Source organism: Brachyhypopomus gauderio, unplaced genomic scaffold (assembly GCF_052324685.1).
Source record: "Brachyhypopomus gauderio isolate BG-103 unplaced genomic scaffold, BGAUD_0.2 sc52, whole genome shotgun sequence".
In the NCBI taxonomy this organism is placed as follows: domain Eukaryota; kingdom Metazoa; phylum Chordata; class Actinopteri; order Gymnotiformes; family Hypopomidae; genus Brachyhypopomus; species Brachyhypopomus gauderio.
Genome location: NW_027506877.1, coordinates 1,393,843 through 1,465,931, shown reverse-complemented (window position 1 = coordinate 1,465,931; position 72,089 = coordinate 1,393,843). Strand labels below are relative to the sequence as shown.

At 43.5% G+C, this 72,089-nt stretch overlaps 2 protein-coding genes and 2 pseudogenes across 3 annotated transcripts; 1 reads left to right on the top strand and 3 right to left on the bottom strand.

Annotated features, from left to right (window-relative positions):
* Positions 1–2,574: 2,574 nt before the first annotated feature.
* On the top strand, positions 2,575–4,497 carry LOC143488626 (uncharacterized; annotated as a pseudogene).
* LOC143488627 (uncharacterized) lies at positions 4,389–11,877 on the bottom strand. Its single transcript, XM_076987449.1, has 5 exons — positions 7,221–11,877; positions 6,631–6,821; positions 5,759–5,852; positions 5,455–5,657; positions 4,389–5,368 (listed from the first exon to the last, which is right to left on the bottom strand). Exons 1-5 carry the CDS (start codon positions 7,490–7,492, stop codon positions 5,175–5,177), a joined length of 954 nt encoding a protein of 317 aa, XP_076843564.1. The 5' UTR covers positions 7,493–11,877; the 3' UTR covers positions 4,389–5,174.
* A 16,687-nt stretch (positions 11,878–28,564) lies between these two features.
* Positions 28,565–37,034, bottom strand: LOC143488522 (interferon-induced very large GTPase 1-like; annotated as a pseudogene). The gene is made up of 4 exons (XR_013124430.1): positions 35,872–37,034; positions 35,612–35,821; positions 34,886–35,149; positions 28,565–34,700 (listed from the first exon to the last, which is right to left on the bottom strand). The product of XR_013124430.1 is annotated as an interferon-induced very large GTPase 1-like (transcript).
* Positions 36,986–66,502, bottom strand: LOC143488562 (uncharacterized). Its single transcript, XM_076987341.1, has 4 exons — positions 66,284–66,502; positions 60,987–61,047; positions 60,736–60,835; positions 36,986–39,363 (listed from the first exon to the last, which is right to left on the bottom strand). The coding sequence occupies exons 3-4, from the start codon at positions 60,765–60,767 to the stop codon at positions 37,782–37,784; spliced, it is 1,614 nt and encodes a 537-aa protein (XP_076843456.1). The 5' UTR covers positions 60,768–60,835; positions 60,987–61,047; positions 66,284–66,502; the 3' UTR covers positions 36,986–37,781.
* Positions 66,503–72,089: the final 5,587 nt, after the last annotated feature.

The following is a 72,089-nucleotide window of genomic DNA, read 5'->3' as shown; positions in this document are numbered from 1 at the left end:
CACCTGTGCGAGTACTCCGTATTCACTCAAGAAATAAAAACATCAGCAATCCGCATTTGGATCCGTGTCTTCCTGGCTGAAACGTTACAGTATTGTTTTTCAATAAAGAGATAAAGTGCATTGAAATGTATTATAATAGTGCTTTTGCATTTCATTTTGACACATATTCTGCATGTTTGTATGGAAAAGCAATGCATTTTGTGGATTGCATTTCCATTTTTGCCTAGTAGGGTTTACTTTTCAATTTGGCACTGAATCCTGTTGTGTCTTGAGACTTATTATATACTTACCAGCAGATGGCGCCCGCGCATATGTATAAAGGAATTCAGCGTTGTCCTGTCTGATTGCTCGTGACTAAAAATTACTTACTTACTACAATACCACAAATCCTCTCCATAAGTTAGTCAACACCACTTACTCTGCACTTCATATAAACACAGCATTAACTAATGCACCTGTTACATGTTTACTTAACGTTAGTTAATTATTGTTAATGTGTTACTTCATGTGTTGTTCATGTTAACTAATGCATTACTTCATGTTAGTTAGTCAACACCACTTACTCTGCACTTCATATAAACACAGCATTAACTATCAATCAATCAATCAATCAAAGTTTATTTGTATAGCGCTTTTCACAACACATGTTGTCACAAAGCGCCTTACAGGATTTAAAAGGTTGGTCGCAATCGCGCTCAAATTGGCTAGCAACCTTACCAATGTGAGCAGAACTTCACAGTAAGAGTATTTGTCTGAGCACATAAATACATACATATGTTGGGATGTCTCGCAAAACGTCAAATGTCTAATCTTTTTTTAATCCATCATTATTTAAGCTTGGATACTAATCAGTTCATTTAGGCGTATCAGAACCCGAGAAGAACGAGAAACAGAGAATAAAAGAATGAATACGTTTAGGTGAAAATTACGTTTGTCTCTACAGAGAAAAGTAGACAAAGACAATCCTTAAACTATGAAACCTCTCTCTCTCTCTCTCTCTCTCTCGATTCACTTAAAGATTGCTTTATTGGCACGGCCAATTTTAACAGTTGTTTGCAGCAGTTTAAGAACAAACCTAAACATAAAAGCACTAATAGAAAATAAGAAAAAATTTAAATACATCAAAAAAATTAATAAAGCGATTATTTTGGTATTTTTAGTGAAGAATTCTGACCTAATCCCACTGGGCATTACGCTCAAGAAGTGCATCTCTCTCTCTCTCTCTCTCTCTCTCTCTCTCTCTCTCTCTCTCTCTCTCTCTCTCTCTCTCTCTCTCTCTCTCTCTTTCTCTCTTTCAACTCGCAAAACGTCAAATGTCTAATCTTTTATTAGCGTTTGCTTTAATATACTGTACAGAGTAGATACTACGATAATTTTGGACACCTACTATAGCCTAGGGATCGTTTTGGTCGGGAATCGGCGAGTATTTACATGTATTTGATAGCGGCATAACATTTGTATGCAACGAGCTGCGTACACATGAGTACGCATTTCAGTGCATAGTTTTGCGTACGATTTCATACGCATGGGATATGAGACCGGGTTGGGGACACAGAGTGCTTTGTTGTTAAGCTCCAGGATTCTGCTCTGGACCCCCTGTTTCTTCCCCTGCATGTTACTGCCATTGTCGTAAGATTGCCCACAACAATCAGCAAGATCCAAATTTAGTGTCTGCAGGTGTCCCAAAAACAACATGAGTAGGCCTTTCCCAGTTGTGTCCTCTGCCAGCAGAAAGCCAACAAAGTGCTCATGAATGGACACTCCTTCGCCAGGCTTACAGTCCACCACCCTGGTCCGTGTACCTTTGGTCATTGGATTTTCGTTTCAGAATCCATTATTGAAAAATGGGAAAACGGGGCGTTTCTCGTTTTTTGGTTTTTTATTGTTCATAGAAAACATGAGAAATAGCTTCGTTTTACAGTTTTAGAAATCGAACGGAAAATCAAATAAGAAATAAACAGAAATGGAAAAAACAAGTCGTATTTTACTTATCCTAAGTTGCTTCAACCGGAAGTAAACCTGCTGTGCACAGGTCGATGCGGTGGCTGTACAGTCCCCTATAGGGCGGAGTTGTATTTTATTTATCCTAATTTGAAATCCCTCATTGAAGTATCATTAAAAATGATAAAAACATGGAAACTCGGGCAGGAATGTTAAGAGGACAGAACAAATTATGAAAAAAAATTGACACACTGGGAAATTTGTGTGTTTCCACCTGTTAACATGAAAGTCCAAATAAAAATAAACATCCTGATGATGACAATAATAATAAAAATAATTATAACAATAATAATAGTACTTGTTGATATGTGTAACAATATAATAATAAGCTCTTGTATGTCTCGAATAAATTCCTTACTTTTTTTGTAATTGTATGTCTATAAAGGTCTAGTCTGTAGCTGTATATTTTTCTTTGAATAAGAAAAAAAAAAAAACAATAAAAAGTACTTGTCACTTAATGTCACTATATGCAGGTCAGGGGGTATGACGCTAAAAACTACACCCATCTCCACAAAAAGTGACGCCACTGTGCAAAGGAGTTTGTACAGTTTTGCCGCCCAAAATAAACATTACAAGCTCCCAAAAATGACTTTGCAGCTTCACGCTGGTTTTATTTTAGACATGGCAAAACAGGGCATGTCCTCCATTGATATCAGTGATGTGCTTAGTTCTCAGTTTGGGGTCCAGAGAGGGATTTCGGCCAGGAGTGTCAGAAGGTTTTGCGTGGAACATGGATTTTTCCGTACAAGTCGACTATCAGATTCTCATTTGGAACTGGAGATGGCCAGAGCGATTAATGAGGTTTGTGATGTATGAAACAGTAACATAGACAATATGGCTTATATTAGCAGAATCCATAACTAAATTGACTGCTTATATATGTTTTCTAGACAGGGCCATCTTTCGGACGTAAGATGATGACAGGCTATCTGTTTACAAAGGGAATTCACGTTGCAGAGTGACGTGTTGGGGAAGTACTGAGGACAACGCATCCACCTTATCACGAAGCCAGGCGTCAAGTAAAGATAAAGCATAGCTATTGCCAGTTACCAGTGCTTGTTTATGCTTTGCTTACAATGTCTTTCTGTTTAAAACAGACACAGTGAATGGTCTCACTTTGCTTTTCAAGGGGGCACGTAACCTCAATCCCGTTCCATACCATGCGGAATATGTGGGCCACAAGCTTCACATGGATCAGAATGAGAAACTCGTAATGTTTGGGGTTACTCACGTTGTGGCAGTTGATGGTTTCAGCCGCAAGGTTGTTTCTCATTCCACTATGCCCATAAAAAACAACCTCATAATTTACGAGGAAGTGTACAGGTATAATTTCAGTTAAAACTTGTGTTTATATATATATATATATATATATATATATATATATATATATATATATATATATATATATATATATATATATATATTAAAAAACAAAAAAAAAAGTTTCTTAAACATGCTGTATTTTGATGATTCCCATTCATCCAGACCTGCCGTCCTTGCTTATGGCATGTGGGATCAGATCAGAGTCGATCATGGCAAGGAGTTTTACTTGTCATTATTCATCCAGGAGATGCTGTCATCATTCAGGCATAACACAATACGGATGCCCTACCTACAAACCGCATCAACTAGGGTATGAATTTGACCTTAATGTTTATGTCTATATAATTTTTTCAACCCCTGGTGGATTGTATCACCTTAATATTTTTATTCCAAACTCAGAACCACATTGTGGAACGCATTTGGCCAGAGATTAACGGACGCATCAACTACCCACTTAAAACTGCTCTTGTCCAGTTGGTGGATCAGGAAGCAATAGACATGGAGGACAGTGTAGAGCAATACTGTGTATCCAACCTCACCTGCAGATTGTCCCACATTGGTGTTAGCAGAGTTGTAGACACCTGGAATGCACACAGGATTCCAGGTATAAAACAACACTCCAGATCCAGTCTACACACTTATATTCAATATTCATTAATTTCTTTCTTCTTTTTAAATAATTTGATATTACCAGCTACCATTTATATTAGCATTTCATGATGATCAGTAGAAAGTAATTAAATAACTTTTAAATAAACAATTTTTCTGCTTAAGTCACCATTTTAAAGATACAGGCTATTTGGCATAGACAATATGAGTGAAGTAAAACCCTACTAATCAAAACATTTTGTTCATTCTTGCAACAGGGAAGGGTGTTCCAAACCACTTTGCTGCAAGTGGGTGTCCTAAACAAATAGCAGAGGAGCTACTTCCACATGCATCACAAGCAGCAGACCTGTACAGAGAGCAACTGGGATCCTTCCTTACAAGAAATTCCATATTTGGGATGGACCCTTTTTCAACAACAGAGGACAGGGCAAGCGTAGAGAGACAATTTGCAGAGACTTATCCAAACATTTCTTATTTATTAGAAAAAACTGTTAACAATGACTTCACCCATTTCAAAGATGCATTACTACATCTGATCAATTTAACAAAAAGATTTGCATGAAATATAACATTAGATCAGATGCCAGCTTTAAACAAATCTTGCTACACTGGCTTAAATTAACTGCTCATGTACAAGCAAATTTAGGAAAGAAACAAAACTAAATAAGAGCATGTGGGGCTATGCTGGGAAATGCAGACAACAAAAATCATATCACTCTGGATAGTTTATGGACAGCAGTGAAGAATTGGTGAGAAGCAATTGCTTTAAATAATTTGTTAAAACTTTAGGAATGTGTGATATAGTGTTCAAGACTACAGGAGCTACATAATGCTGATAAAACACTACAAACTGGTAGTATGTGTCCTATTTTGGCTCCATTTTCACTTTGTCAGTTTTCATTACCGGAAAAAAAAAACTCAAACATTTGAGCAGTTATTTTTGACCATGTAGAATATATCAACACGTGATAGCTCCTCTTGTCTTGAAGACAATCTCACACCATTTTATCACAATTTCCTAAGGCTTTTAATATGAGGAACTACAGCTTAGTGTGTGGCACTGCACTGTCCTGTTGGAATATCAATCATCTGTTTTTTATTTTTGTATTTTCCTTTAACTGAACACTATTGTGTATTTTCTCCATTAACTGAACACTAGAGAAAAAACATGTAAACACTGAATGTGGGGAATACTTTTTAGACTACTAGTATACTCCAAAATATTGTGAATTTTGTAAACATTAGTCATCTCCAAAGGCATCTCTGAGGGCAAGTAATACATCACATAGTCCTAGAACCACATGGACATGGCTGGCGAAGTTTTCAGCTCTACACCTCAGACACTGTGTGGATGTCCGTAGCCACTCTTCAATGCACAATTTGCAGCCAATCAGGCTCTGGCAGCAAACAGCAAACATAGGAACAACCATGGGACCTGCAAGATTAAAGACATGTATAAAGAACTTTACCTATTTTTTTTTGTGTAAATGCTGCTTTCAAAGTTATGAAATACCCACTTACCCTTACACACAGCACAACTTAGGGCATCCTTTATTGTTTTTGACTGGGCAGATGTCAGGATAACCATGTTACTGTTGGTCAGGGCCAGTTCAGATAACTCTCGGATTGTAGCTGTAACAGTGTCTAAGCCTTGAGATGCCAGCAACAATTCCTCAATCTTCTCAGTGACATCACCTAAGGCTGAGGTCTCCTCATCTTTTCGACTGACCATGTAAAAACATACACAGTTGTACAGTTTGTACAATTATACAGTATCTCTTATTTGAAAGAACATAATCCATATATGGAATAAAATGTTTTTTACCCCATTCTTTTTCTTTTTGTTCCTTGAAGGCTCTGAAAGTCTCGTTCGGTCACTGCTAGGATCTTTCTTGCATTCTGCTTCCAGTACTGAGACCCTTAAAAAGACCATGCTTTCAGTAAGCAACATAAATAAATGAAAACAGGCCAAAGTCAGAATTGAGAGATTTTTTTCTGATATGCAATTGGCCATTTCATTTTTTTTTTTTTGGCTGATCTGTGTTGAACCTTTATATGGTAACAACCTGAAGGATAGTAGTGCACTCTTATGCTGTATATGCATGTTGCTTCTATGCTTGTACTACAATATTGCAGCATAATTATACACAACTCATAGTGCCTGTTGCCGGTTAGTGTTGTAAAGTGTATTTCATTCCTATTATTTAAACAGGCATTTTTCACTAATAAATGTACAATGCCAATTTAGAGCAAACAGTCTTTTACATTGACATTTCTATTGATTACATTGAAAGTTTGGCTAATAAAGGGTTGAAAATGTGTTGTGATTCATGTGTAGTTAAAAAAACTAAATCAGTCATGGAAAAAATCAGCATGTGTAGTAAAAAGCCTTAAATCATAAGCAATCTATTCAATTAGTGCATGAGTGGGCATTCTCTGCAATCTATCTATCTGCAAAGTGCCAGTGTGGTTGCTGTTTTTAGTCCAAGCTAGAATTCACTATTTTAATTATTTGCACAACTGATCATGTGACCTCCTGGTTGGTCAGAGCAAAAACCAACAGACACACCGGCCCTTTGCAGATAAGATTGCCAACCCATGTGCTAGAGCTTCTGAGGAAATTAATGTATGTTGAAAACATATTTGTTCATAATGTAATTAAAAAGGTAACAAGGCAAGTGAAAAATTGGTGAATACCTTTGGTCCCCTCTGATTCCAAGATTGCATTGCCCTGTGCATCAGTTAGAGTTATGGGATCGTAACTACCAAGTGCCTCCTGAACTTTCCCAATGATCCCCTGAACTGTTGCTTCACACTCCATGAATCTTATTACCACCATTCGACTAGGAGCTAGCTTGCCTCCAACCAAATCAGCAATGTATACTGACCTGTTAAAAAAAAAATCCCCTTTACAATAAAGCACATCATTAATACTGATTTGTAATAAAACTTTCAAAAAAGGACTTTATGAAGCATTGCACATTTTATAGAAATACAGAACATAAAATGTATCTTTAAAAAACTAGCTGAAAGATTAAAAATAATTACAAACATTGCTAATTCTCCAATACATTTACTTTGGATTACTTTTTTTCTAAACATGAAATCAGTTGATTTAAAATGAAAGTTATTCTTACAATTGTACCCATATGATATTTCAGCTCTGTAAGCGGTTACATTATTTACTATTTATTTTAATGATTACTACTGTTCCTTTTTTGCAAATTTGCACATATTTATATCAGAAACATATGCCATCATCTATGTAAAAAGACAAACATATTTACCTCTGAAAATATTTTGTGGTCATGCTTGCTCTTGGTACAGAAACAGCAGCTGGCAGGCCAGAGGATCCTGCAGCAACAGGTCGCATGAAAGTAAAAGGGTGGCTGGAGTTAGCAGATGGGGTAGCCGAAGACTCCATACTCTCCCCATGTACTTCATAGTGACACCTTGCGCTGAGATCCAAAGAGTTAAAAAAGCCAGAGGACGCAGGAAATATTGCCACATTCATGTCATTTGTTACGTACAATGACTGAGATGAGACCTGCAAAAACATAGGATGAAGTTTAGTGTTATTGTATTTCCTTCTGAACCAGCTTGTTAACTACACTGTAAAACTTATTTAACCTTGCTGTAAAGAAGTATAGGGGTTTATGTTGTACTAATAAATGCTTATTTAGTATAGTTTACAGTTGAGTTTAACAAAATACGTATAAAGTACCCGATCCTTCAGGCAATTATTGGTAGTCAGGGCCAGGGGATTCACATTTTTGTTTTTTTTATAAAGTTTGGTCGCTTCTCTGAGCCTTCTCCTTTATACTGTCTCTCTCCAATAGACCTGTTTAATAATGTCAAACTACTAGAATGAACCACAATCATATACATCTCCTCCTTTTTATCATACAAATCACTATCACACCACTGATGCTCCAACAACGATTAAGTGGGGGTTAAGAGTGCATCACTCAACCTCAGGTTGGGCAATTATTTATTTTTATTTAAACAATATTTTTTGATATAGGTATATATAATAACTCACTTTCATTTTTGTTCATTCATTCATTTATAATTTTTTGTTGGTCAGGTTTTGTTCAAAATATTTAAAGTTAAAGGGAAGGGGGGGGAATTCAAAATCATTGCTCTTTCATTAACGAGAAATTAAGACACTAAAGAATGTATTATTTGCATTAATTGTGTTTGTGTACTTTAACAAATATAAACAAACGGTATGCATTCCTTCAGTTTTGCACCAGCATTTACATTTCATCCAAATTCCCTTCTTCAATTTAACTAATGCCTTCTGATACTGCCTTCGGTTATAAATGGATAGAAAAACATATATAGCTAAATCTTGTCTGTTAAGTGTTTGACTTACTTAAATATTAATTAGTTTCGAATGCTCATCCATGAGCATGATGACGTTAATATTAAATAAATGCGCCTCCATGCCGCTAACGCTAGTTAACTTGCTAAAAACTTGCTAACCAGCTTAATTACGTCAAAATCACCTGAAATATTCGCCCTATCTTCTCAGAACTCATGTCCGATTCTCTAAGAGACACTCTTCTGTTGCCTTTGTACACAATATAGTGTGTTTCTCCATCATGCTCCATCGCGGTTTGTGCTGCTATGCCCTGCGCCCTGGTGTACTTAGCAGCTACCGCGTCGACCCGTGCACAGGTTTACTTCCTGTTGAAGCAACTTAGGATAAGTAAAATACGATTTGTTTTTTCCATTTCTGTTTATTTCTTATTTGATTTTCCGTTCGATTTCTAAAACTGTAAAACGAAGCTATTTCTCATGTTTTCTATGAACAATAAAAAACCAAAAAACGAGAAACGCCCCGTTTTCCCATTTTTCAATAATGGATTCTGAAACGAAAATCCAATGACCAAAGGTACACGGACCCACCCTCAGCACCACGGACAGCTGCTCATCATGGCTGACATCCGGAGTGCAGTCCATGAGGACACTGACGTATTTGGACTTCTTCACCCTCTCCACTATTGTTTTCGTCACACAGCTTCCAACCAAGCAAATCAACTCATTTTGAATCATTTTACTGAAGTAACTCTCATGGACTGCTTTTTCAGCTACCCTCTTCACATGGTCCCTCATTACAGGGTCAAACTGAGCCATCAAAAGAATGGCCTAAGAAATTGCCATTGCCATGCTCATACAGCTTCTCTGAATGGCCTCGAAAAGGTAAGTTGCGCTCGGCCGGGTGTGTAATAATGGCAATCAGTCGTTTGAGAATTTCTCTCCATTTGTTCACTTCGTTTACAAACAGCTCTTGGTTCACATTATCTATGGCTTTACCTGTTTGAAGCCATTGATGAAGTGTTCTCCAAGCAGCCATATTCACAAGATGATCACCAGACTTCTTGTGATCTTTTAGGAAGGTTGATAAATTTTTCCAATCGTTTGTGCCATCGGAGCTGAACCGCTGCTCGTTGCAATCGCCAAACAGCTGACAACAAGCAAACTGCGCGGTCTTTCGTCTTGCTGTACACAAGCCAGGACCTTTGGATTTTTTCGCCATTCTTCATGTTCAAATAGTAGTACATGTTTGTAAATCGTCTGCCCTGTTTGTTCTGTAGAAATTTTCCTTGTATTTGCACTGGTCCTTTCTGTACAATTGAACAATGCTCAGAGTCTGTTAACTTTTCTGGCCAATGTGCAGGGTCGTCATCTATTATTAAATTGTCTCCACTGCTCCTGGTACACTGAAATAACATTACATTATTGATGCTAAACTGATATAATGTGCAGCCCAAAAAAATTATGTTTATTTGATTTGTTGTATGTTTTTGTTTTGCTTAGTGCATACAGTAATGTTGGTGCATGTTTTAAAAAGGCCTTACAATAAACATGGTCTTGTTTGTAGTTTTCACTAAAGCAAATGTAGCTTTTGTGTATGGGGAAAAAAAAGAAATGTTATTGTCTTTGGTTTAGTAAGTTTTCTGCTTGTGACTAATCAGTATAGGACTTACTCCCCACCAAATAATCTTCGTCTTCCTCTGCTTCAGCTTCCAAAGACACCACCTCATTTTCCTCAACAGCAGAGCCTGAGCATGTCGCGGGTTCAGGAGCTACAGCGGATGCTGTAGCAGCAGGAGGTGTAAAAAAGGAGGTCAATTTTGGCAGTGCATCTGCGATTCTTTTGCTCTCTGCCTGTTTCTTTCGTTTAGCAGAACCACTTTCATAACTCCGCTTCATTTTCACTGTGACAGCTTTCACTCTAGTCGCGTACAGTTCCCGCTGTTTTGGTTTGAAGTCATGTCGTGTCGCATTGCTACGTCATCATATTATGGACTAGTTCAATGCAAGCAACGGAGGGGGGCATGTGTGTTTGGACAATTAGTATTTAGACATTAATCCGGTATTCTACTGATATTTCTGTTGTTTTTTTAATAGAAATATATTTTTCTTTACTTTACATAAGTAACAAATTAACATAGTTTTTTGTGTATTTACTGTAGCTGGGATGGTCAGATTTGGGGGCCCCTATGGAGGACAGATTTGGTCGAGGCCCTAGTCAAATGCCTAGGTTTGCCAATTAAAGAATCGCCTCTGGTTGTGTCCCTCTGTAGTCTCTTAGCCGTTTATGCTTGCCCTCGTTGTGTTCAGTCATAGTTTTGTTTAGTCATTCGTCCGCTGTCAGGTTTGTTTCTTAGTTTAATGTTTAGGTTGTTATGCTCCCGTTCTTGTCATCCTTGTTTAATTGTCATGCACTCTCATTTGAATGTTATCCAGCTCTGTCTCCTTTGTTGTAGTGTAGTGTTTAGTTGTTTCCTCTTTAATAAATATTAATTTTCTTGCATCTGTCACCCCTGCCTCCGACGTACGTTACAGTGATATATCAATATGCAGTTCTGTGCAAAGGTTTTAGGAAAGTGTGGAAAAATGCAGCAATAAGTAAGAATGCTTTCCAAAATATATAATGGATGTCCATGTCCACCACCTAAAGAAACATGTCCAACTGGGAGGAGACCACAGGGAAGAACCAGCACGTGTTGTAAAGGACATATGTCTCATATCCTGGGAATACTTGGGTATCCCCCCAGAACTGAAGAGGTGGTGGGGGAGGGGCCTTTGCTTTGACTGCTTCCCTCCCCGATCCAGATGAGCAGGGGAATATGGGCACAACATCATACCGTCTGAGTGTGTGGTATAATTAACCAAGGTGTGTGATTAGACAAGTGATACTGTCTAAACCTCCACTGCAATGATGGCTGTAAACAATCTGCTAAAGGTGAACTGAAAGGTGTTGGATAGTATAACGAATACTGATATTGGTTATTTCATAGGGCAAAGCATAAATCCTCTATTGCTCTGTTAATTCATCTATTATCATTTGCTCATAATTTCATTAGGGAATAAGGGAGTGTTCATTCTAATCTTCATATGCTAATGATCCATTGTGCTGTTATTGCCCAGTAAATTGGCAGATCTCCTGTCTTCAGTGTGCAGTATGATGGATTTCTCAACATTTGAACCACCCCAACTGTTGATAGAATTTCAAGTCTGCTATATGTACAATACATTTCAAAGGTTGAAACTTTATGAAGCTTATTGAAGGAATATTATGTACTTTTATACTCATCATGTACTCAAATCTTGTGAACATTGTGTCCTCTCCTATGTTCTCTGTGACCCTTGTCACCTCATGTTACCCCCCTGTCTCACTGTATGTGAAAGGTCCTTTCACCCTGTATGTGAAAGGTCTTAGTATGCCAAACGCAGGCTTATCATTTCCTTTCAGGTATTGTGCTTCCTGTCCACTATGCGACATGCAGAAGAATTATGCTCGGTCTGCAGAATTTTCTTACTTGTGAGAAGAAGGTGTTATTTCCATATAGGGTAGAATTTATTACCTATGTTAGAATAGCAATCTTGAGCCCACCCTGCTGCTTGCGTGCACAGGGATGGTCTGTGTATGTATAAATGAGAGGAGCGCCCTCTCATCTTTGAACATTTGAGATACAGCCTGCCTGTTTGAATAAACTCCTCCTATTTCTAAGAGAGTTGTTTGTTCCTCAATTGTTCCGGGAGCTCCCTGCCACACACTTCTCTGCAGAGTGTTACACTCAATTGAAGATTAGTTTCAGGTGATCCTCCGTGACCCTCCGCTCATTGCCGAACACAAGAAGGTGCTTTCTACTGAGAAAGAGACATACCTTTACAAGTGGTGACCCCGACGTGATCCCTTCTCTCAGGTAAGACATAAATTTGATTTTTTGACTGCCTGATTGACGGGATCACTAATTACGAGGGAGCGAGTCTGACCTTCCCCAGGGGAAGGAGACGGAGAAGTTCTCGAGAAACCATCGGTTTTCTCTTGAGAAACGTAGTTACAAGTAAAATAATTTGTTGAATTAAATTACACGTCTGCAAAAGAGAAGTGCTGGTTTTTTTTTGTTGGTCTGATTGTCTGTCTGTGTATCACCGCCGCGTGATAAGTATATTACTGTACATCATGGGTACGTCATTCCCTAAGCCTGAACTCAATGAAACCCCTGCACAGTGGATGAATAGATGCGGACTCGCGTACTTTGTTACACCGTATCTAGATAATTTAGCTGGATGGACAGAGTCTGTCCCGCAGATACCGTCCTACCCGAGACAGGGTACGTTCGATGCTGGGTATCTGTCTAGTGCTTACCGTATGATGCACGAGTCGTTGGGAGATCCCGAATGGGATTACCCTTACATGGAGGAATGTTATAAATGCTTGTATGATATGAGAGAGCCCTGGAATGAGGCAAAGAAAATATTTGTTCCAAACGCTGTGTTAAAAGCCATTCCTAAACCTAAAGTTAAAGTCAACGCGAAATCTAAATCAAAAGTTAAACCGACTGTCAGCGCGTCTGCACCAAGTGCTCCGCTGCCTCCGCCGTATGAGAAGCAGGAGGATAAGCCTGTTAAAAAGGCTGAAACACCTGTTAAGCCCGTCACCACTCTTTATCCCGATCTCACCGCACTAAATGTCGCGACACCGGCTGTACAGCGAAAAGCTGCAGCTCGTCCGCCCCGACCTCCGAAACCGATGAAGCAAGACAGCTCTGATTCTGATTCTGATTCCGACTCAGAACCAGAATATGACTCTGGCGATCGCCCCGATCCACCGCCCTGGCCACCGCGCGCCCCCGCTAACGTGGGCATGGCATGGGCAACCAGTTCAGCGGGAGTTGAAATTACTCCCCCTGATGTCACAGCTTTGCGGGGGATCTTAAAAATGCTGCCCGATCCGAATTCGGACCCCGTACGGTTCACTCAGACACTGGTTCGGTTAACCCGTAATCAGCAATTGGGTGGACCAGATTATCGGTTTATACTGTCCCAAGCCATGGGAGATGAGTATGATGAAGACCACCTTATCGAGGGGGTGCCCCAGTTACACCCTAAACATGATATACCCGTTAATAGAAAGAAAAAGACGAAGGAGTATAGTTCTGAAAAGGGCAGAGCAGTGACCCGTAGCCAGGTTGAAAAGGGAAAAGTAAAAGAGGATGAAGCCGAGGCATCACCCTCACCCCCAGCTACACCCGAGCGCTGTGTACAGATATGCGAGATTGAAACGAAATATATTTGGAGCGACCCCAAGGAAGTTGCGAGAATGGGAAAAAAGTTATGTGATTATTTATGTGAGAAAAGACGAAAAAGGGGAGATCTCACACAAGTGACTAACTGTAAACAGGAGCTAAAAGAGCCTATTACTAAGTTTTGGACGAGGTTTGTTGATACGTGGATACATATGGGAAATATGGATGTTAATCTGAACGCGCCGAATGCTTTGTTTGTGAATACGTTCATAGCCAATTGCAGACCCGAGGTGATCGAAGTTTTGAAAACTCACTTGGCCGATCGCGGGTCCTCGGTGCTTGGTGAGATTGAGAAGAAATTGCGAGTGTTGGAATCTGATGGCATGTTTGAGAAAAAAACTAATAAAGCCTGTTTGAGTGTGCAAGCAGGTGCGCCCGTGCGACAACCCGGTCCATCCCGGAGAAAGAAGGGAGGGGGCCGTAGTCATGGTAACGCTCAGCAGCAAGCACCAGTAAACCGCAGACCGGGTAAGTGTCATTATTGTAAGAAAGAGGGACATTGGCAGGAAGAGTGCAGGAAACGGCTGCGAGATGGAGAACAGGTTGTTCCAACCTGGCAGCCCACCCCTCCCCCTCGCCAACCACTATACGGGACACAACCCCCTGCTCTCCCTCCTGCTCCACCCGGTGTGGCGCCCCCTCCACACTGGGCTCCGGATGAAACCAGCCCATACCGCCGTTAGGGCTGCCCACAGGGCCAAGAGCCTGCTCCGGGTATCCAGGTTAATCATGCATGCTTTACTAGTACAAGTACTTCGCCCTTAAACTCAGACCTACCTGTTATAACTTTGGTAGTTAATAATTAGCTCTACCCTTTTCTAGTGGATACCGGAGCTACATTGTCATCTCTGGGCTCTACATACGAGGGACCGTTGTCCTCTCGGTCCATTTGCTCTGTGGGAATTGATGGACAACCTTTTGATTCATTCTTTACACCCCCACTGCTGTGTCTGCTTAATGAGGATCAGCTTAGATTTCAGCATGATTTTGTATATATGCCACAGTGTCCATTTAATCTGTTAGGACGTGACTTGATGAGTAAACTGGGTCTGTGCCTCTCTTTCAGCGGATCCCGCCTGACAGTGTCAACCTCCGAGACTTCCGCACTGCATATAGGCAACCCAACTTTCAAAAACCACAGCTGTGTTTCGGTCCCCCTTTCCTCCCCGGAACTAGAAACGGTTCCTAATTCTGTTTGGGCATTACACCGGAATGATGTTGGTTTCGTTAACTGTGTCCCATACGAAGCTGCTATTAAATACAACACTAAACCTGTTTATGTTAAACAGTACCCCATATCTGAGGAGAAGGCTCTGGGCATCGACGCTGTTCTGTCCGACCTCCTTGCCAAGGGAGTAATCACACCATGTCACAGCCCGTATAACACACCAGTCAACCCAGTTCCTAAACCAGATGGGTCGTGGAGATTCACTCAAGATTTGAGGCGAATTAACGAAATTGTTGTCCCACGAGCTCCTATTGTACCTGATGTTCCCGCTATTATGTCCTCTATTCCACATCATCATACACACTTTAGTGTGGTAGATATTTGTTCTGCTTTCTTTAGCATCCCTGTTGAACCAGACACACAACCTCTGTTCGCCTTTACCCACAGGGGGCAGCAATACACATGGACCAGGCTGCCACAAGGCTTCATTGACTCACCAGCTGTGTTTTCTGCAGCAGTACGAGATGCACTGAGTGACCTCATCCTGCCCCCTGGCTCTGTGATCCTCCAATATGCAGATGATTTATTAATATCATCTCCAAACGAGGCTGATTGTCGTGAGGCGACTGTCCGACTGCTGATCCACCTGGCTGAACATGGATTCAAGGTATCCAAAGACAAATTACAGTTCTGTCAAACTACTGTGCATTACCTGGGCCATGACTTATCGCAGGGTTGCAGATCCCTGTCTGAGGACCGAGTGGCAATTGTTGCCGCTGCTCCTAAACCCCACACAAAGCAGGACATGATGGCTTTCCTGGGACTTGTGAATTACTGCCGCCAGTGGATACCGGACTGTTCTCACTATGACAAAATGTTGCGTGCTGCTTACTCCCACAGCGATCCTCCACGACAGACTATCCAGTGGACAAGCAACATGGAAGAGGCTTTCAAGAACCTCAAGTCCTCTTTGATCAGGGCCCCCGCCCTTGGGCTGCCTAATTACGAACTGCCGTTCCACCTATGGGTGACAGAAGAGGGGGGGGTCGCCTCCGCGGTGTTGGCTCAGGAGCACGGGGGGGTATGAGGCCTTGTGCGTTCCTCTCTAAAACGTTAGATAACACTGCCTGTGGTTTGCCCTCCTGCCTCAGGGCTATTGCTGCCTGTGCTGTTATGGTGACAGATGCGGAAAAAATTGTGCTGTCGCATCCCCTCATCTTGCACACCACCCACCAGGTACAATATGTTCTTAGACATCTGAACACACAACACCTATCTGCCCAGAGGCGCAGCGGTTATGAAGCTATACTGACAGGAACTGAAAACCTCACTGTGCGACCACATACTTCCCTTGACAATGTGGCTTCGGCCCTTTCACGTCTGCTCACTATATGCCCCCCTCACGAGGATGGGGAACATGAATGTCTACCTCACATCAGTTTCGAAACCAGCATCAGACCTGACCTCAAATCGACACCTTTGTCTAAGGGCCGCCACCTCTTTGTTGATGGCTCGTGTTCAAAACCTGCTGATGGTGTTTTTCTGTGTTCCTATGCAGTGTGCGAACTTCCGGAGCGGGTCCTAGAAGCACACAGTTTGCCGTTCAACTCTGCACAAGCTGCTGAGCTGTTTGCTCTGACCCGAGCATGCCAGTTAGCTGCTGATGACGACGTCACCATTTACACTGACTCACGTTATGCCTTCGGGGTAGCACATGACTTTGGAGGTATTTGGCAGGCACGTGGTTTTCTGTCCGCAGATGGTAAACCGATTTCACATCATTCCCTTGTGAATGATCTCATTGCTGCCTCACATTTACCATCCTCTCTAGCCATTGTTAAAGTTCGTGCACACCAGACTAATGACGCGTTTGAGACTAGGGGAAACAACTTGGCAGACCGCGCAGCTAAGGCCGCGTCCTCCGCGCCCCTCTGCCCCAGTTTGAACGTTGCTGCTGTGTCACAGGCAGCCTCTACTAGTGCATTGTTGCCTGGCGTGTCTATTTCTGTTGTTCAGGCTTCAGCCACGCCAGATGATGTCTCATTTTGGGCCACTATGGGTGCCAAATCAGGTGAACTTCCTGTTCCTATCACCGACGACACAGGTCGTTTGTGTCTTCCGCGACACTGTGTTCCTTTTCTCGTTCCCGATTTTCACGGTGTTTCTCATCGTGAACGAAGAGGGGTGATAAGTGATATGGAGAAATTATTTTGCATAAAGAACCTAAGAGAAGATGTGTTCATAATTTTGGATAGATGTTTGATTTGCGCACGTAATAACATAACAAAACCTAAGGCGTCACACCAAACGTTACCTAAGCCAGAAACTCCATTCCAAGAATGGCAGATTGATTTTACACACATGCCTAAGCGAGGCCCATACAAGTATCTCCTGGTCATGGTGGATAAGTTCTCCAGATGGATTGAAGCATTCCCATGCACCAAGGAAAATGCACAAACTGTGGTTACTAAACTACAACAAGAAATTATTCCTAGATATGGCATTCCTTTGGGAATAGACTCTGATAAAGGAACTCCCTTTACTTCCAAAGTAACTCAGCTCTTAGCGAAGGAGCTCCAAATTAAATGGGCATTTCATATCCCATACCACCCTCAGTCGTCCGGAATGGTAGAGAGAACTAATCGAACCATAAAAAATAAATTAAGGAAGGCAATGCAAAACTGCAACACCCAGGACTGGGTAAAAATCCTTCCCATAGTGCTGGCCGAAATTCGAATGACCGGTGTAAAATCTCTCGATAATCTCTCACCGTATGAGGTTGTTTTGGGCAGACCATTCCCCATCCCTTGGAGAAAAGGGATGGCTTCAGTCGGAATGACGGACCTAGATGTACACCTGAGTGAGTACAGTCATGGGCTCATGACCACATTGAAAGATTATTGGGAAAAGATTAATCATCTTATGGCAGATCCACCTAAGACACACACTCACGAATTTCGTGTAGGAGAACAAGTCCTAGTAAAAAAATTCGAGCGAAAATGCTTCTCAGAAGCTATCTATAGTGAGCCCACTACTGTCCTCGCTGTTACCCGAACCGCCGTTCTAACTGAATTATTTCCACAGTGGATCCATGCTACCCGCGTGAAGAAAGCTCCTGAAATGACCTACTAACCGTCTGGTAGAAGTCACTCGGGTTCATGTATATATGCTTGCATGATTGTATTCTGTTCCACCTCATCCTTCTGTGTTTACAGGTACTAATGATTGAGTGGGTTTTTCTTCCCCCATGGACAGTCGCCTTTCCTCCGGGAACTGAAATCCTTCTATCCACTGCCGAGGACTACCCGACAGAGGAACCACCACCAGCTCCCGTCCCTGAGGATGTCAAAGATGTGATACTGAGTCTTCTGTACATTGGAGCTAGTATCCTGAGGTTGGAACCCTCACAAGTACCAGGTGTAGATTTTTCATATTTTTATTGGGCAGATCTTCCCTCGGAAGGCCCTCTAGCGGTCACGTGCATCAGACGCTGTGTACGTATACCCCGTTTGCCTGATGGCTCTAGGAAGCCCCCCAATCTGGGGATGCCATTTGACCCTAACGATTATGATTTCGGTCACGGGCCCGCTCTGCCTTATCTTGAACTGTGGTAATAATGTTTTTGGTTTTCCCCATGATAATGTTTTTTGGCAGTATGCAAACTGGACCGCCCGGCAAACCACTAATGAGTCATGTTATGTGTGCCACATTATGCCCACTAGTACTTCCACATCCTCCGTACGACCCGACATCCCCACTGAAACTGACACACTTGTGGCAGTAAAAGCTGGCTGCTTAGCAGATCGTTGTTTAGATTATGAATCGACCCTGTGGTGTGGTAAACATAACAATCTTGAGCTGACTTGTCAGAAAAGGACTAGAGCTCGTAAAATTGACCTGTACACAACTTGGCAGTCACCTGACAGTACCCTCGTGCGTGTTCAAGCTTTTAAGGCCTTGATGGGGCCTAATTCTGTCTTCCCGTATTGCTTTCAGAGAAACGGTAGTAACCCCGTAGGTAAAGTGCATAAAACTCATTGCAGTATTATTGTAAGGGAAGGTTGTTCGTTGAACTGCTCTGTTAACGGCTCTGCGGTAGCCCCCGACTACCGAGGGACCATGAGGGTAGATAAATATATGGATTGGGTCTGGGTCTGCGGATATAATGTTTACTTATCCCTCCCCTACAGCTGGGAGGGGCGATGTGCCTTCACAAAACTACGAGGCTCAGTAACGATGATCTCTAGTAGTCCCCTTAAGCCAGCTAAACGAAGTAGAAGAGTGAAGCGATATTCCAGTCAAGGTTTTCCCCCGCCCGAGCATCAGCTTGAGCCGTACATGACCAGGTTCTGGACCAGCTTTTTTCCGCAGGTCGGGGTGGCCCGAATCTGGAACCATGTAGAAGAAACTCATTACCGACTAGCAACGTATATAAACGCTACTAACCAAGCTGTCATAGGAGTTAAGGCTGAGCTTACTGCCTTAAGACTAACCACGATTCAGAATCGTATGGCTTTAGATATTTTGCTTGCCGCACAAGGTGGAGTTTGTGCCTTAGTTGGTGATCAATGTTGTACGTATATTCCTGCTAACGATGATGAGCACGGATCAATCACCACTGCCGTTGAGAAAATGAAGCAGGTAGCGAGGGATCTAACGGATGATGAGACCGGTAGTAATTCCTGGTCTATGTGGGGAACATTGTTTGGATGGATGACTCCATATATTGCTATGGCCATTCCTATTGTTGTTATTGTTTTGCTGTTGCTGTGCTGTGGTCCCTGTCTTTTCAGGTGTCTGATGAATAGGATGTGGGCTATGGCCGATGCCCTGATACAAGCTCGACCCCATGAGATGAAGCGTCCGCTCCCGAAAGTCTAGCAGACCAGTTATTATCTATGCATTTACAAAATGTATTAACGTGTTGTGATATTATTGCATTTAATCACAAAAGAGGGGATTGAAGGAATATTATGTACTTTTATACTCATCATGTACTCAAATCTTGTGAACATTGTGTCCTCTCCTATGTTCTCTGTGACCCTTGTCACCTCATGTTACCCCCCTGTCTCACTGTATGTGAAAGGTCCTTTCACCCTGTATGTGAAAGGTCTTAGTATGCCAAACGCAGGCTTATCATTTCCTTTCAGGTATTGTGCTTCCTGTCCACTATGCGACATGCAGAAGAATTATGCTCGGTCTGCAGAATTTTCTTACTTGTGAGAAGAAGGTGTTATTTCCATATAGGGTAGAATTTATTACCTATGTTAGAATAGCAATCTTGAGCCCACCCTGCTGCTTGCGTGCACAGGGATGGTCTGTGTATGTATAAATGAGAGGAGCGCCCTCTCATCTTTGAACATTTGAGATACAGCCTGCCTGTTTGAATAAACTCCTCCTATTTCTAAGAGAGTTGTTTGTTCCTCAATTGTTCCGGGAGCTCCCTGCCACACACTTCTCTGCAGAGTGTTACACTCAATTGAAGATTAGTTTCAGGTGATCCTCCGTGACCCTCCGCTCATTGCCGAACACAAGAAGGTGCTTTCTACTGAGAAAGAGACATACCTTTACACTTATTAAAATGTGTATGGAACAAAGAACAGTGTTTGCACATTTCTAATGATGATTAATGAGGTTTGGGACTGAAAACTTGTGTTATCGCCTGGTGGTTAGGGGACTAGGGAACTGGTCTTGTGACCGGAGGGTCGTGGGTTTGATTCCCAGACCTGAGGCCATGACTGAGGTGGCCTTGAGCAAGGCCCTTAACCCTCAATTGCTCACTTGTATAAAAAAAGAGATAAAAAATGTAAGTCGCTTTGGATAAGGGATTCATTTAAATCAAATGAATCTTGTAGGGGTTTCACCTACTAATCCTTTAAAGTAGATATAATTTGTTTTACCTTAATTATTAATCAGTCTCATTAATTTAGAATCAGTCTCATATTCTAATTATACCAGAACCACAAGTTTAGTTATCAACTAAAGGTAATTAATGGTTTGGTATCTGAAGGATTTAACTATGAATTCTTTGGAGGTTTTGGCAACAACCACTTTTGAATGACATCAACACAGACAATTTGGTGAAAATAAATGATACATTTATTTAAAACCAACTATTCTAAAACACAAAGAGCATCAACATGGATCAGTATATTTACAGTGAAGACTCAGCATCTAGTGTGTGTGTGTGTGTGTGTGTGTGTGTGTAAAAAAAGGGGAGGAGTAAGTGTGCGCGCTTGTGCGCGTGTGAGGAGGCGGAGTTGTAATCTCAGTTCTCCTATGGAGAACAAAGCAACTAAAATGGCGCCGAATTAAATAGTAGAGCAGCGCGACTATGTTAATGAGCTCAGCTGGTTTATTCCAACGTGGTCAGAACAAAGAGTAATGGCGCTGGCTTACTAACTAAAAATTAATGTAGTGTGTCTGAGAATGGGAACTACAAGTTGTCAAATATTCAGAAGATAAAACATGGAGATTGCATGCCAGGTGGAGAACTTGTGTGTACAAATCTTAACGAAGTTTATGAAAATAAAGTTAAACACAAACATTCAGAATGTATTAACAAAAAAAACTTAGTTAACTCTGTAGTTCAAATAACTATGCCCTTTGATGAACTATGCCCAGCGGTAAGAGTCTCACGTGTTGAGGATTTGGGGTTTTGTCGTCCTCCCTGAATTCTCCTGGAATTAGGAGGGAATTTCCACCGCAGGCTCCTCGTTGATTAAACGACGTCGTCCAGGTGTGCTGGGGAATCGTCCAGGAACGCGAGTCTCGTTCACGGTTTAACAACAGGGAGTTGATCGCCTTTGTTTCAGTCCGTGTGGCCGCGTTAGCAAGCTTGATTGAAGCAAATCGGTGAATCTGTCGTCACGGTAACGTTGATCGGTTGGTTGGTGTAACTCGGGCTCGTTAATGAGGTAATACGACATTCAGCTGTTTGCTGTTAGTCGCATCAAAGTTTGCGTGCTCTCAGTAAAGAAAACTGGAGAGAGAGGAGTGGCGGAGCCTCTCTTTAATAGGTCTAACCTATGTGTTGGTCAAACCAGAGAGAGATATATTACGGAGCCTCTCTTTAATAGGTCTAACCTATGTGTCAGTCAAACTAGAGAGAGAGAATTATGGAGCCTCTCTTTAATAGGTCTAACCTATGCGTCGGTCAAACCAGAGAGAGAGATGAATGGCTGTTCAGGGTGTTTAAACACCTGGACTGTAGACACACCCTTACTTCCGTCAAAGCACGCTTGTTCCATGTGTTGCCAGTGGTACTGCCACCTGCTGGTTTAGCATGGTACCTACAATCTGAATGCCAGACAATGTGTTAAGAACCTGGGCGTCACCTTTGATAATGAGCTCAGCTTCAAATCACACTGTCAGGAATAGCCGATGACATAATCAAGTTCACCTGCTTCACCACCACGCCCACATACCATACATACTTAAGCACCAGAACTACACTTCCTGGTTGCGAAGTATTGCCTCCATGTTGTCGCGTACCAAGCCTTTATTCCTGACTGTCTCTCTGTGTACCAAACTCTGTTCGTTCCCCAGACCACGTCTTCTGCCTGATCCCTGGTACCTTCCCGGACTCTGCCCTCGCCTCACGACCCTGGACCGTTCTGACCGCCGCTACTCCAATACTACCACATACCAGCATAACGCCGCCGCGTCGTTTGCGCGGCTCGCTGTACAACAGTGTATAAATAAAAACCAGCTGATTCCGCATCAGGATCTCTCTCTGCGTGCTTTATACGTTACAGAATACTTCGCCTTCGACATGGATCCTGCGGAAACTCAGGCTCACTTGGCCCACCAAGAAGCCACCATCACAGCCATGACAGAGCATATTCGACAACTTACCGAGACAGCCTGCAAGCAAGAAGAAGCGCTCCGTGCCCTTTCCGACACCATGCAGCGTAGCGTCCTGAGTCCCCGCTCGGAGACACCTGTCCCCGTGACCACTGCCGTGCTCCCCGCTAACATCCCGGTGGCCGTGCCGGAATGGTATGATGGCTCTCCGGAGCGCTGCCTAAACTTCCTTATGCAATGCGCCATGTACTTTACATACCACCCGACCCAGTTCCAGACGGATCGACAAAAGGTGGACTGTATGCTATCCTTCCTGACCGGAGAAGCAGGGGCTTGGGCTACTGCCCTTTGGAGTAGTCACGACCCCTCCCTGGATTCCGAGAACAGCTTCTCAGAACTACTCCGATCCGTCTTCAACCACCCGGCTGCTGGATGCGATGTCGGAACCCAGTTGTGTGAGATCAAACAGAGGAAACGCAGTGCGGCGGATTACGCCCGAGAGTTTCGCACGCTGGCTGCGGGTAGCGGATGGAGCGAGACCACTCTGAAGACGGTATTCCGCCGTGGTCTGAGAACAGATCTGCAGGTCGAGCTCGCCTGTCGTGGAGAAGAACAAACACTGTCGGAATTCATACAAGCAGCAATCAACGTAGACAAACTGCTCACCACTCACAGTCCCACGGTAGCAAGTGCTCGGGCATCCACTCCCTCTACTCCGTCGTACCATTTCTCAGGAGAAAGACATCGCGATAACCCCGAGGCCATGCAGCTGGGCCGGTCTCCACTCACTCCACAAGAAAGGGCTCGTCGCATACGTGAGGGACTCTGCCTCTACTGTGGCGAGGAGGGTCATTTCCGTGACCGATGCTCCACATGACCTCCTCGTCCCCGAGGGAACTCTCCCTCACGAACCAAAGTAAGACCACCTTTACTCTCTATTTGCAATCATTCCCAGCTTAACCTACCTGTACAGCTCACCTGGGGGGGTATTACTCACAACCACTCAGCTTTAGTCGACTCTGGCACAGGAGGAGATTTCATTGATAGTGAACTGGCTAAATCATTAAACATTCCCGTAGAAGAAATAGATCCCCCCTTCAGAGTAAATTCAGTAAGTAGACAGCCCATAAGCACTGGAATAGTAAACTCACGAACCAAACCTTTACTTCTCCATGTCAGACTGTTTCACTCCAAAATGCGGCAATTCTACTTGGTCTCTGCCCCCCGTGATTCAGTGATCCTCGGTTTTCCCTGGTTAAGAGAACACGACCCAGTCATTTCATGGCAAAAACGTGAAATAGTATCATGGAACCCGCATTGCTTACGGCATTGTGTACATTTACCCCTTCGCTCCTCGACAGTCGAAAGTCCTGATACACCTCTCTCAGATGCAGTCCCTGAGCAATACAGAGATTTCAAAGACGTGTTTAATAAGGAGCGTGCTAGTTTGCTTCCTCCTCACAGAGCCTGCGATTGTGCTATTGACCTTCTACCCGGGGTAACCCTACCCAAGAGAACAAAACCTTACCCGCTATCCCGTCCTGAAGACGCTGCTATGGAAGCATACGTCAGTGAGGCCCTCCAGGGGGGTTTATTCGCCCGTCGACGTCTCCCGTTGCGGCTGGGTTTTTCTTTGTAGAAAAGAAGGATGGGGGTTTACGCCCTTGTATAGATTACCGGGCCCTGAACGCTGTCACATCCAAATTCGCTTACCCCCTGCCTTTTATCTCTGCCTCACAAGAATGGTTGATGGGGGCTACGATCTTCACAAAGCTTGATCTCAGGAGCGCATATAACCTGATCAGGATCCGCGCAGGCGATGAGTGGAAAACTGCCTTCGTCACCGCCAGAGGGCACTATGAGTATCTAGTAATGCCATACGGACTGTCGAATAGTCCTTCTGTATTCCAGGCTTTCATGGATGACATATTCCGGGACATGATTGATAAGTACGTGTTCGTATACATTGATGATATCTTGATCTATTCCCCCTCTGTCCAGGACCACATACAACATGTTTCTTCGGTCTTGCAGCGTCTGCGAGAGAACGGCTTGTATGTAAAGGCGGAAAAATGGGAGTTTCACGCACCAGCTATCTCCTTCCTAGGCTGTACCCTCTCTCCAGGACGCATCGGCATGAACGACGACAAAATAGAAGCCGTCGCTAACTGGCCAGTTCCCCGCACCGTCAAGGATCTCCAACGGTTCCTTGGATTCGCCAACTTCTGTCGTCGGTTCATCAGGGGTTTTGGTTCGGTGGCGGCCCCCCTTACCGACCTCCTTAAGGGGGGGAAGAGGTGCCACTTCGTATGGACGCCTCTAGCGGATCATGCGTTTAACACGCTGAAGACCGCATTCACCAGCGCCCCCATACTACATCTTCCGGACCCCACGTTACCATTCATCGTCGAAGTCGACGCATCAAACGTAGGAGTGGGGGCTGTTCTGTCGCAGAGACAAGGCAATCCGCCCAAGCTGTTCCCGTGTGCCTATCTTTCTAAGAAGCTGAAACCGGCCGAGGTGAACTACGACGTAGGTGACCGTGAACTCTTGGCTATGAAACTGGCTCTCGAACACTGGCGACACTGGTTGGAGGGAGCGGAGCACCCCTTTCAGGTATATACGGACCACAAGAACCTGGAGTACATCAGGTCCGCTCAGCGGCTCAATCCCCGACAAGCTTGATGGGCGCTGTTCTTTTCCCGCTTCAAGTTCACGGTGCACTACCGACCAGGGTCCAGAAACACCAAAGCAGACGCGTTATCTCGGATTCATGATAGAACGCCGAACAACAAAACACCTGACCACATCCTCGGGGAATCCTGCTTCATCGACCTCATCCGGTGGGATATCCAAGACGACCTGGAAGATGCGCTTCGCGCCGAACCGGGCCCTGCGGACGGCCCCGATGACAAACAGTATGTCCCTGTTCCGATCCGGGGACGTCTCCTCCAACTCGCACATGACACTCCCAGCACTGGTCATCCCGGTATAACCCGAACCAAGCACCTTATCTCGCAGAAATACTGGTGGCCGTCATGGGAGGAAGACATTTGCGACTATGTTCTCGCCTGCACTGTATGCGCACAGTCACGCACCCCTCGAGCGCTGCCCACCGGTCAGCTCCTCCCATTGTCGATACCCCGCCGTCCATGGTCTCATCTGGCTATCGACTTCATCATGGACTTACCTGTCTCCGGAGGCAACACAGTAGTGCTCGTGATCGTAGACAGATTCTCGAAGATGTGCCGCCTAATCCCGCGACCTAAATTACCCACTGCTATGGAAACAGCCTCAGATGTGTTTCACTACGTGTTCCGAATATATGGACTACCTGAAGACATCGTATCGGATAGAGGCGTACAATTCACCTCCCGTGTCTGGATTCAGTTCTGTAAGCTACTCGGGATTACTGTCAGCCTAACCTCCGGATACCACCCCCAATCTAACGGTGAAGTAGAGCGGTATAACCAAGAGCTAGGTCGTTTTCTCCGCCAGTACTGCTCTTCTCGGAGGGACTGGCATAAATATATCCCCTGGGCCGAATACGCACGAAACTCCATCGTTCATTCGTCCACCAAACTGACCCCTTTCCAATGTGTATACGGTTACCAGCCTCTGTTCTTCCCTTGGGATAAAACCCCCGCTGATGTTCCCGCTTTAGACAACTGGCTGAAGAATAGTGCCCGTGCCTGGGAGCTCGCGCACGTGCAGTTGCGGCACGTGCTCCATACCCGCCGTATGAATGCTGACCGCCGTCGTCTCCCCGCTCTCATCTATCATCCCGGTCAGCGTGTGTGGCTGTCCACCCGCAACCTCAACCTCCGCCAACCTTGCCATAAGCTCAAGCCCTGATACATCGGGCCTTTCAAGATCCTTCGCAGAGTGAATGCAGTCACCTATAAGCTCTTGCTACCCCCACAATACCGCATTCATCCCGTCTTCCACGTTTCCCTCCTGAAGCCTGTCCATTACAGCCCCATGTCAGTATCCTCGTTACACGACCGCCCCCCGGAACCTCTGGACATTGACGGTAGACCTGCTTACATTGTGCGGGAATTACTGGAATCACGACGTCGACGTGGAGGTCTCCAGTATCTCGTCGACTGGGAGGGATATGGTCCCAAGGAACGGGCCTGGGTACCCGCTCGCGATGTCCTCTGCCCGTCACTCATTGCCGACTTTCATGCTGCACACCCACATTTCCCTGCCCCCCGGGGTCGTGGCCGGCCGCCTTCAAGGCGTGGAGCGTCTAGAGACGCTCCGTTGCGGGGGGGTAATGTCAGGAATAGCCGATGACATAATCAAGTTCACCTGCTTCACCACCACGCCCACATACCATACATACTTAAGCACCAGAACTACACTTCCTGGTTGTGAAGTATTGCCTCCATGTTGTCGCGTACCAAGCCTTTATTCCTGACTGTCTCTCTGTGTACCAAACTCTGTTCGTTCCCCAGACCACGTCTTCTGCCTGATCCCTGGTACCTTCCCGGACTCTGCCCTCGCCTCACGACCCTGGACAGTTCTGACCGCCGCTACTTCAATACTACCACATACCAGCATAACGCCGCCGCGTCGTTTGCGCGGCTCGCTGTACAACAGTGTATAAATAAAAACCAGCTGATTCCGCATCAGGATCTCTCTCTGCGTGCTTTATACGTTACACACACATCATGACTACATGCAAGACAGCTTATTTTCACCTTCGAAACATCACTAAGGTCCGAGATATGCTCTCTCCTGCTGACAGTGAAAAACTTGTCCATGCATTTATCACATCAAGGCTAGATTATTGTAACGCTGTTCTATCTGCTCTTCCAAAGAGCTCTATTTCGCACCTACAGAGAGTTCAAAATGCGGCTGCAAGGGTTCTGACCCGCAGGAGAAAGAGAGATCATATTACACCTGCACTCCACTCACTGCACTGGTTACCTGTCAGCTTTAGGATAGATTTTAAGGTTCTAGTCATGGTTTTTAAATGTCTTCATGGTCTTGCCCCTCTTTACCTCAGTGAAATGATGGTTAGTTATGTTCCAGTCAGGTCTTTCAGGTCTTCAAACAGTAATCTACTGGTGATTCCTAGATGCCGATTAAAGATTGGCGAGGGTGCTTTTAGCCACTATGGCCCAAAGCTCTGGAATTCTCTTCCTGAAGAGCTCAGAGGCATTTCATCCCTGAATAGTTTCAAGAACAGTCTCAAAACATTCCTGTTTAGATCTGCTTTTAGTTAAGAAACTCCCAATCTTATCTACTTTAGTAGACTATTTTATAATTTGTCACTTTATTTAATTATTTTATTGTTTGTTTTCTTTTTATCTTTAATTTTAATATTTTATTTTTATCTTCTTATATTTACTTCCTCTTTAGATCTGCTTTTAGTTAAACTTTGTCTCTCTCCTCAGCAGAAACTTATTGCAGAGGTTGTGACTTCTCTCCTGGTACATGTATACACAGGCGACGCCAGATGCAGTTCATAGGGAACTGTCAGGATCAGGGGATCTAAGAGTCGAGAGGTTTGGCGGTCGAACGCCATGGGGGGTATACAGGTGGCACCATTGGTGGTTACCAGGCAGGGTAACTGAGTGATTGGGAGTTTCACCCTCGGCTGGGAGTCGAGCACCAGGTGGCCGTGCATAACTGTAGGCTGACGAGCACACAGTTCGCATAAAACCAGTGAGAGTGAAGGTCGCGCTCTGTGTGAGTGTTTGTTGTTCTAGAGAGCGTGGGTGAGCTAAATCTGTTGTAATTATCTTAATAGTTTTCCCGATTATTATTATCTTATTTACTTTACTTTTTTATTATATTGTTTACTTTACTTTTTTACATTTTATGTTATTTTAATATTTTATCTTTAATTTCTTTTAACATTTTCTTTTTGTCTTATCTCCTTTTTATGTTTCTTTTTATTTATACTGTAAAGCACTTTGAGTTGCATGTATGTATGAAAGGTGCTATACAAATAAAGATTATTATTATTATTATTATAAGGGCATCTGCCAAAATGCCATAAATGTAAATGTATTTTCACACCCATTATTTCACAAATGTCAATTTTTTGCAATCCGAAAAACATGTGGCCAGAACCAGTACTCATTATCTAGAGGTGTCATAAAACGTAAGAGTCCGCAGCTGTGTTATAAACTAAGGGCAGAAGCAGCATCATGTAACGTTCTGCGTAGCGCAGAACAGGGAGACGGACACAAACGCGGAGGAGAGCGAGATTTATTAAAGGAAATTCCAGAGGCAGAGTCGAAATAGCAGGCATGGGTCATAACAGGCAGGCAGTCCAGACATGAAATACGAACAGACATACTCGGGCAGATAAACCAAACACGACGGGGAAACACGGAACAGGCAGGAATGCAGGCAGCGGAAACAATACTCACAACGAACAGGTATACAAAGCACAAGGCACGAAGTAGACAAAATCACGGATAACACGACTGGGGAATGACGGGACTTTATACATAGAAACTAACTAGGGACAGGTGATGGCAATGACACTGGGGCGTGGCAACAAACAAGGAAACACGAAGACAAACGAGCAGGGCGGGACAAACAGGCAGGGAACACGGACATGAGGGAACCCAGAGTGACAGCTACGAGAGGGGGCGTTGCCCTACGTGACACATCAGTGGAACAGGGAACTAGTGACTATGTCTTAAGAAAATCAGGTACGGTCTGTTGGATTTTTGTGTTGAGTCCAATGAATACAAATTGACAAATTTAAAAACCAGACAGACAATGAGCAATTTTAGAAGAAATTGTATATGTTTATTAGTGATGTTATAAGCTTGAAAGCTGATTCCCTTCTCCCCTTCTGGAGAGAACTACCGTATGTTTGTCGATTGTGACACCGGTATTGTACATGGTGCTCTGATAGGTCAGTGTCGCCCAGCAATGGAAAAACGCTGCCAATGAAGAACACATCTTTGCTCTTCAGGGAATCACAGAAATACAGTGCTCACAAAGAAATAAAGCTTAGAATGTAGTCAACCATTCACCTTGTGGTTATATAGTAATAGATAATGATCAAAAGAATGACAAATGGAAACAAATCATCATAAGTAATCATGAGAAGGTAACACATCAATGATCATGTACATGTAATAGATAGTAACAGAACTAACATGAGTAAAGCTTACACATCCTGAGTTCTAACAACTGTGGGAGGCCCTTTGCAATGAGTAACAAACATGCTATGAGCTAAGATTATACATCCTGGGCTCCAAACAACCCAGGGAGACACTTTGGACACAGTGGTTAGAATGCACTGTTCAGTTTTTATATTTAATTAAATGTGCGACGTCATGTTTCGCATGATACATTTTGCTTTACATATTTTCAGTCAGCTTTTATGCAGAGGTTTGACAAATGCTGAACAAGTTCTGATGGTCTTTAAAGCAGGTGTAAATGATGTCTCAAAATAACATGTTATGGTGGGGCTCTTCATTTAATTTTATTCTGGGATTATTAACCTTTTGTTACTGCCTCATAACAGAACTGCAGGAGTGATTATTTGACCATAAAAGAATCATTCAGACTCTCCTCTGCCTGTTGCTTTGTGATGTTTTTCCATGCCTGAGGAATATCTGCAGGTTCTGCTTTGTACTTCTTAGCAAACTGCTCATTGAAATTTGCCATCACATATTTCCAGTAGTCTGCAGCTTGTATGCTGGGATCTGCAGGAATACACCAGTTGGGAAATATTTTCCTGTATTTTTTATAAGGATGATACTTGAAGTCGGTTTCTATGCACATGAATTTAGTTTCACTGTTCACACTTGTAGAGCAGATGTCAATTGTTAATTTATCAGAGATTGTAAATTTGTATCCTCCAAGACCATCAGGTCTATGTACTGAGGCACAGTGATCTGTGTGTTCCTGCCCTCCTGCCTCACATGGTGCCTTACAGAATGGACACTGTTCCCCACAGCCAAACACACGGTTGAACAACACATCCTGAGGTTTGAATTTCAGTTTCCTCAGTTTGCTCTGAATGTCTCCCTCCTTGAATTTTGTCTTTAGTGGCTCCTCCATTTCTTCCACAGATTTTTTAAGCCAGTGAACAAATGGTTCTGTATTTGCTCCGGTGAAAACTGTGACTGTTTCCAGTGCATCTTTGGGAATAATAAGCTTCTGTCCGAGCTTAATGCAGATATTATTGATGAATCCTTTAATTCCATTTTCAGATGCATCATTTTGTGCCAATGTGATGGCCTGAATTATCTCCTTGGTGATTATTCCGAGGTGTTGTTCCTCTAACTCAAGCATTTTGTCTCCTTTTGAGAGCTGTTCAGTAATCTGATCCTGTATCCAGTCCTTGACGTAGCATTCATATGAACAAATATATTTCACATACTTTTCAAAATTGTTCTCAGTGAGAAGCTGTTTTAAGATCGAGTACTGAAAAAAGTTTCGAGTGCTGAACTGAAGAGCATTTTGCCCCTGAAGCATCACATCAACAATCTCTGTCCCCAAGGAGCTGGAGATGTAGGCTTCTACTGCAGGACTCAGGCAGAGTCTGGTGAATTCTTCAGCTTTCCTCTGACACTGATCACGTTCATTGAAGAGGTCTTTGAAACCAGTGCAGTATTCATGTTTGAACTGTTCAAGACACTGGCGTGGGTCATTTTTTTGTATGTAGAGTTCATGCATTTCCTGGAATTCTCTTGCAGCAGAGCAACAAATATGTACTTTTAAGTTTAGTTCTACTTCATCTGTAAAAACACGATTATTTTTAACTTTCAGTTTGTTATCAATCAAGTTCAGTATCTCCAGGATATAAGTGTCATGAAAGTCACATTTCAGGTCTACTTTTTCTATAACTAGCTGTTTACATTCAAGAATAATTCTGTTTGCAATTTCCTGAGTATTTCTTAGTGCATCACCTTTACAGAACTTATATATTTTCTTCATTATCCCATCTGGAGGCACAATGAAGGGATTATTACCACATTGTCTAAGGTTCACTTTGTTGACTTGTTCTTGCACTGGGCCCCCCTTCTGCTTCACATTTTCATGTAACATATAATAAACTTGTGTAAAAATGTCTCTGGATTTCAGTCCTTCAAAGCACAGGTCATTAACAGTCTCCTTCCAGAATTCTTCAAAAATGTTTTCAAGCTCCTGATCAGTCTTTGGAGACTTGTCCTTTCTGAACTGCTCCACCAGATTCAGCACTTTTTTTTCCATTGTTTCTGTGTGAGTTTTCATTATGTTGTCCAACTTGTCCATTCCTTTCCTGATTTCAACTGCTGCTTGTAGTTTTGTCAGTACAGACTTTTCAATTTGCTTTCGAAGAGATTTAGCACTGTTTTTAAAGTCTTCTCTGTATCTCTCAACAAGGTAAACATGGCCTTCTGTTTGCTCAAAATGATTTGCCAGATTTTCTAAAATGGTATTTTCCCCTTCGTCAAGCTTCAGGTTGGCCTCAACCTTCAAATTTTGTTGAACGCCTTCCAAGTCTGAATTTGCATATTGAGATTTCATTATCTCAAAATTGGACACTGTTGTTTCAGCAGTTGTTAACCAGTTGTACATGTACTTATTGAAGGACCACTCCCATTTTTGGTATTCAGCACAAAGCTTCATGTATGCATCAGCTACTAAGCTATTTCGGAAGCTAAATATGAAATTTTCATATTTAACTGCATTCCATAAACTTCTTGTCCACTCCAGAAATTCTGGTATGGTGTTTCTTTTTGTCATACTGCAGTTTTTAAAAACATCCATCACATTCTTTTTGAAGTCATAGACAGCTTCTGAGTAGCCAGCATTAACTGGTGCCATTGGAGGATTCCCATGCCACAGACCAGGTATGTACCAGTTTCCAGTCTCTGATTTATACTCCAACACATCGGTGAACTTCTTGTATTCCTTGTCTTCCATTTTGGCTGCTGCTTCTGTCATCTCATTCAGTTGCTCCAACAGAAGTTTGCGGTCTTTCATGTTCTTGTCATGGGCTGAGATATCTGCTACATTCTGGTGTACAAACAGGCACTTGGGTCTCTTGCCCACTTCCTTCATCCTGATAAAAGCATGGACCACAATCTGTAGAATGTCCTTCATCTCGGTGGAATTCTCCATGGCGATATTGATGATTGTGACATCACTCAGTCCAACAACAAGTGTGGCTAACTCGTTGTCATGCTCATGGCTGTCATCTATTTGTGCCAGTTCAGGTGATTTCAGTCCTTCAGTGTCAATTATCACTAAATAATCACATTTTAGTTCTTCTTTGAAGCTGTCTGTTATCTTGATTAATAGCATGAAAGCACCTCTCGTACATCGTCCACTGCTGACAGCAAACTGGACCCCAAACATGGTGTTTAGCAGAGTGGACTTCCCTGTGCTCTGGACTCCCAACACTGTGATCACCATGATCTTATTCTTGGGCTGCACCAAAGTGTTCAACTCCATTAGTACATCACTCACCCACCTTAGAGGAATATTTGAAGCATCTCCATCAACTAGTTCAAGAGGAAACCCATCTAACAGCAGCTCAGCACACAATCTTGGTAAGTGTTGCATTTGTTGTCGTGATTGTGTATTTTCTGAAAGAGATACTGCAGCTTCATAGAACTGACCCATTTCTCTAAAAAAGTGCTCAATTCCTAAAGCGCTGTTTGAGATTTGTCTATCAAGTAGTGCAATCTCCGCTTTATTCTCAGATGATTCTTGGCATTTCTCCTTATATTTCTCTCTGAGACCTGAGAGTTTTTCACGGGTCAGATTATCCAGATTCATTCGCATCCATTTTAAGAAGCAGCTCCTCTCTAGACTTGAGCTTGACAGAGCAGCTATGAAGCAGTTCATGGCTTCTGACATTTCATAACTGTTCTGCTTCTTCCTGAGTGCTGCCTTCTGCTCCTGGAGTTTACTCTTGTAGATCTCAATGTTCTCATTTCCAGCTTTTCGAAGTCTACACTCCTCTTTCTCTAACTTTGCCAATTTTTTCCAGATCTCTCCTTGCAAAGGCAGTTGAGATTCTTTGAACTTCAGTGTGTCTTCTATTTTCGTTGTGATAGCATCTGCATTTTCTTTAGCTTTATGACATTCATCGTTGTCTTCATCAACTAGAATCTCAAGCTCATGCGCAACATCTTCCAGTTTTATTTTAAGAGGTGTGTTCTTGACAACATCATTCATCACAGATCGTAGATTTCTGACAAAGTCTGCATCATTTTGTTTGGTCTTCAAAATGATATTACTTTTTTTCAAGTTCATTTCAGCAGCAGTATTTATCAACACTTCCCTGTTGAAGGATTTTGTGTTTGCATTAGCCACCAAATAAAACTGCGCATTAACATGCTGATTAGTGAGTATGTTGCAGTTTGAATCCAAGTTATCAAAGAACACAAAAACTGCAGTAGACGTCTGACACAGGAATGAGTATTGAGTGTCATACGTGAAAATGTCTCCTCTCAAGTTTGCGACAGCCACAGGTCCAGGAAAAATGTCAATGTTTTTGTTTCCACAAGGCAGATACCAACTGAGCTCCACCAAGCCATTTGCAAGTTTTCTTGGTACATCTCCACAATCCATGTCACGGTGTATGAAGGTGTCATGGTACTGCTGTGGATTACTGAGTAACTTATTCAGAATTTGAGACTTAGAAACACTGCAGACACCAAGTCTTACAAAGGACACTAAGGGTAGGTTAGCCTCCAAAATCCTTTCTTCCACAAATCCTTTGAGATCAGTTAAGTTATGTGGTCTAAACTTCTTCACAACATCTCTCAAGGCCCACCGCATGAGTGTGCTCTGCTGTGAGTCACAGTTTGGAAGAAGCAAAGGTACAGAGAACTGACATGCTGACATTTTCAAAATCATTTCCTGTTGGAGGAAACCATCTGAGCAAAGGAAGAGAGAAGTTATGATGTCTAAAGGGTTCACTTTTTGACTGTAATCCTCAGTAAGAACAAAACTCCCCAGATCTTGGTAAGTATCCACATTTAGCGAGTCCTCACTCTCATCTGGTGGAACACATTTGACACTTCTTGCGGTGACATTAACCATCATCAGTTTCTTAAGAAACAGCCATGGCAAAGCCGACAGAGACTGGGCCGGGTCATCTGTGACTGTTCTCTCGTCTATTTCTAGCACAGTGCACAGTGAAAGCTTGTTAGGATAATACTTCTCCAACCCCAAATTCTGCAGGAGGTTCTCCAAGGTCGTTTCTGTGAAAAAAAAGTAGGATTTTTTACCCTGCCTCAGAGGCAGTAGTTACTTTTATTAGGGTCATGAAGGTATTTTATTTTTATTTCAATTTTATTTAGTTAATACTGATTTGTACAATGCCAAAATTGAACAATTTATCATACAGTCAAACCAATATTTACATAAATATCAGAACAGTACTCACGAGTGCATGCCAATGTCACAGCTTCCTTACTCCTGCTGCCATTGGGAAGCACTGTTACAACCTTGAAGGAGTACTTATTTCCTGGAATCAGTTTGTGGAAAACAACTGTGCTGGATTCTGTTTTCTCCTCTTGGATCGTTTTCCCATCCTGGCAACAGGCCACGTGATACGTGGCACCATTTCTGAAGGCAGGTTCATCCCAGGTAAGAGTAACAGATGAGTGATCAACACCCTGAACCGTGATGTTATCAGGTGGGACTGGATCTGAAAATGAAACCATTAGTATGTCAAGCTGTAATGTTATAAATCCTTAAGACAATTCAATTCAGTTCATTATACAACAAAATGTTTCATACAGAGAAGAACTTGTGCCCATGGACAAAATTTTAATTTCATAGGTGGGGGGACACAAATGGGGTTGCTGGTGTGTTCCAGATCGTTGAGGGTGGGTGGCGAACGAATATTGTTGACCGAGGGGTACGTAAAGTGTTACCGGAGCGGAGCTCGGAGTGGTCGTTTTCTGCATGGTCCTAGCGCTAGATTCGTCGCTATTTAAATATTTGTTTTTTAACCGTTAAAAAGTGGGGGGGACATGAATTCGTCGCTATTTAAATATTTGGTTTTAACCGTAAAAACTGGGGGAGACCAAAACCGGCTTTTGAAAAAGTGGGGGGGGACATGTCCCCCCCGTCCCCCCCCAAATTACATCCATGCTTGTGCCATTACTTGTACATGCAGTAACTGCAGCACCTGGACTCTGATCTCTACTGTGACACTGCAGAAATGGTGAAAGTATACTCTGTCCCTGGCCTGAGGTCTGCCACCTCAGAGGAATGGGAGTTTAAGATGGTCTGCCTGCTTATAGATGTGCTACTGGAACAAGTCAGCTCAAACTCTGATATACGCTCAGGGGCGTCCCACGCAAGGGACACAACACTGGTTCAACCTTTTTGTTCAAACCAAGACTATACTCCTCTTTCATTAACCTTGCTAATATTTTCCAGATCTCACCTTGCAAAGGCAGTTGAGTTTCTTTGAACTTCAGTGTGTCTTCTGTTTTCATTGTGATGGAATCTGCATCTTCTTTAGCTTCATGACATTCTTCTAGATCTTCAACTAGAATCCCAAGCTCATGAGCAACCTCTTTTGGTTGAAAATGTACAGGTGTTTTACTAATGGCATTTTTCATTATGGAGCATAGCTGTTGCACAAATTCTGTATCATTTTCTTTGCTTTTTAAGATGAGGTTGTTTGGTTGTTTGAAGTTTACTTGTTTAGCATCTTTACAAAGTGAATCCTCATTGAAGGATCTGGTGTTTTCATTAGCCACAAAATACATTTGGCCTTTAACATGCTGATTCTTGAATATGTTGTGGTTTGAATCCAAGTTGTCAAAGAACACAAAAACTGCAGTGGATGTCTGACACAGGAATGAGTATTGAGTGCCATATGTGACAATGTCTCCTCTCAGGTTTGCAATAGCCACAGGTTCAGGAAAGATGTCAATGTTTTTGTTTCCACAAGGCAGATACCAACTGAGCTCCACCAAACCACTTGAAATTTTTCTTGGTACATCTCCAGAGTCCATGTCACGGTGTACAATGTTGTTGTGGTACTGCTGTGGATTACTGAGCAACTTATTCAGAACTTGGGACTTAGAAATATTGCAATCACCAAGTCTTACAAAGGACACTAAGGGTAGGTTCGTCTCAATAATCCTTTCTTCCACAAACCCTCTGGGATCAGATAAGGAATGTGGCCTAAACTTCTTCACAACATCTCTCAAGGCCCAACACAAGAGTGTGCTCTGCTGTGAGTCACAGTTTGGGAGAAGCAAAGGTACAGAGAACTGACACACTGACATTTTAAAAGCCATTTCCTGTTGAAGGAAACTGTCTGAGCAAAGGAAGAGAGCAGTTATGATGTCTAAAGGGTTCACTTTTTGACTAAAGTCCTTGTTTAAAAACAAGTGGTCCAGATCAGTGAATTCAACCAGGTTTGATGAGTCTTTACTGTCATTAGCTGAGAGGTCAGTTGATGGATGACGTTTGAGACTTGTTGCAGTCTCATTCACCATCATGAGCTTCTTGAGAAAAAGCCATGGGAGGTCTGATAGGGAGTGGGCAGGGTTATCTGTATTAACGGCCATCTTGTCTATCTGTAGTATATTACTCAGTGAGAGTTTATCATGGTAGTATTGTTTCATCCCCAACTCATGAAGAAATCTCTCAAGTTTGGTTTCTGTTGAACAGAAAAGTCATTATGCAAACACATTGTATAGTCTTTATTGAAGCAGGTACATCAAAGGTAAAAGTAACTAATGAGCTACCAATACTCTCAGTGTAACGTGGCTCGCGCCACGGAGCGAGGAGACGGACACAAATGCTGAGAGGAGCGAGATTTAATACAGGGAATACCATAATCGGAGTCGATGGAACAGGCAGGGGTCATAACAGGCGAGTAATCCAGACACGAAACACGAACTGACATCTTGAGACAAGAACAGGGAAGACTTACGGACTAGGGATCAAACAGGCTGACAGAACAACGCACGAACCGACGGAATGACAATATAAACAAAGCACGGAGAAACAGCATGGACAAAGTAGACAAAACCACGGATACCAGACTGGGGAATGACGGGACTTAAATACAATGACATTAAACGAGGGGCAGGTGACGGTAATAACGAGGGCGTGGTAATAAACAAGGAATCACAAAGACAAACGAGCGGGGCGAGAGAAACAGGCACGGAAACACAGACACAAGGGAACCCAGAGTGACAGCTACGAGAGGGGGCGTTGCCCTACGTGACAGAACCCCCCCTCAAAGCGTGCCACTCCGGGGCACGCAAGGGCAGACAGGACAGGGACACCGACTAGGACAGGACAGGGAACTACGGCACACGGCAAGGGACAGCAGACACGGGACGGACCAGAGGGACAGGACATGAGACCTGGGGCATGGCAGGGACTGGAGACAGGGGAGCAGAGACTGGCCAGGAGCTGGGTCGGGATACGGCAGTACGGGCAGGGCCAGGGGGAGACACGGGTGCAGGGCCGGGGGAGACAGGACTGGGAACAGACACGGGAGCGGGGCCAGGGGACAGGGCCGGGGCAAACACAGAGGCAAACACGGCGTGGACTACTGAGACCGGGACAGGAACAAAGTGGGTCAGGACTTGGGGAACAGACACGGGGACAGGGACCTGGAGGAAACGACCAGACACAGACACAGGGACGGGTACGAGGACACGAACAGGTACACACACAGGAACTGGGACCAACACAAAACCAGGGACAGAACATGGGAGCAAGGGGAACATGGGCAAAGAGACAGGGGCACATGGCAGAGCAGGGGGCACAAAGAGTCCAGGCCCAATAGAGGGCAGCACAGTCTCTGGGGACACAGGCGCGGCCGGGCGGCGGGCGGCGGGCACAGGCGCGGCCGGGCGGCGGGCAGCGGGCACAGGCGCGGCCGGGCGGCGGGCAGTGGGCACAGGCGCGGCCGGGCGGCGGGCAGCGGGAACCGGCAGGGTCCGCTGGCGGGCAGCGGGAACAGGAGCCGGCAGGCAGGCAGCGGGAACAGGAGCCGGCAGGCAGGCAGCGGGAACAGGAGCCGGCAGGCAGGCAGCGGGAACAGGAGCCGGCAGGCAGGCAGCGGGAACAGGAGCCGGCGTGGACGACCTCTCCTGGGTCGCGGGGACAGGAACCGGCATGGACGACCTCTCCTGGGTCGCGGGGACAGGAACCGGCGTGGACGACCTCTCCTGGGTCGCGGGGACAGGAACAGGCACGGACTGCCTACGGGCAGCGGGGACAGGAACCGGCGTGGACGACCTCTCCTGGGTCACAGGGACAGGAACCGGCGTGGACGACCTCTCCTGGGTCGCGGGGACAGGAACAGGCACGGACTGCCTACGGGCAGCGGGGACAGGAACCGGCGTGGACGACCTCTCCTGGGTCGCAGGGACAGGAACCGGCGTGGACTGCCGACGGGCAGCGGGAACGGGAACCGGCGTGGACTGCCGACGGGCAGCGGGAACGGGAACCGGCGTGGACTGCCGACGGGCAGCGGGAACAGGCCGCAGACGTGACATGACGTCCTCGGGGGGCGGAGTCGCCGCACTGACGTCCTCGGGGGGCGGAGTTGCCGCACTGACGTCCTCGGGGGGCGGAGTCGCCATACTGACGTCCTCGGGGGGCGTGTCCGCCATACTGACGTCCTCGGGGGGCGTGTCCGCCATACTGACGTCCTCGGGGGGCGTGTCCGCCATACTGACGTCATCGGGGGGCGTGTCCGCCATACTGACGTCATCGGGGGCTGTGTCCGCCGCGCTGACGTCCTCCGGGTTCCGAGCCGGCCACTCCTGGGGTGAGTGGCTAGTACTCCCCCCCAAAAAATTTTTTGGGAGCCTTAGGGGAGCGGCTTCCGGGATCATCGGAGGGAGGTCTGCGTCACTGGGGTCCTGGGCGAGCCTGGAAGAACACACAGACACAGAAGCCTCTCGGTTGCTCTCTCTGCGACGGCTCCGCCTCCTCCGAGGCGTCGGGAGCTCGCAGTGGCCACCGAGAGCAAACCGAGGGTTAAGCCAACGCTCGTCTGTGCGCTCATTCCGTCTGCCCGCTGCAAGCAGGGCAGACTCACAGCGCTCAATAGGAGTCTCGTCGCGAAAGCCAGTAGTGAGGGACTGCGCTTTCTTCGGTCTGCGACGAGACTTCCTTGTTCCCACAGCGCCAGGGGTATTCCTGTCTCCGGCTCGTTCGCGCTGTAACACATGAGAGTTAAACTGCACGGAAGCAGCCAACAACTCGTTACAGCGACTAAACTCACCGGAGTCTCGCTCTCTCGCTGTGTCCTGGTAAGATCCGTGGTTATGTAACGTGGCTCGCGCCACGGAGCGAGGAGACGGACACAAATGCTGAGAGGAGCGAGATTTAATACAGGGAATACCATAATCGGAGTCGATGGAACAGGCAGGGGTCATAACAGGCGAGTAATCCAGACACGAAACACGAACTGACATCTTGAGACAAGAACAGGGAAGACTTACGGACTAGGGATCAAACAGGCTGACAGAACAACGCACGAACCGACGGAATGACAATATAAACAAAGCACGGAGAAACAGCATGGACAAAGTAGACAAAACCACGGATACCAGACTGGGGAATGACGGGACTTAAATACAATGACATTAAACGAGGGGCAGGTGACGGTAATAACGAGGGCGTGGTAATAAACAAGGAATCACAAAGACAAACGAGCGGGGCGAGAGAAACAGGCACGGAAACACAGACACAAGGGAACCCAGAGTGACAGCTACGAGAGGGGGCGTTGCCCTACGTGACACTCAGCTTATATTACAGGTAAGTTTGGTACTCTAATTATACTAATATTCAATAACTTTTTTACATGTATTGGCTAGTAAAGAAAACAACCAACTGTAAATCAGGAATGAACGCAGTAATAAAGGGTAAACAATGTTTATCTCAGCAACTGATCTTATATGCAAAAAATAAATGGAAAATATTTTTTAGATTATTTATAGATAAAAGTGTTTCAAATACCTCCTGAAGAGACATTTTGTTGTTCCATATTTGATTCAGCAGGCCAGAATAGACCTGAATTCAGCATGAATAATAAAAAGAGTACAATAATTTTTATTATCACTTAATAATAATATAATAATAATAAATTGTATTAATAATGTTAATACTAATAATAATATCAATACATTTTATTCCATAGGCACTTTTCTGTCACTCAAGGACACCTTACAAATATATACAATAAAAACAATAAAATAAAGAAACAAGAGACTAGACAGCCATAAAAACAAGTAAATAAGGCAACTGAGCCAGTCAGACGGAAAAGGCAATCTTAAACAGGTGGGTTTTGAGTGTGGACTTGAATTGTGAGAGTGAGTTTATATTCCTTATGTCAGATGGTAGAGAATTCCACAGCTGGACAGCAGAGAGCATTTGTCTGAGGACAGACAGACAAATGGAGACAGAAGATCTGAAGGTGCAAGCGGGAATAGCCACGAGGAGATCAGAAAGGTATGGAGGAGAAAGATTGTGGAGTTGCAATAATCAAGCCAGGAGGTAATGAGACTGTGAAGGAGGACAGCAGTGGTATGGGGTGTAAGGGTGGTGCAGAGACAGTTGATATTACGCTGCCTGTAATGATGGTGTCTAACGTAAACAAACAAAATCAAACCTGCCCGGGTGTGTTTTAGGTGCCTTATGAAGTTTGATGTGGTCGATCCAGTGTCTAATTTGTTTCCCAAATTCTTTACACAAATTCTTTGCATCCTTTGGTTATGTCCAAGGACTAACTCCCCATAGCCAAAGGTTCTGAAGCCATGGCAACCTTGTTTGTTTACATATAACGCTTCTCTCCAAATTCCTGCTCGTGATAAGCAATGTTGTGTTACATCACAAGAAACGGGGCTGCATCCCAAATCATCGAAACAAATGCATTAATGGCAAAATTAATACACAAAGAAAGTATTTTTTGTATAACTCGCACACAGCGGCTGGATAAAGGATCGACTCTTATTGTTGACGAGTCATTTTGGACGAGTTTCAAGTCAAGTCTGAAGTGTTTGTATAGGCAACTTAAGTGTGACCTTGACTCGAGTTGCTCATTCGAGTGCCCATCTCTGATGTTAAATGAAAGAGTACTACTGTCAAGGACAACAGCCAGACTACCTGAAAATTTAAAATGTTTCATTAATTAACTCTGCAACTTGCTGTGATGTAATGATTGGATCACATGATAAGAGACTTGGAATGGAGTAGCATGCAGCTAGCTCAGGAGACCTGTGAGTGAGCTCAATAAAGAAGACATGTTATTAGTTGAATCCAAAGTGTGACGCTGGCGTGTTGGTGGAAGGAGGAGACACGACTAGCGTCTTGTGGTGAACATTGAACATTTATTCTCTCTCTCATATACGTGAAGCTCCGGGTGGAGCGCGAGCAGCACAAACACAACACTCGCGCTGACACGAAACTTTAGACAAAGACGAGCACATGACACCGCGCGAACGCACATTAAATAGGTGAATAACACAGACCCACGTGACCTCGAGACAAGGCACAGGTGTAACAAACGAACACGCTCACAAACAACCCACACCCACGGAACTACTAACATGGACATAACTGCACGCAGACGACAATGACACGCCCACAGGGAAGGGTCCGGAGCTGTTCCGTAACACAAAGTGAGCCAATTTATTTAAGAGTACACCGCGCTTGCCTTACGCCATCAACTGTGAGCACTGGCTGCTTATGTTTCAGCTCATGAAAAATGGGAGCAAAAACAAGTGTTGAATTTATATTTTTGTTTAAATTATTAATTATTAATTTTAAAGAAATTATAAATGTATTTATATTTTTGTTATTTTTGTAACCCTCAAAGTTTGAATGTTTTCTGTTACTCCAAGTCTCTCTTCCGAGGGGTGGGAGAAAAATAGTTGGGTTACAAGTGGAAGTATGTTAGGAACAGCACACGATCATCCCTGAAAGATTCTGTACACCTGCTGCTCGTTACCCCATCCCTATCACAACTACTTAAGCTTCCCCCTCTCACTTCCGGGTTGCGAAGTATTGTTGCTATGCCACATACAGAGCGTTCTTTCCAAGCTATTGCCTTCCCGTGTACTGACCTCTGCTCTCCTTCCAGACCTCGTTCCCTACCTAGTCCCACTGTACTTTCTGACTTCTGTCTGCCCGGCGTGACCCTGGACCGTCCTAACCTCGTTTGCAGCACCCCTGTGCATCACACGCTGAATGGAGTTATTTGTCAGTTTGAGTGCTCTGTATTTACGTCACTGATAATAGCGACTACTTTCTGCATTTGGATCCTTGTCAGCTTGGTCAATTTGATACAAAGTAGAATTCTTTTATTTCCAACCGAACAGCAGGACAGTATAACTAGCAGCAGAACTAACACACTCTTTCTCCCTCTCCCTCTGTGTGCACACGAGGGTCCCGCTCTCAGGGTGTGTCACTTAATTAGTCCCCCTGGAAAGTCAGCTCATAGAAACAAAAAATCAACAGGGCTGCTGTCACATTGTGGACCCCGGCCCCTCCCTTTTGGGCGTGTGTTTACGTCGTCTACGTCTACTCGTCTGTGGATCTTTGTGGATGCGGTTGTGTCTTGTGATAATCCGTCTCACCTGTTGCTCGTCTTGTAATCACGCGGGGCTTATGTGGTTTGTCTATTTAATGTGCGTTCGCGCAGTGTCCTGTGCTCATCGTTGTCTTGAGTCTATGTTTCTCCATGCGCTAGAAAGCGCATTTCATGTTACTCATTAAAGCAGTGGTTCCCAAAGTGGGGGGCGCGCCCCCTAGGTGGGGCGCGGAGCTATTGCAGGGGGGGCGCGGAGCTTGAAAGTAAAACGTGCACATGTGTCAATATTAGGGATGCACCGATTCCGATATTAATATCTGAAAAAATTCTAGATCGGGTATCGGGGACAATGTGACCGATCCATAAAAACAGATCTATTCACTCTAATTCTATGCTTGTATTGCTTGCTTTTCGGAGTTATTTCAACCCTAATACTCGCGCTGGTGGTATTCCACTTAGTCCGTTTATTTGCTGGTTGACCAAAATAAACCTGGGCTCCAGCAATACTTCACTGTTCATACATGAACTGGTGAGTTGTCCAAAGCTCATTTAATGCGTTACTTACAGAAATAAATTAAAGAGTAGTGGTCTGACTCGGTCTACGGCGGAAAGCTAAAAAAACAATATTCCATACGCACGCTCAACTCGCTCCCTTAAAGAGACAGTACACATATTTCTGGCCGTTACATGCTTTGTGCTCTGCGTGATGTCTGCGCTTGCAAACTAGCCGCATATGTATTGCTGTTTCTCTTATTTCATCTCCTTATTTATTTTAAATTACATTTAGAATTCTTGAACCATTTAAAATGTTTCTTGCAGTTAATTTTTTTCATGTTTGACCAAAGTTGTGAACCTATTGTTTTTGTAAGTTTTCAACACATCCCTAGTCAATATGGGGGGGGGGGGGGGGGGGGGGGTGTAGGGGGGGCGCAAAAATATTCTCATCTACTAAAGGGGGGCACGGCAGAAAAAGTTTGGGAACCACTGCATTAAAGTGACGTCTGCTAAACAGAGGATTCCGTGTCTCGTCCTTTGTCCCAAGACACCATGCCCGGCTACGTTACCCGGCCAAAGAAGGGCCAGCGCCCCAGCAAACGGCACCACCGTGCATCTTCCTCCCCCCAGCGCCGCAAAGCCAGGCCGATGCTGGAGCAGCTAGAGTCGGACCCGGTCCTGTGTGCCGCTTGGAAAATCTCCGCCCCTGAGATGGCGGCTTACTACCGCGAGGAGGTGGTGCGGATGTGGCAGGAGACGCATCCCTCTCCTTCCCGGGAACTCTCGCCCCTGCGGGTGGGCGTCCTCGAGCTCTACGAGACAGGGACGACACCGGAGGGCGAGCTTGGGGAGGACCCTCCCTGCGGTGAGGAGGGAGGAGAGGAAGAAGACTCCCCCCCCCCGTGCCACGAAGCCACGCCGACGGTCGAGGAGCTGGAGAAGGACCCGGTGTGTGCTTACCAGCTGGCTACAGCTCGGGAGTGCGAGAACAACAACCCCGAGCTGGCGGAGATACTCCGTGAGGGGGTAGTGCGGATATGGTGAGAGTGACACGCTCCTCCATCCCGCGCCCTCTTGCCTCTGAGGGTGGGCTCATGCGTGATCGGCGCCACCGACTCCACCCCTGAGAGCGAGTTTGGGGAGGAGGACTCTGAGGAAGAGGATTACCTCCCTCCATCCGTTTGTCCCTCTCCTACCGTGGACCACGGTGGGGAGGAGGAAGGCTACCCTGTCATTGTGCTCCGCCCCTACCGTGGACTACGGTGGGGAAGAGGAGGACTACCCTCCGTCATTGTGCTCCGCCCCTACTGTGGACTACGGTGGGGAAGAGGAGGAGGGGGAGGAAAAGGAGTCCTACACCGAGGACGAGGAGAGTCTTCCCCCCTCTGAACACTCCGGGGGTACTGTGAGGGGAGGAAGGAGTCCTGTGGCGGGCTTAGCCCTCAACCGCTCCAGGGGTAGCGACATAGACTACTCCCGGGGTGGCAGCCCGGAGCAGCCCATGAGCTGGAGTCAGGGCAGTGAGGCGATAGTGATGGAGGAAGACGCCCACACTGCCGGCTCCGGAGGGGGGTCGCGAGGTGATTGGGGCATGCCATACGGCCCACTGAGGGGAGAGTCCAGCCACGCAGCACTTGACGCGTCCGCCAACCACGCTGCACGAGGAGCACACGCCAGCCGAGCTACTCCAGGCGCGTCCGCCAGCCGCGCTGCACCCAGTAGAGGGTTCGCAGCGAGGGCAGGAGGAGGACCGCCCACCGCAGCACCAGCAGCTCCTGGTCTCTCTCCTCTGATAGCTCTCCTCCTGTCGCGAAGCCTGGCACTCGTTACATGTTTGTCTGTTCCAGTGTTCGTAAGTCTTCCCGTATGTTTGCCAAACCCCCTTTTCCCGTTTGTGTCTATTTGTGTAAGTGTACCTATTTGTGTGTTTGTACATGTTCCGTTGTGTGTGTCTAACAAATTTTCCCCAGTCTTCCCAGGGAGGGTGTTCTAGGCAGTTCGTGGCGGACTCTTCGCCAAGGGCGGTCACCTCCCAGACGCAGGACTGAGCGCGTCAGATCCGCCCATCGACGTAGGTTCGGGGCACTCGGTCCTGTTGGCACCCCAGGACAGGTAGTGCCCTTGGTGGGGGAGTCTGTCACGTTGAGGACCCCGGCCCCTCCCTTTTGGGCGTGTGTTTAGGTCGTCTACGTCTACTCGTCTGCGTCTGTGGATTTTCGTGGATGCGGTTGTGTCTTGTGATAATCCGTCTCACCTGTGGCTCGTCTCGTAATCACGCGGGGCTTATGTGGTTTGTCTATTTAATGTGCGTTCGCGCAGTGTCCTCTGCTCGTCGTTGTCTGAGTCTAAACGTTTACGTGTCCGTTAAATGTTTCTCCGTGCGCTAGAAAGTGCATTTCATGTTACTCATTAAAGTGACGTCTGCTAAACAGAGGATTCCGTGTCTCGTCCTTTGTCCTGCCCGCACGTCACAGCTGCAATACAATGCTACTGTAATTATATAAACAGATATAGCATATTGCATCACCCCACATTCTAACCATAACATATAAACTATAAATTTTAAACTATAAAGTGAACACTGAATAATAAAACTAGTGGTGTCAATTCCAGGTTCCGAGATTAAAAGTCCTCACCAAGATTTTGCTCAAGCTTGCTAGATTTTCTAATTAGCAATCCAGGTAAAATTAGTGGAATCAACACAATCCAGGAAGCCTGAGCAAAATCCTGGTGAGGACTTTTAATCTCGGAACCTGGAATTGACACCTCTAAAGAAAACTAAATATATCTCCACTCACAAGTAAACCAGAATTGCCTGCCATGAGAAAGTCATTAGTGATTTTTAAGAGAGCAGCTTCTGTGCTTCTGGATCAAAAATGACATGACAGAGTTACAAAAAGCAGCTGAACACAAGTGTGAGGGTAGAGAGTTAGGGGGTTGAGTAATGTTCTTATATCTTGAAAACAGTGACTTGATGTTACCTTCTGTAACGTATTGAACAGGCAGAGAGGGATCCACATGCGGAAGAACACCGCTTTTATTGAAATGAGACGCTAGTACAAACACAGGCAGGTGAATCACGAGTACTAGGATCAGTAGTAACAGCATTTTCTTGGCGTGGTCAGGACGGTCCAGGGTCATACCGGGGGAGCAGAAGTCAGGAGGTACAGAGGGACTATGCAGGAGACAAGGTCGGGATGTAAGCGAGGGTCAGAACACAGGAGAGCAGACAGGTAATAGAAAAGCTTGGTATGCGGCATGAGCCGGCAATACTTCACGATTTGAGACGTGCTGGGGAAGTGTTTAAGTAAGACTGAAGGGGGCGTGGTAATGAGGGGCAGGTGAGGCTGATAAAGGAAGATCAGGTGCCATTCCTGACAGTACCCCCCCTCAAAGGAGCGGCACCTGACGCTCTACGACGTGCTGGGGGGCGACCGCGGCGCCGGGGGGCAGGAAAGTTAGGATGTGTAGCGTGGAAATCAGCGATCATCGTGGGGCAGAGGACATCCCTCGCTGGAATCCAGGCCCGTTCCTCGGGGCCATATCCTTCCCAATCCACCAGATATTGCAGACCACCTCGCCGGCGTCGGGACTCCAAAAGCTCTCGGACGATGTATGCTGGACGACCGTCGATCTCCAGAGGGTCCGGAGGTTTATCATACACAGGGGGCACGGTGAACGGGCTGTAGTGAACCGGCTTCAGGAGAGAGACGTGGAAGACAGGGTTAATACGGTAATGTGACGGCAAAAGAAGTTTGTAAGTAACTGCATTAACTCTGCTGAGCACTTTAAATGGACCGATGTACAGTGGACTGAGTTTTTTACATCGTTGCTTCAGGTTAAGGTTCTGTGTCGACAGCCATACTCTCTGTCCCGGGTGGTAAATCAACGCGGGGAGACGACGACGGTTTGCATTGAGCCGGCGTGTGTGTAGGGCACATCGCAAGTGTACATGCGCTAGCTCCCAGGTACGGGCACTGTGTTTAAACCAGTCGTCTAGGGCGGGGACATCAGCTGGTGTCTTGTCCCACGGGAAAAACGCAGGTTGGTAACCGTATACACATTGAAAGGGCGTGAGTTTGGTCGCGGTGTGTATAATAGAATTCCGGGCGTACTCTGCCCATGGGAGGTATTTATGCCAGTCGTGTTATGTTTTCCAAGCATTCATCCACATGTCCTTTGTTATTACAATGTCCAATTCTTTTTCCCAACGTTGCTTCACATATTCTGTAGAGTCCTTCTTAAGAGATGTGACAGCTTGGTACAGTTTGCTTATCAGTCCTTTACTGCTCCTGCAGTTGTACGCTTCAACAAATAACTGAACAACCTTAGACCATTCTTTCCAGTCAGAACCCCTAACCTCTTTGCAGAAGTAATCGGACAATTGTAAATACCTGTAAAAGTCCTGCCTCCTCAACCCATTGACCTTACATAGATGTTCAAAACTATGGAGTTTTCCGTCTTTAACTATTGTGCATAGAGATGTGATGCCATGGTGTGCCCATTGTTTGTACCTGAAATCATACAGTGATGGCTTATAGTCAGGATCATAAGCAGGCCAACTGAGTAGTTTTACCTCTCTCTGGAGCTGATAACGTTTAACAATTTCAAACCATATCTTCAATGATAAGTTCACCCAGTTACTCTCTGTCTGTGGTCTTGCCTTATACCTGTCATTACAACCTAGTAATGCTTGTAATGGGACATCTGTTAGAGATGTCTCTATATCTTTCCACTTAGCTTTATAAGATGGGTTGCATAGGCATATGAGTGGCCTTAGCTGAGCCGATATATAATAATCCTTTAAGGATGGGAGTGCCATGCCCCCCTGCCCCCTTGGCAACTGGAGTGTGGAGAATTTCACCCTTGGCCTCTTATTATCCCATACAAATAAATGTGCTTATTCCATTTTCTAAATTGTTTCATAGGAATGTCTATAGGAAGTGACAAAAAAAGATAAAGTAATCTGGGCATGATGTTCATCTTAACTGTTCTAATTTTTCTCTTTCAAGGGGAAGGAGACTCCATCTATCAAGGTCCTCATATATTTTTTTACTAATGTTGTTATAATTACATTGGAATAATTGAGACAAATCTTTAGTCAAGTATACACCTAAGTATTTAATTTGGGTGGAGTACCAGTTAAACGTATATTTTGTTTTAAGTTCCTGTGTGGGAGCGAAATTAAATGTCATGACCTGAGTTTTATTTACATTAAAAACATAACCTGAATATTTTCCATATGTTTCCAGCATATCCAGTAGAATAGGTAGGCCAGAAGCTGGCTCAGACAATGTGACAAGTACATCATCGGCATACAGACTTACTTTGTATTCCTCTCCCCCAATAGAAATACCTTTCAATTTTACCTCCTGCCTTATGGCCTGGGCCAAAGGTTCAATAAATAGGTTAAAGAGACTGGGGCTGGCTGGACAGCCCTGTCTACATCCTCGCTCCAAGCTAATAGAATCTGAAAGACTGCCATTTACCTTAATTCTAGCTGTAGGAGAGGAATAAAGTGCCTGAATGCAACTGATAAACCTAGTCCCGAAGCCAAATCTTTTCATCACTGCATAAAGAAAATTCCATCCCACCGAATCAAAAGCCTTTTCAGCGTCTAGACTTAAAATAATGGCCTTAGACTGTGTTTTGTTGATATTTTCAATAATGTGAAGGGATCTCCTTATATTATCTTGTGTTTGTCTATTTCTAATGAATCCAGTTTGGTCCTCACCTATTAGATCATGCATTGCAATTTCCATTCTCTTTGTTAAGATTGTTGCATAGAGCTTATAGTCGGCATTTAATACACTGATCGGTCTGTACCCTTTACAATCCATCCTGTCCTTCCCTTCCTTAGGGATGACAGATATGAATGCCTCTCTCCAAGATGGTGGTGGTAATCCACCCTCTAATATACAATTAAAGCATGTATCAAGGAGGGGTGTTAAATATTCTCTCATGGTTTTGTACCATTCTGGGGGGAATCCATCCACACCAGGTGACTTGTTGTTATTTAGACTTGAGATGGCATTGTTTATCTCCTCCCTTGTTATTGGTTGAGTTAATTTTTCACTGATTTGTGTACCAATATTTGGTAGGTCCAGAGAATTTAGGAACTCTGTTATTGTTTGCATATCTGCCTGGTCCCTATTAGACAGACCCCCCAGAAAGTCGCGATGTTGCGATTTGCAACTTCAACGCAACTTCAAGCAAACCCCGCGAATTCAGAGCGGTGTTGCAACTTCAGCCAATCGCCGCAACATTCCCGCAAATTTGACCAATCACTGATGTCGTCTTGATGTGACGTCGACAAACTCCCGCCTTACTTCCGTATATACGTTCAAGAGGAGCAGACTGAAAGCAGCATGAGCGACGAAAATAACGGCAAAAAGATCGGGAAAAGCAGTATCCCGGTACGCTACATGAAAGTGGGGATAAACTGTCCAGATCAGACCCGCGAATTGATTATCTATGGCCCCCTGGATGATATTTAATTACTATTAGAACCGGCCCGCAGGCCACCGCCGCCCGATGGTGTTTTGCACGCACAAACACTACATTCCCCACAATGCAACGGTAGCCCGCGAAGTCACTGCAGCGCACGCAAGCGGCGAGGGTCTGAGATAAAGTTTATAAGTTTAAACTTTAAACTGAGATAAAGTTTAAAGTCAGAGATAAAGTTTATTTATCTCTGATCCATATCTATGAGTTACTAGTTCGCTCTGGCGCCAACCACTGGCGATCGATCTCGATATAATACTTAATTTGTGTCCATTTTACAGGCCGCTCGGTAACAACTTACGTTTGCTAACCCCGACCCCCCCCCCCCCTCCCCCCGTCAACAATTAATGTTCGCCACCCCCTCCAGGTTGAAATCTTACTTCAAGCGATCTTGAAAAGTTGGCAACCCTGAATAAATAGGTAAATAGATAATTAAAATGGACTACTAAATAGAGGAAACCATACAACATTTACTCCCTATTGCAATGTACTCACAAAAAAGCAAAAACACGCCGCAACTTCCATCGCAATTTTTTTGAAAAACACCCGCAACATCAAACATTTTAGCCCGCAACAATCACAAAAAAGGCCCGCGAAATCCTGGTGGGACTGATTAGAGTAAAGAGATGTGTAGTATTTCTCAAATGATTTTTGTATGTCATCTAAATTTTTAACAATCTTATTTGTGAAGGGTCTTTTATCTTATGAATTGTGTTTTCGGCCTGTTGCTTTTTTAATCTCCAGGCTAACAGCTTTGATGCTTTGGGACCGGCCTCGTAATATCTTTGTTTCATAAATCTGAGTTTTTTTTCCACCTCCTCACTAAGTATTTTGTCTATATCCTGCTTAATAAGTCTTAGTTGTTTAGTAATTGCATGGCCTTTATTGGTAATATGAATTTGTTCGAGATTCTTTAATTTTTCTTCTAAGTCTGACAGTTCCATTGTTTTTAATTTTTTTGATAAGGCTGACCAAGCTATTATCTTACCCCTTAATACGGCCTTAAACGCATCCCATAGCATGCTGGGATTTACAGTCCCATTATCATTTTCCTGAAGATATAAATCTAGCTCAATTTGCATCATTGACACAAAACTGGCATCATTTAACATACCAGAGTTCAACCTCCAGAGTGTTTTGCGCCTTTTACCTTCTAAATGCATTGTTATATGAATTCCTGCATGGTCAGAAAGAATTCTCTGGCCCATTTTACATTCCTTTATTCTGTGCAGGTCCTTTTTATACACAAACACATAGTCTAGTCTTGAGTGGGTGGCATGTCTCCCGGAATGGAAAGTATACCCAGGTTGTGAACCATTTATTGCTCTCCATACATCACTCAGTCCTAGTTCTCTTAGAGCCTTATTAATCAATTTTTCTGTGGGGTTCCTTTTCCTGTTTCTATTAGTGGTATCTAAAGAGGGATTAAGTAGAGCATTTAAGTCACCGGCACAAATAAGCGTTCCATATGTCTCTGTTGCAATCAGATCGAACACCCTTTTAAAAAAAGATGCCTGACTACCTGGGGGGGCATATATATTAAATAGAGTCACTTCTTGCTGATCTATTTTGCATTTCACCAGGACAAACCTACCTTCTTTATCCCTTATTTCAGAAACAAATTAAAATGGAGTCAAATTTGAAATTAGTATTGCTACTCCTCTTTTCCTGCCATTTTTGTACGATGAAAAGAAAGTATTTCTAAAACCCAGCTTTTTAAGTTTTTCATGTTCAACTGCAGACATATGGGTTTCCTGCCAAAACAAAATATTTACCCTGTCCCTTTTAACCTTGGCTATCATCTTACTACGTTTTATAGGATTGTTAAGCCCATTTACATTCCATGACAGTATATTATAATATTGATAATGCATTCTGATTATCACTGGTATCCTGTGATTGTACATTCCAAGACCTCAAACAAGAAAAAGAAATAAGGGAAATACAACTATAATACAAACAAATTAAAAGGGCTTCCAACAAGAAAGGTGACCCATCACCTTTGGGAAGAGAGAGGGAACTGCCACTAAGTGGGGTCCCTCGGCCAGCTAACGCAAAAACAAAAAAGATTTGTGGCAGTCTGATGACTATGTGCAGTATCAGCGATTCAAATATAATCAAGGAAGACGACTATTCGGGCGAGTGGTTCTCATCTTCTGAGGCATCTTTCCTGCGATATTCCTGTAGTCTCTCTCTCACCTGTTGTTTGTATTCTTTCCTTCTGCTATGAGGCTTGCTGATCACCTCCCAGGGTAGCAGCTTGGTAAGTGTTTCCTCCGTGAAGACCTCCACGTTTTTCTCGCGTGTGATCTTGCCCACATTGAGCCCATGTCTTTTCAGATCCTCTGCTGCTTGAGTCGCGTTGTAGTATGTGACCGGACCGTCCTGTAAATGAACTCGCATTCTGGTCATCGGAGTCCGAAATCGTATCCCCTGTTCCTTCAGTGCTTTCTTAATAGGAGCATATTCTTTCCTCTTCTTTTGCACAGCTTCGGCATAGTCATGGTCAACATACACTCGTTGGTTATTGTGGCTAAGACCTGTCTTCCAAGCTGCATAGAGGATTTTTTCTTTGACTGTAAACTGGAGGAAGCGAACCACCATTGAGCGTGGTGGAGCACCAGCGGATGGTTTAGCAGCTAGCGCGCGGTGAGCACGTTCTATCCCAAGGCCACTACTCCAGCTAGGGTCAATGTCCTCACCGAGTTGCGTCTTGATCATATTCACCACAAATGCTGTTGCAGATGTGCCCTCTGCGTCCTCTGGTATTCCATAAATTCTGATGTTGTTTCGTCTCGCGTGCCCCTCCATCTCAGTCACTTTATCCTGCAGCGTTCGCTGGTTTGCCAACAACTGAGTTAGCGCATCCTTCACAGCGATATCCCACTGCTCCGCGTCCGCCATACTGTGCTCCATCTCTCCAACTCGTTTAGTAACCTCATCAATCTGACTGGTCGCATCTTGAAGTTTTGTTCACATTTCAGAAGTGAATTCGTCCATTTGCTTTTTCATATCTTCTCTAAAACACTTGCTAAATTCTTGGAGGTCCCTTTTCAGCTCGGTTCTTAGGTCCTCCATTCCTTTAGCTACAGCTCCACTCACTGCTTCCAAGCATTCGTCTCCGCCATGTTCTTTCCCGCGTTTCTCGACATCTCTCTGCTTTTCCTCAGTTTCTCGCCCTTTCGTAGTCGTCTTTACTTTCTTGGGTTTGTCCGCACTCATTCTTGCAAGTGAATTTTAAAACAAATAAATATTTTATAATATTGAGTGGGAAAAGCTAAGCTGATACCGGGAGCTCAGATTTTACGCTGTCATCTCAACTCTCATGCCACCGGAAGTCCTCCTCTGAAGGTTAATTGATCTTAAAAAGGATGCTTTATCTATTATATGTAATATATGTTAATAACGCTTCACCAATAATTTGTATTTTTCCTATAAATCGGCTTTCAAATCCACTTTTTGTAGTTGTGCTTGAAAAAAACGGAAATAAAATATCAACCAATCAGAATATTTCACACCATTGTTTCTAGGTAAAAGAGAGAAAGGCCCTCCCCCCAAGAACTTCTGTTTATCTGTCGCATACACTTGCCTTTTAGATTGAGAGCTTTTATTATAGATTGGCAGTCCAATCTTTTTTATTATAGATTGGCAGCCAATCATATTATCGAATTAGAATTGTTATGTAAAATTAAAAAGTTTTAAAATATTTTTTGTGCAACACCTTTATATTTATTGCTTGTTATATGGTAATATTTAAGTCATTTGCTATTTTTTTGTTTCTTTAATAGTGACACAATCAACCCGATGATTGATGATGCAGGGGGCACCAACCAAAATCTCGCCTAGGGCACCACATTGGTCAGGGCCGGCTCTGCTCCTCGGTGACTTCAATCTTCCATCGAACAAGCTGCAGTCATCATGTCTCGAACCGCTGCTCTCATCCTTCAACCTTGCTCTCAACCTGACCCCTCCAACGCACAGAGCAGGCAACATCCTAGACCTGATCTTCAGCAGACTGGCCCCAGCGCTGGATATGACAGTAACCCCCATGCACTGCTCAGATCATCACTTTCTATCTTTCACATTCTCCCTTACTGCTCTCCCTGTCAATGCATCTCCTTCAGGCTCGTCATTCTCTCGACGTAACCTGCACGCCATCTCTCACTCATCTCTGGCTTCAACTATCCTTACTACCCTTCCACATCCTGATTCCTTTCTATCTCTTTCCTTGGATACAGCCACAGATACATTACTTTCTTCACTCTCGTCTGCAGTTAACCTTTTGTGTCCTCTTTCCTCCAGGCCAGCCAGGTCCTCCCCACCTGCCCCGTGGCTGACTGAAGTCCTACGCAGCAACCGGAGAGAGCTAAGAAAGGCAGAGAGGAAGTGGAGGAAGTCTCAGCTTGACTCTGACCTACACTCCTATCAAGCTCTCCTCTACAAGTTCCCAACAGAGGTTACTGCTGCCAAGTCATCCTTCTACAAGGAGAAACTGGAAGCATCAGCGTCGGATCCACGCAGGCTCTTTAGGATCTTTTCCTCTCTTCTCAAACCCCCCTCTCCCCCACCACCCTCTTCACTTACCCCGGAGGATTTTGTCACCTTCTTTGAGGAGAAGGTTAACAAAATCCGTCAGTCATTTTCCTCTTTCTCTACTTCCTTCACCAATACTCATCCTCTTGCCATTAATTCCTTAACATGTTTTTCTACTCTTTCCACAGATGAGGTCCTACAGCTACTTAAATTCAGCAACCCAACAACCTGCCCACTGGATCCCATTCCATCCACACTCTTCCAGACAGTCTCCATGGATCTGTTACCCTTCATCACGTTCATCATGAACAGCTCCTTGTCAGCCAGGTCCCAGCTGCATTCAAGACTGCCAGAGTGGTCCCAATTCTGAAGAAGCCCACCCTGGACAGCTCAGATATCTGCAACTACCGACCGGTATCACTCCTTTCTTACCTATCAAAAATTCTTGAGCATGCTGTATACAACCAACTGTCTCTCTTTCTCACTCAGAACCTGCTTCAGGACCCCAACCTGTCGGGCTTCAAACCAGCACACTCAACAGAAACGGCCCTCATAGCGGTGACTGAGAAGCTCCAGACTGCAAGAGCATCCAAATTGTCATCGGTTCTGATCCTTCTGGACCTCTCTGCAGCTTTCGACACGGTGAACCACAAGATCCTCCTATCTGTCCTCGCTGACCTGGGAATCGCGGGCTCTGCATGGAAGTGGTTTGAGTCCTATCTAGAGAGACGTTCTTACCAGGTAACATGGAGAGGGTCTACATCTGCTCCTTGCAGGCTCCATACTGGTGTCCCTCAAGGCTCAATGCTAGGTCCTCTCCTCTTTTCACTCTACACCCGTTCTCTTGGTGATGTAATTACCTCTCATGGTTTCTCGTACCACTGCTATGCTGATGACACTCAACTAATGCTTTCCTTCCCACCATCTCATACTCAGGTTTGCAGTCATATCTCGGCATGTCTGAGTGACATCTCTTCATGGATGGCAGCTCATCATCTAAAGCTCAATCCCAGCAAGACTGAGCTGCTGTTCATCCCTGGAGCTACAGGTCCTTAGCAGGATCTTGCCATCTCATTCGAGAACTCTTTGTTCTGTCTAAAGATGCAAGAAACCTTGGGGTGACTGGATGACCAGTTGTCATTCTCTGCCCATATTACGAACCTGACTCGGTCATGCAGATACTTTCTCTACAACATCCGACGTATCCGACCCTTCCTCTCTCAGGAGGCCTCCCAGGTGCTTGTCCAGTCTCTTGTCATTTCAAGGCTCGACTACTGCAACTCTCTCCTGGCTGGTCTTCCTCTGCAGGCCATCAGGCCCTTGCAACTGATCCAGAATGCAGCAGCAAGGCTTGTCTTCAATCTTCCCAAGTTCACTCATGTCACTCCACTGCTGCGCTCCCTTCACTGGCTTTCCGTGGCTGCTCGCAAAAATGGACCAGCTCCTTCATACCTTATGGCAATGGTCGAGTCGATCCGCACCTCGAGCCCTTCGCGCTTCAAGTACGGCTCGGTTTGACCCGCCATCCCTCAAGATTCATGGAAGACATGCGACAAGATGCTTCTCTGTCCTGGCTCCCAGATGGTGGAACGAACTTCCACTGGCTATCCGAACAGCGAACTCTCTCACAGTTTTTAAACGCAGACTGAAGACCCATCTCTTTGTAAAGCACTTATAAGCACTAATCTACTGAAGCATTGGTATAAATCGTAATTGCACTTTATCTCTGGGAACACTTGCTAATGTAGTCTTGTAGGTATTTCAGTCTTGCTAGGTATTGCTCTGTGTCTAATCTTATATTTTGTAGTCTTCTTTCTAGGTATCAGCACTGGCAACTGTTTATGGCAGTGCTTGAGCTTGAGTAGTTTGGACTTAAACCTGTTTATACTAGATAGAGATGCATATTCTTTCTAAACACTTAGCACTTTTGTAAGTCGCTCTGGATAAGAGCGTCTGCTAAATGCCATAAATGTAAATGTAAATGAAGGCCAATTGCATGGCCTTGACTTGCACGCACCCTTTCCATTGTCTCATAATCAGGTCGTAATCTGGTGCACTTTTTTTCCAAAAGGATGAGATTGTTCTATCTTTAAATATTCTATCTATCTTCTATCTATCAGGTTGTGGGATCCTGTGGACATTTTATTGTGAAAAATGGAATCCTGGGGGCACTGTATTTTGAATAGTTGGATCCTGTGAGCATTTTAAATAGTGGAATCCTGTGCGCATTTTGTTTTATTTTGAGATGTGGGATCCTGTGGTCATTTTACATTTTATTTTGAGTTGTGGCAACCTGTGGGCATTTTATTGTGAATAGTTGTGACGCGGGAGGCGGCAGACGGACGAGACAGAGAATCCTTCGGGTTTGCTCACGGTCACTTTTATTTCAGTGCACACGGATTGCGCAATAGCGCACGAGTAACATAAAGTACACACACAACGTGCAGAACATAGACAACGACGAGCACAGGACACTGCGCGAGCGCACATTAAATAGACAAACCACATTAGCCCCATGTGATCACGAGACGATTCACAGGTGAGACTTATTAATCACACGACATAACCCTAACCACGGATATCCACTGACGCAGACAAAGCACGTAGACAACGTTGACACACGCCCAAAAGGGAGGGGCCGGGGTCCTCAACGTGACAATAGTGGGATCCGGCGGGCACTGTATTTTGAATAGTTGGATCCTGTGAGCACTAACTTTTAAATTGTGGGATCCTATGAGCATTTTTTTATTTTTGATGTGGGATCCTGTGGGCATTTTAGTTTGATTTGTGGCATATTGTGGGCACTTAATTTTGTGTGCATTTTGTTTTTTGAATAATTTGTAATTTAAATTTCTTTATTCTTATCATAGCCTTGTCCGTTGGACAATAGGACTGAAAATTGTTTGCACTTTAAAAGCCCACACATTGCCCTCACATTGGAAGCCTATATCAATAACATTACTAAAACTGCTTTCTTCCATCTACGAAACATCGCTAAACTCCACCCTTCACTCACTGACTCTGCGGCTGAAACTCTTGTTCATGCCTTTGTTACGAGTCGTCTGGACTACTGCAATGCTCTGTTGGCTGGACTGCCGGCCAGTAAAATCAAGAAGCTCCAGCATGTGCAGAATTCTGCTGCCAGGGTCCTGACTCTGTCTAAATCATCTGAGCACATCACCCCTAAACTGCTATCGCTTCATTGGCTACCCATTCAATACCGCATTCAGTATAAGACATTACTCTTGGTCTTCCGTTCACTACAGAACCTGGCCCCTCCTTACCTGTCCTCGCTAATTTCTCGCTACTGTCCTGCACGTTCTCTCCGTTCCGCTGATGCTCATCTCTTGGTTGTTCCTCCAGTTCGGCTACAAGGTTTCGGTAAACGAGCCTTCAGCGTTGTTGGCCCAAAGCTTTGGAACTCGCTCCCCATTTCCCTGCGTTCCTGCACTTCACTCAAGACCTTCAAATCTGAGCTGAAAACACTTCTGTTTCGGACTGCTTTTAACATTTCTTAATTGTTTTATATTATTTTCTGCTGTACCTGACCTTTCTCCGATTTTATCTGTACAGTGTCCTTGGGTGTTTATGAAAGGCGCTTTAAATAAAATTTATTATTATTATTATTATTATTATTATTATTATTATTATTAAATTTTGAGATGGGTAATTTTACTTTTACTCTGAGTACATTTTAGGCAAAGTAATGATACTTTTACTCAATTACAATTTTTCAGTATTCTTTCCATCTCTGGTTGTAGCCAAGTCTCAGCTACACAGAGAAAGTCAAATTTATGGTCAGTGAGGAGATCCTGGATGTCCCTTGCTCGTTAGTAGCGGATGTTGAGCAGGCCAAAATTGACAGTGGAGTTGTCGCATTTGGTAGGAGTGTTTGATGATCAGGCTAAGCAGGCTAGCACATGATGGTTAGCAACCCAGCCAATGTTATGTGGGGGGCGACAATAAGTAGACTAGACCGATTTTAGGGCTTTTGATGTGTCTTATGGGATGTTCTGGCAATAGCCATGGTGGATATATCTTCGGCAGGGCAGGAACGTTATATCCGAGTGGAAGAATAGCAAAGCCGGCGGAGGTGCGGACAGATCAAAACGCAGCCATAGGGGCTCAGCAGTGGAAAACTGGAGCAAACCTGACACTGGTTGGTGAACAAGTGCCAGAAAAGACAAGAGAAGCACCGACCAGGGGTGGGTTTCCCGAAACGTTCGTAACTCTAAGTACTTCGTAACCTCGTACTTACGAATATTCTTAAATTTACGAGTGTTTCCCGAAACTCTTCGTAACTTACGTCGTTCTTAGAGTCGTTCGTAAGTTAAGAATCTCCGGACCCATTCGTAACTCACTAAGTACTTCTTAACTCGAAGCTCTCGTGCAGTTCTACTTCAAAAATGATAGAGGCGCTAATTTCACTCGCGCGGGTTTTAATCACGGCATTACTACCTTTGCGTTTATGTGTATAATTAGCCTAGTAGCCTATTTTCTTTTGAGGTATTTACATCGCATATACCACAATGTGTCAACAGAAATCAAATGTACTACTTTGAATTATTTAGCATTAGTTTATATCTTCCCAATATTTAATTAAGTCTCTCCGTTCGTCATCGTGCAGTCAACAGCGTTTCAGACTCAAAATTAATGTATTCTTTGCAAATAAATGGATACAAGTTGGCCTATTAAGCTTGTTTTAACTTAACCAATAAAATGGATTAATCGGTAGCACATATAAGTAACTTGGATTAAGGCTAGCAATTGTGCTTGTGTGATGAACATAGCAGCTCTTCAGAGTACTGGCTTTGAATAGAAGACATAATTTAAGAAGACGACGTAATCCACGAAGCCATGTAGTTCGCCTGAATACAGAATTTTGCCCTTAGCTCCACGACGCAGTTACTGACCGCCCTCCGATTTTATGCCACAGACTGTTCTGCAGACTGTTGGTGATGCCCACGGACTAAGCAAAGCTGACATAAATGTGTGCATGCTGTTACTAAAGTATTGCTTCGCCATGCAGCAAAAAGATATATATATATAAAATATATTTATATTTTAAATATATATATATATATAGTTTAAAATATATTTATATATATATATATATATATATATATATATATATATATATATATATATATATATATATATATATATATATACTAGCTGACAGTGGGTATCCACTCTGAAGCTTGTATCAAATCCCCTGGTGTCCTTTCAGTAGCTGTGGGGCCCAGTATCCCCAGTGCCTTCTCCTCCTCAACAGTGAAGGCATTTGTGGACATTTGACCTCCACCAGTCTTAGCCCTCTCCTTTCTGAGTCCTGCCCCCTTATTTTTGACTTGACTACAGTTTTTTTTTTGTTTTTTTCTGAATTTGATGAACTTCCTCGAGCTATTGAAAACAGTAGGCTATACTTTTGTTTTTGGCTCAGTTCACTCGACAGAAAGTTTCATTTTCTCTGCTTGTTTGCCAGGGTTTTGAATAACGTGTGAAAGGTTAATTGTGTGCCCTATTTATAGCCTTGATAAAAGCCTACGATCGGTCACAATTGCAAAGGTAATAATATGTTCTACTCATTTTTTCCTTATACTTGAAATGTCAACACTTATTAGTTGTTAGTTTTTATGATTGTCATTTTGCCAATGATGCTTTTGCGGCGTAATTATGAAAAAATGTATGTAAATCGGTGGTTCGGTTTTCGACTAGCGGAGATTTTCCAGTGCAGCTGCAGAGGCGGAGTCAACTAAGAACTACTTTAGAACTCGTTCGTAAATTTGGAGACTACGAAGGCTTTTGGGAAACACTCGTAAATTTGGCGTTCTTAAAGTTACGTCGTTCTTAAAGTTGTTCGTAACTTTCTAAGATCGTTCGTTATCGGGAAACCCACCCCAGATATGTATCCTGCAGATCAGCATTGTAGGTGAAGACTTGGACAGCTGGAACAGGTGAGCAGAGAGAGGTAGAGCAGAATAGCCAAGGCAGCAGGAAAGTGAATGCTAGTCTGTGATTCTAGGTAGAAATATTAACTACTTCGTTGATCGCACTAAATTAAATGAAGATTGAGTCTGCCGGATGGAAACAATCATATAGTCCACATGGTTCACAAGACCATGGGAGAACTTAGAACCTAATTTTAAAACTGAAAGTTAAAATGATAAAATTACCAGTGATCAGCAGCAGCAAGCTGTGCCAGCATTCACTCAACCAGTCACTCCAGGACTTGCATGAAGGACCTGCTTTTGCAATATCTTCCAATGCCTGGGGCTGAAAAGATTAAGTAAAACAGTGAATGATATGTATAGGTAAATGTCAACAACAATGTCAACAACAACAGCCTGTCATGAAAAACATGACACATTTAACCACTTGCTTAAACTAATTCTTCAATAGAAGTATTTATGGGCTCAATCCTTACCTTCTGTCCTGAATAGTCCATTTTGAAAGCACACATCTCTTGACTGGGGAAGCTATTAAAACTAGAGAAAAAAACACAACCATTTTTTTATTATTATCTTATTATTTGATAGTTATACTAATATAGGCTGAACAAAATTCTGAAGTGTAATTCTTCATGATCAAAGATTTAAAAAATTTTTTATTAATTATAAAAATTACACTACAGAATTTTGTTCATTCTTGAATTAAACTATTTCTACCCTTTAGAAAAGCAGGTTTCACATTTTAGTTTCAATATAAAGAAAAGAACCTAAGATATGGTGGTAATGTTTGTAACTAAAACTGTTGTATGCTGTGAACATATTATTTCTATAAAATGTGTAATTTCAATTGGCACTGAACAGAAGATTATCATTATGGCAGGTCTGAATTTCTTCTACACACTCAAAAATATAATATTTTTAAAAGGTATCCAATATATTTCAGCTTTTTTAAAGCTATTGACAGTGTTTGGAATATAGGGATGTAGGGGTTTCACCTACTAATTCTTTTTAAAGTAGATATAATTTGATTATCTCTGTCATGCTACAGCTCCAGACCCCTCCCTTTGGGGCATGTCTACGTAGTCCGCGTCCGTATATGTACATTGGGGGGTGTGGCTGGGTGTGTGTGTGTGTGTGTTCACTCGTGTCGTTAATCTAATGTGTTTCATGCGGTGCTTGTTAAACTATGTGTTTAAAGTGTGTGTGTGTGTGTGTGTGTGTGTGTGTGTGTGTGTGTGTGTGTGTGTGTGTCCGTGTGTCCATCCAGTGGTGGATGGTGCTCTGCCACTATGGTGTGTCCTCTCTCCCCTTCCTGCACCCCATTCAGTCCCCCAGGGGGCTGTGGCTTCCGGTAGAGAGTGCGCAATTGGCTGCCGCTTCTCGCCGGTGTGTGTGTGATTGGTTGTCTGTGACTTGTACCTGTGTTACAATTGTAATGCGCCTTGGGTATTCTGAAAGGCGGAGAAAGAAACCAAAGGTAATATAATATGGTGAATTACACTATACTGTATGTTGTACTTGAAGGGCGTTTTAATATGAGAATGCATGTTGATGTGTTTCCATCTTTGGCGGAGAATTTTATAAGCAGATCTTACACACTAACTCATATAGGTTTGCTGGCTCTCCCTATTAATTTGAAACAAATCCAAAATGCAGTTCGCTTGACTCATAACTAGCACTCGTCGTCATTATGGCTTTCCCCCCTCTGATCTTAGTGAACACCGCCACTCCATAACCAATCAGTGAGCTCCAACTGCTGACCCCGCCCACAGATCTTTTTAATGAACGCGCCAAAATTTTCAAAGTACAGATTTGGCACGTTGTGTCACGTCACATGGTTAATATACTGCCACAATCATACTGCCCAATCCTAGTAGGTGCTATTATTAGCTTAGCTCAGCAAGTTTTTAAAATATATTAAAACACACATATACTCCTCTGTTCCTTTCAGATGCACTTTTGAAATATTTAAATCCTGTTTGTACACATCCTGGGCCACCAGAAGACACATTCTCAACCTTATCACCTTCCAGTGAAGCAACATTACACCATCATATCCCCTCCACCTCAGTACACCAATATTTATTTATTATTAATATTTAAAAGTTGTTCTCTGCACTACTACTAAAATAGTTTTAAAATGTTTTTTGAGCAATATATTTATTGTTATACTGTAATATTTATAATTAATTTGGTTTTATTTGTTTCTTTAATACTGATTTTACTGTTGTTTTCGTTCTAAAATAAAAAAATATTTATCAAAAACATAAAGCTTTGCAGTGTCTGTGTGAGTGTAAAACCAGATGATGCAGGGGCCGCCAACCAAAATCTCGCCTAGGGCACCACATTGGTCAGGCGGCTCTGCACAGAGCCGGCCCTGACCAATGTGGTGCCCTAGGCGCGATTTTGGTTGGTGCCCCCTGTATCATCAATCATCGGGTTGATTGTGTCACTATTAAAGAAACAAATAAAAAGCAAATGACTTAAATATTACCATATAACAAGCAATAAATATAAAGGTGTTGCACAAAAAATATTTTAAAACTATTTTACATAACGTAGTGCAGAGAACAACTTTTAAATATTAATAATAAAAACAACAACTACCACCATTGCAAATCAGGGCAATTTGCCTACTGCAACATTATTATTTCAAAAGTGCATCCGCAATGAACAGTTTTAGTATATATTTATTTTAAGCTAAGCTAATCATAGCACCTACTAGGATTGGGCAGTATGATGACAGTGGCGGTTTTCACTAAGATCATACAGAGGGGAAAAAGCCACAATGACGATTGAGTGTTAGTTGTGAGTCAAGCGAGCTGGTTTCAAAGAAAAACACAACAGCTACAGGCAACATTTTGGATTTGTTTCAAATAAAAATGAGAGACCATTAGTGCACGCCCCCACGATTCTAATTCGATAATATGATTGGTTGATAAAACTGCCAATCTATAATAAAAGCTCTCAATGTAAAAGGCCCTTTCTCTCTTTTACCTAGAAACAACGGTGTGAAATATTCTGATTGGTTGATTTTTTATTTCACCGCTGAGGTTTTTTTCAAGCACAAGTACGAAAAGTGGATTTGAAAGCCGATTTATAGGAAAAATACAAATTATTGGTGAAGCGTTATTAACATATATTACATATAATAGATAAAGCATCCTTTTAAAGATCAATTAACCTTCAGAGAAGGCGTTGAAGTCCCTGACGCTTCGCCAATGGTATAGTGTTAATTCACCACATATTACCATTATATTACCTGTTTTTTGCCGCCTTTCCTCCTCCACTTTTCTCCTTTTATTACCTTTTTCTACCCTGGGCACCAGAGGACTTCTGCCTTTTTGACGTCTTTACAGGGAGATGTCACTCACTCTGTGGTGTACAGAGAAACAGTAACGAGGTGCGCAGAGCACGCGGGGGAGGGCGGGTTGGCCCGCGGGTGATAGGTGTCGTGTGTTGTTATTATAAGAATTATTCATTTGACTAATATTATTAAACAATGAAATTATGATTATGTGGACTTTGCTTGTTTTCACATTTATTAATTGTTCATTTGTTAAAAAATAAAAAATAAAAAATAAACCGCATGCATGCGAGCGCCCCCCTATCACCCGCGCGCCAACCCGCCCTCCTCTGCTCTGCGCACCTCGAATATTTCACACCGTTGTTTCTAGATAAAAGAGAGAAAGGACCTTTTACATTGAGAGCTTTTATTATAGATTGGCAGTTTTATCAACCAATCATATTATCGAATTAGAATCGTGGGGGCGTGCACTAATGGTCTCTCATTTTTATTTGAAACAAATCCAAAATGTTGCCAATCTGTAGCTGTTGTGTTTTTCTTTGAAACCAGCTCGCTTGACTCACAACTAACACTCAATCGTCATTGTGGCTTTTTCCCCTCTGTATGATCTTAGTGAAAACCGCCACTGTCATCATACTGCCCAATCCTAGTAGGTGCTATGATTAGCTTAGCTTAAAATAAATATATACTAAAACTGTTCATTGCGGATGCACTTTTGAAATAATAATGTTGCAGTAGGCAAATTGCCCTGATTTGCACTGGTGGTAGTTGTTGTTTTTAATTTATTTTTTTTTATTTATTATTAATATTTAAAAGTTGTTCTCTGCACTACGTTATGTAAAATAGTTTTAAAATATTTTTTGTGCAACACATTTATATTTATTGCTTGTTATATGGTAATATTTAAGTCATTTGCTTTTTATTTGTTTCTTTAATAGTGACACAATCAACCCGATGATTGATGATACAGGGGGCACCAACCAAAATCGCGCCTAGGGCACCACATTGGTCAGGGCCGGCTCTGATTGCAAAAAAGGATTAAACTTTTTTCGTTGGTTACTTTTTTGCCCGTTGTTACTAAGCCCATTATGCTCGTAAGATCACACACTGCTATCTATGGCAAATCATAATTGATATCAATATTGAGCCTTAATATACAAGCGGACTATTAAGAAATAACATTTTTTAAATAATTTTGATCATATCTGCGTTAATTAAAGTGCATCTTTGATAGATATAGCCTATTACACTTACATAAATGTATATCATTTTACTTGTAGAATGACTCAGCTACTCACCGTCCTGCGGAGGAAAGGTTGAAAGTGTGTTTGTGCTTTTTCATCAAGCTATGGAGCTTAAATACGTTCTTGAAGTGGGTTGGCACAAAGTTCGGGAGAAACCAAATCAGTCTGATTACATGTAGCTAATCTAAGTGTTATGTCGCACGAGTATGCATTTCCATAGTCTAGCTGCTGTTATTGAGATGTGTTTCAAGCTTTTGTCTGTGAATATGTGCTTCTTATTGCAAAATAAACCACATGAATAAAAGCAGTGAGTCTTGTTAATGGTTTAGTCTGTCTAGTGTATGCGATTATATGAAATGTCCCATTTCCGAGAAAACTACTTTCGTTGGGGCGTGGAAAGTTTTTAATAATTTGTTATTTGTCTAACGGCTAAATTGACTCGGCACACTGCGCGCGAACCTGTGACAACGGCGGAAACATTTATACTTGAATTATTAATTGTATTACTTTGTCTAAAACATATTCTTTGAACTTGCGCAGGTGTTAACATTCTGTGGAACATCCTGTTTTCTCTCTTGCAGAGACCACACTATATGCTGCTTAACTTCTGTAATCCACCCTCCAAAATCATGAATATACTTTTGTAGCTTAATGCACCTCATGCAGCATTCATATGTAACTTTAATATCAAGTTTACTGGTAAGCAAAATCGTTTCAGAATGCATCGAACTCAAGCCACCTAAGGACGAATCGTTCGATGTTCTTTTGTGGTGGAAAGAACTCAAAGACGATTTCCCCAACCTGGCAACAACTGCCCGAAGTGTCCTCTCCATCCCCGCCTGCAGCGCTGCGAGTGAGAGAGATTTTTCCTCCGCTGGTTTTGTGATCCAAGACCGCAGAACGCAGCTCAAACCTGGGACTGTGGACGATACTGTTCCTGCACAGTAACCTAGATTTGTGAACCTATGCGATTTTATTTAGTTGTTATACTGGCATTTGTTCCCTCTTTGCATTGTTATGGAACCGGTTGGCTACATAAACTTTCTTGCATTTTACCAGTTGCTACTTTTAGATAGGAATATTGTTCCTGCACAGCAGCCTTAGATTTTATTTTGTGTTGTACTGACGTTTTTTCAGAGGCGCATTATTGAAAAATAAAGTGCTCTATAGGAATACTTTCGATTTGTGTGATTTTTCACGGGAACGGGTGGGTTAACTATACCTCTTTCCGGTTCCAACGTTGTTATGATTTTTTTTTATACATCCTCTAGAGGGCAGTCAAATTTCCGGCACCGGCGCACCAGCAATCTCCTCCCAGCTGTTTTTGCATCGCTGTTTATCGCGATGACCTGGCACCGTAGCAGAATGTAGCCTCTAACCAACTCGCAAAGTTTCTCTTCTAACTCGAGCGTCATTTTTTTAAAGTCCAGTACTCTTCTTCATTGATTTTCCCGAATTGGTGTACGTCCGATGCTTCTGACTCTCTACTGCCCCCTGATTTCCGGTGTCCGCTCTGGCAACGGACCCACTGACGGATGAAACGACCTCCGGAACCGGACGAAAGGGTCCGTATCCTTAATTACCGTAGGGTGTGAATGGGCCTTATAAAAATGGCGCTCGAGTTAGAGGAGAAACTTTGTGAATTGGTCAGAGGCTACATTCACCTCTATGATGCTACGGTGCCAGGTCATCGCGACAAACAGCGATGTAAAAACAGCTGGGAGGAGATTGCTGGTGCGCTTGGGTTGTCAGTGAAGGCAGCCCAAAACAAATGGAATCTGGCTCGGGATAGGTTTGTCAGAGCGCATCGAGATGCTATAACAAAGAAAAGTGGAGCTGCAGCTGGGGGGTCAGAACACCCTGTTTTACACCGTTTGGTGTGGCTGAAGGTGCACATCCGACACCGAAACACCTCGACAAACTTCGATGTAAGTGTCTTTGTAAAATTATCAATGTTGATGAGCTGTAATTAGGTGGTAAAGTAGCCCAATTCTTCAAATTTAGAGTTTATAGTTAGGCTAACTTACTTCATACTGAAGTTACTCACGACTTGACATAAAACCATAAAACACACACATGCCACTGTAGTTACTCATTAATATTGCTTCACTTTCAGTTTAGTTTCAGTTTACTCACAAGTACTGTTACTTCAAAATAATACTTCTGAAGTAAATGTAAAAGGTATGGAGCATTAAAACTACTAAAAAGTACAATTTATTAAAAAGGTTACTCAACTAAATGTAACTGATTAAATTTTAACTATTTACTGGCTACCTCTGCTGTTGAATGCACAATCTTTGTCATAACAGTTCCTGGCAAAAATTTAGAGATGATGTGATTCACATGTCTTGAAGTGCATTGTGTTAATGCATATTTTATACTACTTAAATCATGCAGTGTTCTTAAACTATGTTCAGGACTGAAAACCATTTGTGTTGAGTGTTGAGTTAATTATATATTGCACTTCTAGAGTCAAGAGCGAGCAGAGGCACACATGGAGGAGATAAAGGGGACGGAGGATGATGTTTCATCAGCTACAGAGCATGGGTCTTGTTCATCATCACCACCACTCCCATCGCCACCACCAACAACTACTACTGATGAGGGCAGCCTACCCCCTTATCAGAGTCCCCGGTCTGGAGCGTCCAAAAAGAGGAAACGAAATGCAGAGGTGGATCCAGTAGATACTGCATTGCTGGAAACATTGAAGGAGTTGCGGCATGAGACACAGCAAAGCAATAATATGTTCAGCACATTTACAGCTTACTTGAACACTTTTCTTCAGGACCTCCCACCAGCAGATGCCAAAAAACTCGTAAAAGAGATCCAGCAGTTGATGCTAACATATAGTTAGCTATTGAGACATGTTTGCTGCAGCTAATTGTTCAAGACCCCCGAATGTATGTTTTTGCACTGTTTTGTTTACCGTTTTGTTATATTGTAATTTATGTTAGGTTAGATTTCAATTTGCACATTAGTTAGATTTTGAGACATGTTTGCTGCAGTTAATTGTTCAAGACCCCTGAATGTATGTTTTTGCACTGTTTTGTTTACCGTTTTGTTATATTGTAATTTATGGTAGGTTAGATTTCAATTTGCACATTAGTTTAGATATTGAGACATGTTTGCTGCAGTTAATTGTTCAAGACCCCTGAATGTATGTTTTTGCACTGTTTTGTTTACCGTTTTGTTATATTGTAATTTATGTTTGGTTAGATTTCAATTTGCACATTAGTGCTGATTAAAAATGAAGCACTCTTAATAACTTTGTAGTTATTTATGCATTATAAACATACATTGTAAGTACACATACAATCTATTACAACACAGAAGTTTAATATAACACAGTGATGGTAACATTATAACTGCATTTCAAGTATTTAGGCTACATTAAAGCCTTGTCTGACGTGCCGATCCTGCCAATCAAGCCTTCCTTGATCTGTCTGGAAGTATTCTTTAAAGATTTCCCTAACAGTCATTCCTTCCTGGGTAGCTCTTGCGGCAGTGAAACGGCGGGTACTGACAAGATTGGTATCTCCTTGGACCACCTGTCTCCACTCTCCTGGTGCACCATCCCTGTCCACAAATCCTGGGGTTATGTAGCACTGTTGTTCAGGTAGGTACTGGTCTGCTTTCATCAAAAAATTGTGGAGTACCACACAAGCCTTTGTGACATCCTCGGCTGTGTTGATGGTACATTCTAGAGCCCTTCCCAGTATTCGACACCTGGCCGCAAGAATTCCAAAGGCATTTTCAATGACCCGTCTTGCTCTTGAATGCTGGAAATTGTAGACCTTCTGGTCATGAGACAGCTGCTGAGAGCCTATTAACAGAATTCATATTATTATTCATATTACAAAACCTTGGTCTTTTTAAAAACAATACAAATACAGCCAGAGCTAAGACATGCTTTAGGACCATATTAAGTCTGTGCATACATGTAGGTAGTTATGTATGAATGTTTGTATTTGTGTAGGTTGATAAGTTTTATTTATGTATCTATGCGTGATTCATTAGCTCTATAGATGGCCACATTAGTGAACATTGAAACATTTATTTGTTTTAGAGGTTCAAAAAAGAAAGAGAAAGAGGCTACTTTACCTTGGTACGGACGCATGAGATTAACCTTCTAGGGAAAGGCCTCATCGGCAACAAAAACAGGGGGTGTCAGCACATCTGTCCCAGGAAGAGGTGCGTGTGGTGGCAGCGGGAGTTCTCCTTTGATGAGCTGCGTGCCAAACGCAGTCCGACCAAAAATCCCAGCATCACTTTCCTTTCCAAAAGCTCCGATGTCAACAAAAGTGAAGCGGTAATTGGCGTCACATGCTGCCATCAGAACAAAACTGAAAAAGCCTTTATAGTTAAAAAAGCTGCTGCCACTGTTGGCTGGAGCTTTGATGCGGACGTGCTTTCCGTCAATCGCTCCAATACAATTTGGATAGTCCCACTGCATCCAAAACCCGCCACGGACAGCCTCCCATTCGTCACCTTCTGGAAACTTCACCTCATCCTTCAGCGCAACCCACAAAGCTTGACACACTTCATATATAAAATAGGATGGGGTACATGTAACTTTGTTATCAAAGCCGTCTTGACAGGTTTATTGCCCCCCAATAAAACTTTATGACCCCAATAAATTTTTATGACCCCTCCCCCTTATCGTGTTCTGTACATAGTGGGCATGAGATCTAATAGTAATTGTTTTTTTATCAGGAGTCCCTAAATGCTCCTCTTTGAAGTAGTGTGTGTGTGTGTGTGTGTGTGTGTGTGTGTGTGTGTGTGTGTGTGTGTGTGTGTGTGTGTGTGAGGGCACGTGTGGGATCCTCGCAGTAAAGAACTTTAACAAGTCTTAAAGCCTCCTAACCTTTTTTTCTTTCTGAGGGTTCAGCGTGATAGATAAGATTGAAGAACTAGAATAAATCCAAGACTGAATTAACAAAACACTAGAGGTTAAGAAATCCAAATGGTCATACAATGAACAGCTAATCACACATCTCCATAGCTGAAGTCAGTATCGGGCCGTTTGTGAAAAAAGAAAAAAATATATATATATATGGGCACTTAGTTGAACATTATGATCAATTTAGTGTAAATGATTATCACTGTGTCCACAAATACGTTTCCATATACACGGTTTCTAGAATTAAGGTTATTTTACTTCAAAGGTGAAATCTTTATTACATCCGACTACTAGGCAAAGCATGCCATTGTCTCAGAATCAGCATATACGGGCAACATCTCAACTGTTTGCTGTAAAACCCCCATCTCCAAGTGTTAATACCACCTGTGAGGAAGGAATGAGCCCCCCCCCACCCCCTCCCATTCCACTTTAACCAGCCATTTATTATCAGGGGTTTGTTAATTCAGACCAACCAGGGAGGACTGACTCCATGCGGCAGGAGGTGTTTCATGCGGTAGTCATGGCTGAGGAGCCCAAATCTATCTTAACAACATCATGTGATCAGTCAAAACTTAACTTGCTCTGACAGAAAATGGGGCTCTCTTTTGAGACTGACTTCAACATGGCAGAATTTTAGGTGTAACACACACACACACACACACACACACACACACACAACCATGCTGATATGTAGAAAACTCAGCCAGGGACATTTTTTAAGAACTTCAGAGGGTAATTTGTTGCATTTAGAGTACATAAAAGAAAGTACAGATAAAAAGAACATTATGCAGATCTTTAGATTGATTATTAGTGTATCACCCGGTCCTCCCCCGGTGGTGACGATCCACTACTTAAGAAAAACCTCATAAGTAGAGACATGATTACACACAAGCAATAAAATTGTCATGTGGTTAACTTAGCAATGTTGCGGAGATGTAGAAAAGCTATCCTAGTAGTATTATCTATGTATTTATCAAATGATAGATCAGAGTCGAGTATGTCGCCTAGGTTTTTGGCTACTGTGCCAGGTGTAATGGGGTAGTCTGCGAGATTAAGCATTCGATCTGGAATTTTCTGTTTTGAGGCCTTAGGGCCCAGGAGGAGAACTTCTGTTTTGTTCTCATTAAGTTGGAGGAAGTTTAGAGACATCCAACATTTAATATCTCTTACACAGGCCTCAATTTTTCCTAAACTGAGTTTGTCATCAGGTTTGGCTGATACAGGGTTGCCAACTCTCACGCATTGAGCGTGAGACACACGCATTTGACTGTTTTCACACGCTCTCACGCCACACTTCCGATATCTCACGCCGAAAAAAAAATCCAGTTTATTTACCTCTGATCCACATCTATGATTCAATGAGTTACTAGTTCGCTCTGGCGCCAACCACCGGCGAACGATAGATCACGATATAACACTTAAATTGTGTCCATTTAAAAAAGTTGGCAACCCTGCTGATATGTAAAGTTGAGTGTCATCTGCATAGCAGTGAAAATTGACACCATGTTTGTTTATAATTGTGCCCAATGGTAGCATATATAATTTAAATAATAGTGGTCCTAAAATGGAGCCTTGCGAGACCCCATATTTAACTTTTGTACGTTTAGATGGAATATTATTGAGCTCTACAAACTGATAGCGATTTGTTAGGTAAGAATAAAACCATGAAAGGGCTGTGCCTGAGACTCCAACCCAGCGTTCTAACCTTTCTAGCAAGATCCTATGGTCAATTGTGTCGAAAACTGCACTAAGATCAAGAAGCACTAACAGTGATACATAGCCTTGATCTGAAGCAAGGAGGAGATCATTTGTTACCTTAACTAATGCTGTTTCAGTACTGTGATGGGGCCTAAAGCCAGATTGGAATTTTTCAAATATGTGATTCCTATGCAGATATAGGCATAATTGCTGGGCAACAGCTTTTTCTATGATATTAGATATAAATGATGTGTTTGAAATGGGTCTATAATTAGCTAGCACAGTCTGATCAAGATTTGGTTTCTTGATCAGAGGTTTAATAACTGCTAGTTTACATGATTTGGGCATGTGACCTATTGTAATGGATGAGTTAACTATAGTTAGAAGAGGTTCAGTTACTGCTGGTAATACCTCTTTTAATAACTTCAAG

Coding starts and splice junctions, on each gene's coding strand:
- LOC143488627 (XM_076987449.1), bottom strand. CDS start 7,492: ATGTTTTTGCAGGTCTCATCTCAGTCATTGTACGTAACAAATGACATG. Junction 6,822..7,220: donor ACCACAAAATATTTTCAGAG/GTAAATATGTTT, acceptor TTTTTTTAACAG/GTCAGTATACATTGCTGATT. Junction 5,658..5,758: donor ACAAAAAGAAAAAGAATGGG/GTAAAAAACATT, acceptor TTACATGGTCAG/TCGAAAAGATGAGGAGACCT.
- LOC143488562 (XM_076987341.1), bottom strand. CDS start 60,767: ATGCTGGCACAGCTTGCTGCTGCTGATCACTG. Junction 39,364..60,735: donor CTTGCTGCTGCTGATCACTG/GTAATTTTATCA, acceptor GTGTTCTTCCAG/GCTCGCCCAGGACCCCAGTG.